Source organism: Vicia villosa, linkage group LG3 (assembly GCF_029867415.1).
Source record: "Vicia villosa cultivar HV-30 ecotype Madison, WI linkage group LG3, Vvil1.0, whole genome shotgun sequence".
In the NCBI taxonomy this organism is placed as follows: domain Eukaryota; kingdom Viridiplantae; phylum Streptophyta; class Magnoliopsida; order Fabales; family Fabaceae; genus Vicia; species Vicia villosa.
The window spans coordinates 51,174,130-51,232,805 of record NC_081182.1 but is presented as its reverse complement, the minus strand read 5'-3'; the positions used below and the strand labels follow the sequence as shown (position 1 = coordinate 51,232,805).

The 58,676-nt window shown below is 33.5% G+C and overlaps 2 protein-coding genes and 1 long non-coding RNA gene across 3 annotated transcripts; 2 read left to right on the top strand and 1 right to left on the bottom strand.

Annotated features, from left to right (window-relative positions):
* Positions 1-21,623: 21,623 nt before the first annotated feature.
* Positions 21,624-22,861, top strand: LOC131655695 (uncharacterized). Its single transcript, XR_009299852.1, has 2 exons — positions 21,624-21,658; positions 21,774-22,861. It is a non-coding gene; the product is annotated as an uncharacterized LOC131655695 (long non-coding RNA).
* A 16,618-nt stretch (positions 22,862-39,479) lies between these two features.
* LOC131658030 (uncharacterized) lies at positions 39,480-41,884 on the bottom strand. The gene is made up of 5 exons (XM_058927366.1): positions 41,870-41,884; positions 41,330-41,702; positions 40,610-41,288; positions 40,362-40,512; positions 39,480-40,256 (listed from the first exon to the last, which is right to left on the bottom strand). The coding sequence occupies exons 1-5, from the start codon at positions 41,882-41,884 to the stop codon at positions 39,480-39,482; spliced, it is 1,995 nt and encodes a 664-aa protein (XP_058783349.1).
* Positions 41,885-43,542: 1,658 nt separating this feature from the next.
* Positions 43,543-45,226, top strand: LOC131661382 (chalcone synthase-like). Its single transcript, XM_058930909.1, has 2 exons — positions 43,543-43,792; positions 43,925-45,226. Exons 1-2 carry the CDS (start codon positions 43,615-43,617, stop codon positions 44,920-44,922), a joined length of 1,176 nt encoding a protein of 391 aa, XP_058786892.1. The 5' UTR covers positions 43,543-43,614; the 3' UTR covers positions 44,923-45,226.
* The last annotated feature ends 13,450 nt before the right edge of the window (positions 45,227-58,676 follow it).

The window sequence follows — 58,676 nt, the reverse complement described above, 5'->3', positions numbered from 1 at the left end:
AATACCAACTGCTGAAAGAGCTCGACCCCTTGAGAAATCCGCTGAGAAGTACAAAATCCTTGAGGAAAGAATTCGAGCCATTGAAGGATTTAATGCCTATGGGATGGATGCTGAGGATATGTGTCTAGTTCCTAATCTGGTTGTCCCTCCTAAGTTCAAGACTCCCGACTTCCAGAAGTACAAGGGCTTGAGCTGTCCGAAGAGCCATATCATCATGTATTGTCGTAAGATGGCTTCTCACATCCACAACGACTCATTGCTCATTCATTGCTTTCAAGATAGCTTGTCTGGGGCATCTCTGAACTGGTATATGAATCTGGAGCGTAATAGAATCCGATCTTGGAAGGATTTGTCTGATGCCTTTCTCAAGCAATATCAATACAACATTGACATGGCACCGACTAGGTTGCAACTACAGAATCAAGTGCAAAGAACCAATGAGACATTCAAAGAATATGCCCAAAGGTGGAGAGAAATGGCTGCTCAAGTGAATCCACCACTTTCTGAATCCGAACTGGTTGACATGTTCATGAACACTCTTCAAGGACATTACTATGAGAGAATGGTTGGTAGTGTTTCTTCTGGTTTCTCCGATCTAGTCAGGATTGGTGAAAGAATTGAGAATGGTTTGAAAATTGGTAAGATCCAGAATCCCGCCAATGCTGCTGCTGCAAACCAATATGGGTACAAGAAACCTCAGGGTAACTTTGTCAAGAAGAAAGAAGGCGAGACCAGTGCCACCTATGCTCAAGATCAAGCTCCTTGCTATCAAGTGGCCGCCACCGCCCCTCAAGCTTATGTGGCACCTGTTGGTCAACAACCTTGGGTCCCTTATCAACAATATGTCCAACAACAACAACAAGGTTTCCAACAACAAGGTTATCAGCAGAGACAAGGTCAACAGAGGCAGAATAGGCCTAAAAGGGTGTATGATCGTGTACCAATGACCTATAGCCAACTTCTAGCCGCCTTGCTTGATCAAAAACTGATTCAATTAGCTGAAGCTAGGCCTCCTCCTGATCCCCTCCCTCCAAATTACAAGATTAATGCCAAGTGTGAATTCCACTCAGGAGGATCTGGTCACACTACTGAAGAGTGCAGAGTTCTAAAAGACAAAGTTCAGGATCTGCTTGACGCAAAAGAGATTGCGTTTGCACCTGTGGCACCTAATGTGATCAACAATCCCATGCCACCTCACAATGGAGCTTCCACCAGTGGACCATGAAGACTTTATGTTTGTCAGAGAACATTTCATTTGCATTAGAATAAGGCCAAACTTGCCATTGTATAGATTTCTTTAGTATTTTCAATTGTACTACTTTTGTTGTTATCAAGTACTATCCATTGTAAGAAACTCATTCTGTTTGAATAAATAAAAATGTAATATACATGTTTTTCTCAAATCATTTCATCTTTGTCATTATGTTCATTGATACTTCACTCATTTGTCTTAAGCAACTAAAAAAGGAGAATGATGAAAATCAAAAACACATGAATCACTAATTGTATGCCTTTGGAACAAGATCCTGCTGACGATGTACAGGCATTGTTTCCATTCCTAAACACCGGAGTTATAAGGAAGTGAAACCCTCGTCAACCCCTTTGAGCCTAAGGAGTAGTAGTTTCTTTCAAAAATACAAAACCCTCAATCTTAACCAGGGGCAGGGTAGTCTTCAGTTAGTGCGACCGAGCGTTAAACTTTCAGGTATTCCATCAGAGGATCAATCATATCTCACATCTCACAACAAAGGAAGAAGAGCACAATCCACAATGGATGTCGCTCATTCACTAAGAAAGAAGGCAGTCACAACCTTTTCATCAAGTCAATCACAAGAGTCATACAACTTGTTCCCGAACGAGACAAAAAAGAAAAAAAGAAGTATGAATAAAAAAAAAGGAAAGAAACAATAGCCCGCTAAGTCAAAAAAGGAAAGGAAAAGCTTTGAAGCAAATGACTTAGGCAAAAATTAGGGCATATCCCGCTGGACAACGAAAATGACAATAAAAAGAAACTGTTGTCCAGGCAAAAGTTAGGGAAAGCAGAAAGCAAAAGAAAAATTCTCCAAGAGACAAGTTGTTGTGACCATCAACGAAAGCGCCAAAGGGTGACTGCCACCTCCATCAAAGCCATAAAGGATCCTCATCCATCACATTCCTTCCTGAAAGGCGAATACTCGTGTTAAACTAGCTGAACATAGGACTGGAGGACATCACGAAGAAGGGGTGGGTTAAGTAGAACTTGAGCCTTTATCCTTTGTTTCTCAAACCGTGAACCCGGCCACGTTACAACCCTCAAAAGTCCTAATTGAAGCAGGGTTCGTTCCGAAAGCATACAAACTGTAAAATCATGTCAAACTGACTCCTAATGTTGCTGTGTCATTTGTGTTCGTATCAGTACAACATTTTGACAAATAAAACTTTTCTTTGAGATTAACATGTGCATTGCATTCTCATTATCCTTTTCAAAACAGAATTGTCTCTAACTTGAAAGTAAGTACTTGATACCAAGGATAGTTCAACATTGAAATTCCATCGAATAATCTTACAAAGGCAAAGGTTGGTCATCCACCGAGCAAATATCTTAAACATCCATTTGGTGGAAGAGTTCCTTTCAATATGGGGCATCCATTCCATGATCGACACTGGGGCAGTCCATCGCAAATCTCCATGATTCAAGCATTATCAAAGTTCTATCTCAAGAGATCATACAAGCTGAGGCAAGCTAGTAACAATTCATCTCTTCATCTTCAATCAAGTGTCAGATATCGAGACAAGTGTCGAGGAGTCAAGCCAAACACCTCACCTTCACAAGGGCTATCCTTCAAGCAACAACCTTCCTGCAAGGATTCCTCCATCCACTCCTTGTATCTTGGAGACAATCATTCCATCCATAATCATACATACATCATACATATCATTGCATTCTCATTTGCATTATCCCTCAAAAATCCAATCGTCAATAAAGCAGGGGCATCCACCCTACCTTGATTCTCAAGAAGAGAGTCAGAATTCCATCCAATCTATTCCCCATACAAAGCAGAAAACCCTGACCATGATCAATCAGTACACTACATATAGAATTCATTGCATCGCATCTCCATAAATGCATAAAATAAATCAAACATCGCATATGAAGCATAAGCCAAGTTATTCATCAGATGAGTTCTCTACAAGCATTCAATTGATATTCCACTGGATCACTCAGAGTTACCATTGTGGTGTCATCTCCCAAAGTCAGTCATGTTCATCTTTCTTCAACCCAGAGTTGACGGTTATCTTTTATTCAACCCAGAGTTGATCCTTGTCTTTCTTTCCCACTCAACCCAGAGTTGACGGTTATCTCTTGTTCCTTTTCCCACTCAACCCAGAGTTGACGGTTATCTTTTCTTTTCCCACTCAACCCAGAGTTGACGGTTATCCTTTGTTCAATCCAGAATTGATTATTTTTCTTTCCCATTCAACCCAGAGTTGACGGTAACATCTTTCTCAACCCAGAGTTGACGGTTATCCTTTCTTTTATTTAACTCAGAGTTGATCCTTCCCTTTTCCCACTCAACCCGGAGTTGACGGTTATCCTTTTTCAATCCAGAGTTGATATTTTACTTCTCAACCCAGAGTTGACGATTATCCTTTGTTCGATCCAGAATTGATTATTTCTCTTTCCCACTCAACCCAGAGTTGACGGTTATCCCTTTTCCAACCCAGAGTTGATGTTTTTGTGTTCAACCCAGAGTTGACGGTTATCTTTTATTCAACCCAGAGTTGATCCTTGTCTATCTTTCCCACTCAACCCAGAGTTGACGGTTATCCTTTATCCTTTTTCCCACTCAACCCAGAGTTGACGGTTATCCTTTATCCTTCTCCCCACTCAACCCAGAGTTGACGGTTATCTTTTATTCTTCCTTCCCACTCAACCCAGAGTTGACGGTTATCTTTTTTCTTTTCCCACTCAACCCAGAGTTGATCCTTTTCTTTTCCCACTCAACCCAGAGTTGACGGTTACCTTTTTCTTTTCCCACTCAACCCAGAGTTGACTTCCCTTTATTCTTCGACCCAGAGTTGACCCGCTATCCTTCTTCAACCCAGAGTTGAATTCCATTTCATTTCTGACCCAGAGTTAATTTGTTCAATCCAGAATTGATACACTTTTCCTCAGTGGAGTTGACACCGTTTCTTCCCTAGTGGATCATATCTCGTGGGACAAATTTTCAGGTTCACTTGATATTTAATCTTCTTCTACCTTGAATGTTCGAAAGGCTAGCGCCAATCTCACCTTCAGGTTTAAGATGATTAAATAGGGGCAGCTGTTGCACCCCAAAATTTGTCCATCTAATTTTATTTCAAACTGGCTTATTGCTTTAACATCATTTGAATTTCTAGGTCATAAATAAAGTCATGCATTCATCAATAATATGGTATGGGATCAAGAGGTCAGGCTAGCTGGGATTTGAGTTTGATTCAGCTGGTTTTTTGATTGAACATGGGTCAAACTTAGGGTTTATTTCTCTAATAATTGTGATGATCAAGTCTTCGGATGAATGAATTCCACTAGGGTTTCAGTAAGGAACAAACATAAGTGGATCCTGTGGAGTACCACAGACGGGAGGGGTGCTAGTACCTTCCCCTTGCGTAACCGACTTCTTACCCGATCTTTGGTCGCAAGACCTTTTCTTATCCTTTCTTTATTCTAGGTTTTCTGATATTCCTTTCCCTTTGGGATAAATATATTAGTGGCGACTCTGTTCATTTTCGCGAGCGTGCGACACTTCATCATCCTTCATCATTCATGTTTCCTTGCTCAAGATCAATTTATTTGATCTGAGCAAGGAGAATTTGTAGAAACACGCAAAAATCCTAAGAGTTTCAAGACAAAATTAAATGACAAACAACAATAATAAATCACAGTTAAGTGAGGGCTTTCACTCAAAAGATAAAGACGAAGAGTATGGTAACTTGTTTGAGTGAAAATGAAATTCGTATCTACCTATTCGAAGTAAGCTTAGAAGGTATGAAAATGGTGAGATTGAGTTGGTAAATAGAGGTCACGGTAAGTTTTTGTAATGCTTCAGTTGGTTTTAGAGAAGACCGATGATGGATTCTGTGTGAAGAAACAAAGTTGAAATGAAGAGAAAATGATATTTAGATCTTCTAGTTTTTATAGGTTTTGAGCTTCAACATAACAGTTTTTTTGGCTCTTCAAGCTTCAATTTCATTGCAGAAGTGAGTTCTATTTATAGGAAAAGGAGTGAGCTCATCATACAGGCCTAATTGTTCTTCAATCGTGTGAATCAAGTTTGGAAAATTCTACATCCATTACGTGTGAAATGAAGCATGGAATGTTTGATTTGCTTAGCTATTCCATTCATTTTGTGTTGTACCAAATGTGTTCATCATGATAAGCTAGTTTGCACATGTGAAAAATGGTCCCCTTTGATTTTCAGGTCATTTCTAATTACATGTCACATGATACAAACAGAGTTCATGCCACCATGTTCATACTTAGGCCGGATCAAATCTACTCATGCGTTTTATAATTTTCCTTTTGCAAAATGTTCTTCTCATGGAGTAGAACGAAATGCAAAAATAACCAAGTCAATTGGATGCTTGAGTAGAAAATGACATGAGTTGAAAGTTGGGGCATGACCTGAATTTTAGACCAGGCATTAGGTCAAACATGTCATGAACTAGGTTTTGAGCATAAGTGGCCTTCAAGCTTTGATGGAATTAGAGCTTGAATTGATATTTGACCTCTAAATGAAAGTTGTAAAAGACATCAAAAGGCACATTTGTAAAAAAAGAAGCGCCCATAAAATTTGAAAATTGAAGAAGTTATGGTGTTTGGACCAAAGGCGTGCTATACTTGACTTTTAGGTTAAACCAACTTACACTAATTTGTTTTTTTTAATGTTTTCTTGCATTCCAAGGCACAAGGATGATCATATGGACTTAAAATGAATAAAACTTGATTGTTCTTTGATAAACCTTGACAAAAGCTTGATAACTTGATGAATAAGGCATGGAAATAAACACATGGACCTTACTTGAAATGACTTGAAAAACAAGCAACCAATCTTGAATCTCTCTTAATCAAACAAGGTTGAATGAGGCTTGAGGATGATGTAGCCTAAGATTATAAGCCAAGCCTTGATGAATAAGCCCTTGAGAATCAATGGTTGACCAATATTTGACTAGGGGATTCAAAATCATAATTTAGAAACTACACTTATCTTTTGATTCAAAGCCATATCTTGCAAAACAAACAAAAGAAAAAAAAAGCATATTTTTGTAGTTTGGTTAAGGTTAGTAAAACAAAAAATCAAATAAACATAAAGATGAAAGAAAACACAAAGGTGCTTGGTGATCTCCCACAAAACAAACCCAAGGATAGAAGGGTTAGGAGGTTACCATGCTTGTGATCTTGCTTAAATGTATGTGAATGATAGGTGGGATTTTAGGGGTAAAATTTGAGGTATGACACCAAGAAGGAGTGCTTTGTGTTGGGGAATCCTTGGAGTGAGTTCCGGAAGTGTCAATGGGTCAAACATTGGGGATCCAAGATACCTTGACGCCACAAATCCACCCAAAACATTAAGGCAATAGCTGTATGAGTCCCCTATCTTGTAAAACCAATATTTTCTCCATTCATAGTCGATGTGGGACATTATCACTTTCACAATTGAAACCCAATATTCTCCCCTACAAGTGTGAGTCATCCACATCACTATCCTTGATCCATACTAGGATCCATTTTTGCTTCTCCACCGAGTAAGTTAGGGCTATGGTACCACTTGTTTAGGGAGTCTGTGGAGCGAGGTCTGAAAGTGTTAATGGGCCTAACGTTAGGGATCCAAGAGACCTTGACGCACCTAAAAAATTAAGGAAATAGGGATATGCTTAACCTCTCTTATAAAGTCAACATTTCCTCTTTTCCTAATTGATGTGGGACTTTAGCACTTTCGTACTTGAAACCTAACAATCTCCCCCACAAGTGTGAGTCACCCATATCACTAGTTTTGATCCACACTAGGATCCACTTCCGCTTCCTCACATTTCCAGCCAGGGCTCTCATACCAGTTGTTGGAGAGTCCAGGGATCCCCAGAAATGTCAATGGGCTAAAAGTTTATGATCGAAGAGACCTTGACACTACACATATACCCAAAACCTTAAGGCATTAGAGGTGTGGGTCCTTTCTCTTATATATCCAACATTTCCTCAATTTCTAGTCTATGTGGGACTTAAGAATTCACACTTGAATCCCAACACTCTCCCCCAAAAGTGCGACTCACCCACATCACTATCCTTGATCTACATTAGGATCCACTTCCGCTCCCCAATAGAGCCAACCAAGGCTCTGAAACCATTTGTGCAGAGTATGGGTGGCGAGGCCTGGGAGTGTCAATGGGCAAAACATTGGAGATCCAAGAGACCTTGATGCTACATATCCATCCAAAACCTTAAAGTAATAGGGATATGGGTCACCTCTCTTATAAGCATAACATTTCATCAGTTCCAAGTCGTTGTGGAACTTTAGTACTTTCCCACTTGAAACCCAATAATCTCCCCCAAAAGTACGAGTCACCCATATCACTAGCCTTGATCCACACTAGGATCTATCTCGCTCCCCCACTATGCCAACCAGGGCTCTGATACCACTTGTTAGGATGTCCGGGGAGCGAGGTCTGGAAGTGTCAATGTTCCAAGCGTGGGAGATCCAAGAGACTTTGACGCCACATATTTACCCAAAATCTTAAGGCAATGGGTGTATATGTCACCTCTCTTGTAAACCCAGCATTTCCTCCATTTCTAGCTGTTGTTAGACTTTTTCAGTTTCACACTTGAAACCCAACACTTTCACTCAGCAAATCAAGATTTATTCCATCTCAAAAGATATTGAAATATATCTAACTATGGAATACTACGACTGGATGAATAACCCAGACGACCATGTTGAAATCTTAGACATTATCCTTACCTTTTGAACGGAAAAAGGGTTGGCTAAGTGTAAGTTATTTTTCCTCACACCGAAGAAGGTAGGAATGACGTGGTTTAAAGGCCTAAAGCATGAATCTAACAACTTATGGGGAAAACTGTGTAAGTGTTTTACAACCCATTTTACCGCAACCAGAAGACAACCGTAATTTATGGAAATTCTAGGAAGGAATTAGATAGAAGAAGGGAGAATCACTAAGAAGCTACATTTGAAGAATAACAAATAGGTCATCCTAGTATCAACATTTATCCCATCCCCAAAGACCTCTATATGCCTCTAGGTACGCGAACATAAGACGGGCCCTGCTGATCATTTGTAAGTTATGCCCATTATATTTACATTCCAAGAGGCAAAAGGTTAACTAAGTGCAAGTTTGCTGTTGATACATTGAAGCAATGGGAAATGACATAGTTTTAGACCCACTTCATTACATCTAAAGAATATCCAAATTTTTGGAACGTCCCGCTTAAGCAAATCTGAATTTGGTAGGAATTAGATAGAAGAAGGTCAAATCAGTAAGAAGCCACATTGAAAGATTTAGCAAAAAAGTCATCCTAGTAAAGGACATGGTTAAAAAAAAGGGTTAATACCTATTTTCACCCCTGCCATATGGGGTTGGTTTGAAAAATCCCCCTGCAAAAAAAAAGTTGCAAGAATTCCCCTAACAATTGAATATTCTCTCGTTTTAAACCTTGTAAAAATTTTATTTTTAAAACCAACCTTGCCACTTGAAGGACTCTATCATTTTGAACCCTGTAAATTTTTTTTTATAGTAAAACCAACCTTGCCCGTCATATTCCAGAGGGTTTAAAATGACATAATCTACAAGATTATAGGGTTTAAAATGACCAAATCTTCAAATGGCAAGGTTGGTTTTAAAAACAAATTTTTTACAAGGTTTAAAACGAGAGAATATTCAAATGTTAGGGGAATTCTTGCAATTTTTTTTTTTTGCAGGAGGATTTTTCAAACCAACCATGGCAGGGGTGAAAATAGGTATTAAACCAAAAAATAAAGAGGCGTTCATTTAGTTTAGGAATTTATAAAGGAACGAGATTTGCTGAAAAACATTAGATTTAAAGACATAAAGTATTTCAATAACGTTTGCATCCGAGCAAAAACATACTTCTAGTATGAAGAAACGTTAGAGGAGAGTAAGGAAATTTACAGTGATATAGAGAGAATCAATATTGGCATGAAAAAGAATCTTGAATAATCTATGAAGGTAAAAGGATGTCCCATATAACTAAAAGGATTATGCATCCTTGAACACCTCCAGAAAACTTATTCTCCAAGAATGTTTAATGTTGACTTCAGGAAATAAGAGGTGGAGTTTTTGAGAATGGTAATGCATGGGCTTGTACATATCAAAGCATTTTTGTTTCCATAGGAATACCAAACACAATAATGAACATTATATTTAGTTGAAAAATGTGATTGAGGATCTGATCCACAAGATAAATTGTCAAGAGTCATGAATCATGATAGGGAAATCCAAAGAAACATTGAAATCGCCTAACTCAGAAAATGAAAAGCTGAAAGTTCCGAGTTAGCCAAGGAAATGAAACCATCATAGAAATATAAAGAAAAGGAGTTCATACGGAATATGTCATTTCTACTAGTTAATGTTCTCTCAGTGGGAGGATTTCCCCTTATCATCAATATATGATGGGAAATTTTCCATTTTTGGGAGAGTCTCCCCAATAATGGACCTCATAGGGATGAATGTTGAGGAGGGTATAGCCAATCAATTATCGTTAAAGTGGTGTTATAGGGTTTCCCCAATTCTTCTAGTAAAAGAAAAGCAAAGGCCCATATAAGAAATGGCATGTATTCTTGTTTTTGGATGTAGAGTTAATGAATAGTACATTGAACCATTATGTTCCTCTGTTGGTGAGGGAGATAAGTTAGGTCTTAGTCAATCAAGGAAGCTCGTTCAAAATCATGAGTTATTTTATACCCTAAAATTAACATGTAAATACTTGATTTCTTACCACAATTGTGAACTTCAAGGTTATAATGGACCTATGACCAAAAAAACCAATTGCGTGTGACTTTTTGGATGAAAGAACGCTAAAAATACAATTAGGGCCCTTCTCCTGGTAATTAAGTGCAAGTCCATCTATATTTGATTCACCGATTACCTCACATTGTCAACTTTAGAGGCAATGTCCTCAATGGTCCACCCAAAAATGAACTACCACATAAGCAAAGACGAGGTCACTGTCATTGATGCTGAACTAGAAGCCTACATATAATGTTTTATCCCTTTATTAAAATTCCATAAATGTAAGGTCATAAAAGATCTTTAAAATCCTAAGGGGCTAGAGGAACCACCTAGGAACCTAAAGATGACATATGTTTAGGTGAAACTAAAGAAGGATTTGAAAAGGTCGACAAGACATGGAAGAGAATCCAAGAAGAAACGATTATTGCATTCAAAGGAAACATCATATGAGGAAAAGACCATCTAAAGTAAATATAAGGCCACATGAGGTTCGACAAGGAAATAAAAGTCTCTTGAAGGAATCCTTTTATGACAAAAAGTCATTGCTAATTCCTGGCACCCCTGTGTAGTTGAAGTTTGTTTGGATGTATTAAATACATTTTGTAATGACTTTATTTTATTTTATCTGATAAAATTTGCTTCATCTATTTCCATAGAAAAGACACGCTTAAGTTGGAAAAATGAGATTACACTTTCATGGAAAATCCTTAAGTCCCGACCTAACGGGTATATAGGTTGACCTCAATCCCATATTTCACTCGAAGAAGGAAGTTAGACATCCCACGAACAAATCAATGAAACAGTCTGTAATACGGTGGGAGAACTGACTTTTTTAAATATGCGGATAGCAAGAGTCGCCATCGACTTTTATTTTATCCAATTGGAAAGGCAAAAAGAACATGAAAGACCTTTGAAAGATTTTGAGTTCGGGGGGTAGGTTATACAAAGGGAAAGTGTAAGCACCCTTTGCATCCATGGTTATCCATGGGCTCTTAATTGCTTAGCTCACTTGTTTGTTTGAATTGTTTAAAAGAGTGTCGTGTGTGAATTGAAAAGATTTGAATAAGGACTTTAGCTTGTAAATAAGCGTAGCCTTTTTGAATTGATTTGAAAAAGGGGTGTGAATAGTAATTTGAGTTTGAATAGTGAGTAAGCAGTTAAAAGCACCTACCCTAAGTTTAATGTCTTTCTTTTTCTTTATGTCTTTCGTTTGAAAGGGATATCCATACCATAAGGAGGGTAGGTAGTCCTTTCATTGGATGTGCGGGTCATCGAGGGTCATCATTTGCCATAAGGCTATCCATACCATAAGAAGGGTAGGAAGTCGTATGCGTTTATGAGAATAGTCATTAACGGCAACATGTAAGGATACCTTAGCATTCGAAGGGACTACCATCATGTAATCAAAGGCAACATCAAGGGACGAGATCATTTTATATCGTAGGCAACATCAAAGGGACTATGATCTTTATGATGATTTTTGAATCGAAGGCAACATGCTAAGGTATCCCTACATCCGAGGAACTTAATTATTTAATCAAAAGGCAGCATGAGAGAGATTACCTTAAAGGTGAGTATGTGAACAAAAAGTGATTGATTAATTTAATCCTGAAAATTAGGGTTATTCTAGTTTGATTTTATCTTGCCATACAATCCTATTATCATCTAACAGTATATAGCAGTTTATAGGTGCAGAAAGTAAAGTGCGGAAAATAAAATCCTACGCTATTACATGGCTTTGGGAGAGATACGTAATTATAAAACCTTTGCAGAAAATAAAATGCGGAAAATAAATCCTAATTACTATTACATGGCTTCAGGAGAGATACATAATTGTAAAATCTTTGCAGAAAATAAATTGCGGAAAATAAAAGTCCTAATTAAACTATTACATCCCATAGGCAGTTACATAATTTGTATAAAAAAATAATGCAAGGAAATTAAAATAGCGGATGAAGCGAAAAGTCGAGAAAATATGGAAAGAGAAGGAAAAGATTTAGGGTTAAAAAAAAGATTTACTTGTTAATGTTAAATTAAATCTAATTTAATTAATGAAAATAAATTTAATTATCTAATTATGTACAAATTAAATCTAATTTAATTAAATCTCTAGTTGATTTTAATTATTAAGTCTAAAAAATCTAATTAAATCTCTAATTGATTTTAATTATTAAGTCTAAAAAATCTAATCAAATCCTAATTACAAAACTAATCAAACTTATGTTAAAAAAATCAATTAAACCTAAATCTAATTATTTTAAAAAATATTCTAATTACTAAATCTAATCTAATTAAATTTTAAATTGTAAATTAATCCTAATTATTAAATCCAATCAAATCCTAAATCTAATCAAATAAAATTAATGTTAGGGAATAAAAATAAAATCAAACTAGAACTAATATTTTTGTGTTTTTTATGATTTTGTAATGATTAAACTAATTAAAATATCCTAATTAAATTAAAATAAATTAGTTGAAGAAAGAAAGAAAAAAATTAATTGGTTAAAAAAACCCTAATCCTAATTAATTAATGGAAATCAAGGGTTAATAAATAATTAAAAATGAAAAGGTTAATTAATAAAATAAGAGAAATAGTGAAAAGGTGATGAAAATTGGGAGAAAAAAAAGATTGAGGGACGTCGACGTTACCGGCATGACGGTTGTTGAACTGCTGCGTTTTGCGGTGTCGTTGGAGGGATCGTCGGTGGTTGAGGTGTGAAGGAGTGATGCGGACCCGGTATTGTTTTCCTCTTCTACGTCTTTGGTAGATTATTTTCCATGTGATTTCATCTTCTTCCCCATATGTATTCTCTCTTCTCCATTCACACAAATAAAACCAAATCAAAAGAAAACAACACTTTCAAAACAATAATCATGACCATCAATTGAACCAATAAAAAGCTAGCAAAAATAAAAAATAAACAACACCACCTGAGGGCCCCGATGGAGGTTTGTGGAGGAAAGATGGGAGTTGAACCGCTCGGTTCTACGGTGAGAGGATGATATAAGCTCTTGAGTTTTTTTCTTCTGAAAGTGTTCTTGATGTTCTTCAACAAGCTATAAAGTTGTTATGATATTCATGAGAGAAAGTGAAGTTTGATCTTAGAGAGAAGGAGGAGAAAATATTTTGTGTTTGTGAGAAGAGAGTGGGAATAAGGGTTTGAATTGTTGGTTTTAGATGTGTGAAAAGAGTGACTATTTATACAAAAAAAAAATAGGTTAAGTAAAAAAGGAAAATTAACATCTATGAATCAAATCAAGGCCAAAAAATTAATCTGTTTTAATTCTAGCAAGAAATTAAATCAAAATAATTTAATGAGATTGAATTGCTCCCTAAGATATAAAAAGGGCTATTAATAGAACAAACAAGATAAAAAACTTTCTTTTTTGGATTTTTCGAATATTTTATGATTTTTGGTGATTTTTTGACTAAAAAATGCATAAAAGTGAAAATTGACTATTTTAAAAAATGCCTATTTAATTAGTGCGAAAATTAAATTAAATTAATAAAATAAAATGCACTTTTTATGGTTTTTGAATAATGGAAATAAAGTTAGAATTAAAATTAGAAAACAAATAAAAAAGGAGAAATGTTAGAAGTGAGATTCGAGTCTGGGACCTCTCGCTCATGTACCTTTTAACCTCAAATTCTTATCAATTGTGATACGCTACTTATTCGAAATAAAATGACGTTTGCAAATGTATGAGGGCAACTTTTGGGGTACAACACAGTCCCTTGAGGATTGAGGATCAAGTAATAAAATAACATATTTTCAATGTAGAGAATTTATAAAGCCATCGTCTTGACCACCAAAAGATTGTATGGGAATATATCTTCTCGATTAGCCTTCGACATGATGGCAGATTCCCTAAAAGCGGTCACCGCTTCTTTTAAAACATAAACCAAAAGAGGGGGAAGCTCCATCATAGAAAATGCAAAAAAATTATATCTTAAGTCACAACCTCGATAAAATAAAGTTGGTGGCTTAAAATAGGTCGCCACAAGTACATAAAGAGACGACATATGAATCTAGGATATTTGTTAATACCATAGATAAAAAGTGAATCTGCATACATACACCATAGTCCTATCAAACCAAATTAAATTGCAAAAAATATGAAAATCAAGTTCATATAACATTTCCCCATCAAATATGAATGAAATAAAAATGGAGACCAAGAACATCTTGTCGCGGTGCGAAAAATACTCGAGCGTATTGCACGCTCGAAATACAACAGAACTGCCACCGAACTTTATTTATTCCAAAAAGAATGGGAAAATATCGATAAAACCCACGAAAACAAAGATATGGTCGTTACAACCAAATTAGGGTTCGGGAGTCGGTTATTCAAGGGGAAGATATTAGCCCTCCTCGCATCTGTTGTACTTAACGTGACCCATTTAGTTAGTTTTGTGATCAAATGTTAGCGTGTTGTTTACTTGTGTTCTTCTACTTATTATGCGAGGAAAAGAGGAAGAAAGGAAAATGTTTTTTAGGTTTTTTTTATTTTTTATTATTGGGCTCTACAAGATTTCAAAACCTTGTGCCTACGTATTCCCGAGTGCAACGGAAAAGTCATACCTTTCGTAGTTCTTGGGTAAAACTATGCTAGATTTGGAAATGTTTGCATACGAGCGAAAGGATCAAGACGGACGAATGCTGGAAGAGAGAGTTACCACAGAAGAACGTTGAAAAAGTTCTCTCATGGGTGATGACAAGATTTTGGATTAGTTTTGATTTTGAAAAGAAACTTGATGTTGATAAATTTATTTGGCTTTTGGAAAATGGTTTGGTTTAATTTGATTTATAGGACTTGGTTCCGACCAAGGTTTTTTTGTTTTTGAATTATTTGAAAAAATAACTTAGAGATTGTTATGGTTTATTTGCGAAATTGGTGAGCGATTGGTAAAGCGTTCATTGAGAAAAACCATTTGATGTTCATCAAATGGTCTTGAATTTATTTTTGAATTCAAGACTATTTTTAGATTTTTTTTTAAATTTTAATGGAGGAATGATTATTAAGTGAATGATTTTGAAAGTACCTCTTGGTTTTGATCAAAGGTTTGAATTGGAAAAGTTAATTTTATTGGGGATGAATTTGTTTAGTCAATTAAGCCATATTTAATTAATTAACCAACTTAATTGAAAATCAACACATCAAAACTAACCAATTAAAAATGAATTTAACCTAATAATTAAGATGATTGAAAAAAATTAAAATGATTAACCAATTAAAATTTGCTTAACTAATTAAAATAAAAAGAACATGGATGTTTAAGAAAAGAGAATTATACATGCCACCCCCTAAATTATACATACTATCCTCATTTTATATTATTTCCAAAATGTCCTTGATACTATTTACTCAAAAAAATTACGTTTTCTGAAAAAAAAATTACTGTGGCAAAAATCATCAAAAAGAAAATTTTCGATACCGCAGAGCAAATTTTCGGTACCTCTTTTTGGCCGATATCGGAAATTCTTTGTTTTTTTCAAAATTCCGGTATCCATTTACCGGAAATTTAAAATTTTTGGGTGCGATTTACAAAATATCACGCCGTCCCGGAAATTTACGAATTTTCGGTAGAAAACCAATACCGGAAATTCCAAACTTCCGGTGTGTACGGGAAACATCTTTATAACCTGGAATTTTCTAGTATGACAGATGAAGTTTTATATCTTTGCGGTCCTGAATCGGTACTGAATTTTTCAAATTTTCGGTATCAATTTTAACTCCTGCTACATACTGAAAATTTGAAATATCCGGTACTGAAAAATTTTAAATTTGTGGTATGTAGCATCAGTCACGGTAAATTTGTAAATCCAATAAAATTTCTGGTACGGTATCCAAAATTTTAAAAAATCTGAAATTTTAAAGGAATAATTTGATAAAACGCCCTACTTAGGGGTGACATGTATAAAATGGGGATGACAAGATAAATTCTCTTAAAAAAAGTGGTGATGTTGATTGGGCCAAGGACTAAGGCCCAATATGAACTTAAAAACAAGGAGGGTGCATTTGGCTTATGAGGGAGTGGTGATTAGTGAAACGTACAGGGGCTTTAGCTGAGGTTTGAGTGATTATGAAGTCTTGGTATAGATTTTTGCAGAGATTTTGGAAGAGGTTTGAGTGAGTATTATTGATTCTAAATGAGAGAGTGAGAGACTCTTTTTGTAGGTGTGAGTTGAGGGAGAGGGTGCACAGAGAAATTCAGTATGGGTGAGGTGAAGTATTTATTGAGCTATTTTCATGTAGGGGTGTTCGCGGTGCGGTTTGAGCAGTTTTAACGCTAAAAGTCATCCGAACCGCAAGAGAAAAAATATGCGGTTCGGTTGACATTTAAAAATAAAAACAAACTAAATCAAAAACTAATGCGGCTTGGATGGATTCGATTTTTTACAAAAAAAATTATTGAGCCATACATACACATATATAGGAAAATATAAGTTTGTGTTTAATCGCTCATACATTACCATAAAAAAGTATATAATTATCAAACTAAGTTTATAATTTGATATATAAAACTGTGTCTTACAATTTTATATTAGGTCTAAAGAATGATACACATGAAACTGCATTCTTAAATAAATACCATATAAAGAATACGATAAAATATATTTTGTTAAAATAGTATTTATAAATGAATAATAATTTGTTTTTTTGATAATGTGTAAATTAAAATAAGGGTTAAATATACAACCCCCCTAGTAATGTTAGCGAGATTAGGTTTTAGCCCCTGTAAAAATTTTTTTTGATCCCCTCTTAACTTATGTAGATTCCTTCACCAGATCCCCTATTTGCCACTTGTACATCCATACTCCTCCAAGATTCTCTCTTATTTTCCAACGTGGAATATTTGTTCCAAATTTGAACACCATGGAATTTTCACGTGGATCCTTGTTGAGACATAACTTCATCACGTTAAAGCCTCCATCGTTTTTGGGTTCTTCTTTCCCTTTTCCTTTCCTTCGCCTGTACCTCATCGTCCCCCTTTGCCACCTACCCTTTTTGTCTCCCCGTTTTCACACACAAACACAAATCATCATCATGGGCAGAAAATATCATCTGTTGGAAACTCGGTTGGACGATTTCTGCCAACTTGTGGTTGTAACGAGGCAATGAAGATGTGGGTATCAAGCACCATTGATAACCCTAAACGAAAATTCTGGAAATGCAGAAACTCATTGGTAAGTGTTTGTATTATATTTATTTCTTCATTTGTTTTATTCGAATTTATGTGATAACAATTTATGCATAATGGTGTGGTATGTTCTTGTGGGATGATGAGCTGGGTGAATTCAAGAGGACTGAGTTGATTCAATGCAGATGCTCTGAAATGACGAAAGATGATCTGAAGGAAATTTTGAAGGAGATTGTTAATGATAATTGGGGAGTACACACAAGTTATGAGAAGAGTATGAGATTGAAGAAAAAACTTGCAATGGAGAAGAATATGAGCTATAACATGATGGTTGCACTTGCTATATCTTGGATGTTTTTTTCACTAATTTATAAGTTTATGTAATTTAGGTTAAGGAAGTGTATCTTGTGTGTACTTGAATCAGTTTTTGTAATTTAGATGTATCTTGTTTGTACTTGAATCAGTTTGTGTAATTTAGGTGTATCTTGTTTGTACTTTAATCTGTTTGTGTAATTTAGGTTAAGAGAAAGTGTATCTTGGTTGATCAGTTGAATGAAAAGTGTTTCTTGTTTTGGTTAAATAGAAAGTCTATTATTTAAATTGGTTCATATGGTTCAATAGAAAGTCTGTTATTTAAATTGCTTCATATTCAACTTAAATTATTGGATTATGCAGCTATATAAGTACAAACAACATCAAATGAAGGAAACAAATATAACATTGCACTAAATATTATAGGTCTGTTACATAAGATACCATTCCAATACATGTTATAGGTCTGTTCCAACATAATCAAGTGAAAGACATAAGATACCATTACACAAAAATGCCATTACATGTTATAGGTCGTCACAAAATAAGAGGTTGCCACAAAATAAGTTACACAAACACAAAATAAGAAGTTTCTGACAGTTACACAAAATAAAACACATGAGCACTACTTAATCAATTTCTGATCTTTTTGTTCTTCCATTTCTTCAAAGACCTAGTGGACACTCCAAGGTTAGAGTCATGAGCACTTGATGTTTCTGTAGGCTCTGTTATTGTAATTGGTTGGTCAAATGAACCTGGACCTGTAATTGGATTCTTGAACCAGTTCAATTTGACTCTTTTACTCCTCCTTATCTTTAATCCATGGTGAGGTTTGCTTGCCTTCTTTTTTGGGGGCTGAGGTTGACTTGTGTCTACAACACGTGACTGAGTTTGACTCTGCACAACTTCTTCAGGAATGTTATCAGCCAACATATTAGTTGGCTCCACAATTTTAAAATTTTCTGGCTCCACATTTTGGACAACTTCATGAATGTTCTAAGTCTGCACATTAGTTGGCAGAGACTATGCATCAGTTGGCTCCTCTGCAGCTTTGGCCTTCTTCTAAGCTTTTACCTTTCTCTACACAACAGTCAGAAGCAAAGTAAATTAGACATTGAAATGTAGTAGAAATCAACCTTATAGGATACTTCATTATCCAACCTTCTCCTAGGTATAGGCATAACTCTATGTTTCCATTTTTCAAGTTTGTGTGTAGAGGTTGCTACCCTATTCATTAGATACTTCCTAATCCACTCACACATAGTAAGAATTGGTTTGTCCCTAGCAACTAAAATTGTAGCATTAAAAGATTCAGAGATATTGTTCATCAATACATTACACTTAGGAAAGAAACTAAAGGCATGCTTACACCAACACTTGGTAGGAACATCCATCGACCAAGTCCATGCATTCAAATCCCTTATTAGGGTTCCACCACTAAACTTATTCTTGAAATTGGCATACAAGTGTCAGAGGCAAAGTCTATGTTCAATCCTCTCAAACATCTCCTCAAACACAAAAACCAGACCCTGTAAATTAAAGTACCATTAAGCAATTAGATAACAAATATAAACAACACAATAATTATGTAACAGATCTAAAAACCATTACCTTTTATTGATTAGAGATAAAAACATATCTTTTGTCTTGACCAATATCCTCCATCAAGAGTTGAATGAACCATCTCCAACTTTCTTTAGTCTCAGTTTTAACCACACCAAAAGCCAAGGGGAAGTATTGATCATTTGGATCCCTTCCAACTGCAACTAGAAGTTGACCAACATACTTGGTTTTCAAGTGAGATCCATCAACCCTTATAAAAGACCTACATCCATTGATGAACCCTTTCTTACAGCCATCAAAACAGAAGTAGAAAGATCTAAACCTAGGTTGGATAGTTGAGCTTGGCCTTTCAACATTTATCTTCGCAGTATTGCCACTATTAACTCTTCTTAATTTAGCTGCATACCTCCATAGAGTAGCATATTGCATATCAGCATCTCCCTCAATTATCTTCTTTGCCAACAACTTAGCCTTCCTTGCTCTTGCAGCAGTAATACCAATAGAAATTTTTTGTCTAATATCTTGCATTATGTCCCTAATTCTAATAGTTTCACTTGTTTGCTTTATCTTAACTACATGCTTAGCCACCCACCTTGAGTTCGCAGATCTATTGTTTAAAATCCTAGCACATGTGTGGTTGTCTACAAGTTTTTTTATAACAAAAGTATGCTTGTTGCCCACTTTGGAACATAACACCAAAAAACCACATTTAGCCTTGCACTCTACCCTTACCCTATAACTTTCATTTTTCACAAATGTAATTTCCCTTCCATTGAGAACTGACCACTCACGTATTGCCTCTTTAAAGTCAACAAGTGTATTAAATTCCATACCCACTTAAATATAAAGTCCTTGTTAAGGTGCTCTTTCCAATATTTATCATACTTGGGCTTATCCTCCTCACAAGACTCGTCTGGATCAGATGATTTCAGCTCATAAATAACATAAGCATCTTCTTCACATTTCTTGTTGGACCTTCTTAAAAGTCCAGCAACTACCCCCTCTTCCCTTATTGGCAAGGTTACATCAATCCCCTCAAATCCATCTAAAAGTGCAGTGGCTCTGTTGTCTTCACTATCATCCAAACCTTCAACCACTTCATCTCCTAATTCATCAACATCAATCACTCTATTCACACAAGCAGGTTCCCTAACACGAAGTTCTATGTTTTCAACACCATGTTCCAGAAATATGTCTCCATCAATACCTGTTGCACAAAAATATGAAGCAAAATCGTATGCATCATCATCTTTTCTAAACAGAATAAAACCATTCTCATAAATTTCCAAAACCTTTGTCTATACCCTATAGCTCCCTTTGTTGAACCCCCACCTATTCACTAACTTCTAAACAGTTTCCATTCTCCAGTTTTCTATGTGTAACCTAGACACAGTTGAATCAACCCTCCTCTATAGATTATCTCATCACTGTTTAACCTAATAAACTCACCCACATGGTGAAAAGTCAAGTTAAAGTGTTGCATATCTTACGTTTAAACATTTAAATAAAAAAACCATAACAGAAGAAAAGCGAAGAAGATGACGAAAATGAAGAAGATGAAGTTATTCACGAAGAAGAAGAACTTGATTAACACTTACCTAAGACATCGTTGCCATCATTGCCTTCGTAGCACCGTCGTCCCTTACACAACACCGTCGTCCACTTGCTACAGCTGTCGTCGTCCACTTCGTTCCTTACTAACAATGGATTCTAAAAAACTAACCCTAATTTTTACAAGGGGTAAAAATGAATGAATTTAACCTATGTTGCCAACGTGTCATCTCATATTTACATTCCATGCCACATATTACGATTCCTAATTCCACAGATACATTTTCATTTAAATAAATAAAATTTGACTGAACAAGTGGCAGCTAGGGGTGTTTTCACATGGAATCTATGCAAGTTAGGGGGGTGATAAAAAAAACTTTATCAGGGGCTAAAATCAAATCTCGCTAACATTACAGGGGGATTTGTATATTTAAACCTTAAAATAAATATTGTACAAAGAATATAATATAATATAATATAGAATATGATAAAATATACATATAATACTTGTTGATTTCTCTAAAGAATTAAAGAAATATATATTGGTTATTTCTCTAAAGAATTAAAGAAATATATATTGGTTAGTAATGGTTTTGTTTGATTCGATTTGCAAAATACAAACTGCCAATCGAGCCGAACCGCGCGGTTCTGTTAGAAAATGGCCCAAACACATCCGAATCAAATAAATTTTTTTGCAGTTTCGATTTGGTTTGATTCGGTTTTACAATTTTCTATTGGGTCGGTTTGGTTTTGAACACCCATATTTTCCGGTTGAGTTGTAAATTTATTAAGGGATAGAGAGTTTGTGTTTTGAAAAACGCGTGAGTTGAATTGCTTGTGGTCCCCAAGTATGTTATGTGATGTGTGGTATGCTATGTACATTGAGAATGATGTTGATTGCTTCTATTTTGTTGATTTTGCAGCTTGTTATAGCATGATGGTGGACCTATTTTTACGTTTTCTGAATGCATAATTTTTTCGTGTTATATGTATGTAGTATGGGATGGTTATGAATTGGAAGATGATGCGTGAAAAATGATACTGATGTAGATGTAAATTATTAGTTCTTTCTGTCTTTTGTACATGCGGGTATAATAATATTAAATATCAGAATTATTTTATTCCTAAAAATCAACCTTATTTGTCTTATTTGTTTTGTGCTAATCCATTTTTTACTCAATTTTCTTGTTTTATTCAAAATTAGAAAATTTTCTGTAGTCAGAAGCCAAGTTTTTTTCCTGAGCCTTGAAATATGATTCTCAACGGATTTCTTCATCGTCATAAGAGCATATCCAAAGCAATCAAGATAAACTAATTCCCGCCAATCAAAGAACGGACTTCATTGTTCAAATCCTTTGCCTCAACTTGATAAGAGTCAAGCCCCCGTTGTGCTTTTTTTTAAGCAATTCAACAATGTGATTTTTTTCTTTCAATTATGGCCGTCTTTAAATTATCAAACACTACTATGAAAAACACCTCTCACAACAGTTGGAAAAGAGATAAAACCACGTCTGACCACCCATTGTGAGGTAATGGGCAGTTGTATGTATGATGTTTTTACAATGGGCGTACGACAATTGTGATAAACTAGGTAGCGCGCTATACATCACAACTATTAAAGTAAACAACTGTTGTGATATAAAGTGAATGGTCATGGTTTTTGTAACACCCCTATTTCTCTAAGCATGAGACCTATGGATAATTAATAGTTGTTAAGAGAAGTGTTAGAAATTCTAAGGAATTAGTTGGAATAAGAAGGAGATGGTTGGAATTGAACCAAATGGCATATTGGTAAATATGACATAGTTGAAGGACAAAGTGGTACTTTGACCTAAGAAGATTAGTTATGTGTTTTAATTCCTCTAACCTTGCATTTTCATCATATTATCATGGAGGAATCAGAATTGGGGGAGTGAAGTGGAGAGGAGGCGTGAGAGAGAGGAAGGAAGGAAAAAGGAGAAAGTTCATTTTGAGCTCAATCTCCATCATCTCATCTTGCATGCTACAAGGACAACTTCAATACCTTGATTCATCATCTTCTACTTTTGTTCTGGACAACTTCTTCCATCATCAAGTCAGAATCTTCTTCACCATCTTCATCAAGTTCAGTTTTGAGGTGAGTTCCATAGATAGGAACTTGGGGTAGGAGAATTGAGAATTTTGGCATGAATTGGGGTTTTGGGGATTGATGAGAAATTTATGAATTTCATGTTGTTAGATTATGCATGTGTAGTTTGTTTCTGCTATATAAATGAAATTGTATGATTTTGGAATGATATTGGAAGTTTGGAATGGTTTGGAATGGAACTGGTTTAGAAGAACACCATTAAAATGCAGAATTTTTGGGTCTGTCAGCGATGTAACCGGTTACATGGTTGATGTAACCGGTTACATGTGTGAAAAAGGCTGAAAAGCGCAGTTTTTGGGTCATGTAACCGGTTACATGATTCATGTAACCCGTTACATCACTGTTTGGGCAGCTTTTCTGAATATTCGAAAATTCATAACTTTTGCATCGTATATCCGATTGACGCAAATTTTATATCGTTGGAAAGATAACGGAAAGGGCTCTGAGATGCCTAAGCTTCCATAACTATATCATACTCCTAAATATTAATAAAATCCAAGTGTATATCTTGTATCTTGTTTAATAAAAGTATAACTTGGTGAAATTTAGTATGCTACATGTATGATTGACTCTTGGGTTTATATAAACTAACCTAAGTATAATACATGATTAATTAAAGATAATTAACACAGTTAATGACGGATTGAGTTATATGGACCAAGAGATGAAAGGTTCTACAATTAACATAAGTGTTAAAAGGATGTTTACTCAATAAACATAATTGTGAGGTAATTCTTAGAATGCATATTGTGAAGGATTAACGAAGGTCAACTAAAAATGTTGTGCCGTGGACAAGGGTTACATATTAGGCATGAGGGTAGTAACCGGTGCGATGCTTGTTACTTATATGTGGTTGTCCTTGTGATGCGATGTCCAAGGATGCTCCCATGCCATATATGAAGGTCCTTCTTGGGTGTGACGCTCGGGATTGATTGGTGCTCTATAGTTCAGGAGTATTCTCCGGGGAGGAACTCCCAGGGATGCGAACCAATACCTTCCCCTTATCGTTCTCATTATTGAGGATTCGAATCGTGTGATGCGATTCGGAGTTGATTCCATGGATTTGATGAGTTGAATTGTGCGATGCAATTCGATGAGAATCCATGTTTCCCTGCGGTCCATATTATTGAGGATTCGAATCGTGTGATTCGATTCGGAGTTGATTTCATGGATTCGATGAGCTAAATTGTGCGATGCAATTCGATGAGAATCCATGTTTCCCTATGGTCCATATTGTTGATGATTTGAATCGTGTGATGCGGTTCGGAGTTGGAATTCCATGGTTTTGAGGAGTTGAATCGTGCGACGCGATTCAATGTCAATTCCAGGATTCCCTATAGTCTATATGACTTAATTACCATGTAGATTTAAAAGGTATGCTTCTAGGTCTTGTTTTGAGAGCAGATGGGCAAGTAAGTCCGGAAGACCTGTCCTGGAAGAAACATATACCTAATATATGAACATGCGATATGTTTTAATAGTATCCAATCGGGTGTTCAGTAGACACTAAATCGTGGAGCTACGAGTTGATAGAATTTCTTGTACTGGATAATGAGGAAACCTTAGGATCTGAGATGAATCTGTAGATGATACATGTACCCTGTAGTGTCGAGAGGACCCATAAGATAGGGGAACTCACTGAGATTTAGTAATCTCACCCCATTCATCTTATTTTTTTTAGGTACCATGCAAGTTTGAGGTTCGCTAGGTGCTTGGATCAAGAGCCTTGATCGGATGTCATGAAGACCGTGCTTAATATTTTTCTTCCGCTGTATACTATTATAGTTGTGTAGACATATTCATTGTATCCATCTTCGAGATGATTTATAAATGTATAAATTTATGTCATTATTCCTGGCTTTTGTTTGCACTCAGTACCAGTTATTAATATTTTATTGATATGATTCTAGACGCATATTGGTAGGGTATTACAGTTTTGAAACCCTGTGATTGAATGGTATATAATAGGGGTGACAAAACTGGCCGTGGCCCGCCGGTCCGGCCCACGCACCTGCCAAAAAATGGCGAGTTGAGTTGATATTTTAGGCCTGCCGTCCGCCATAGCCCTCCCCGCCAAAACTTGCCGCTCCGTCAAAATCCGCTATTTTTGAAGTTAATTCTACTAATTCTAATTCTTGATGGTTTTATTTTATACATTTATTTGTGAATATGTGCAATATTTTTAAGTAAAATTTGTTAAAAAATGCTTTATAAAAAATTGTTCTAAAAACCATGTGAAAAATCTAATTAAAATGTAAAAAAATTTATTAAAAAAATGAATAAATAATAAATAAAAAAATAGGCGGGCTTGCCCACCAACCCCCCACCTTGGCGGGGCGGGCTAGGTTGTTATGCCCATTTCAATTTGTGGGCTTGCCCGCCCTGCTCTTTTTTTTTGGCAGGCATATGACGGGGCGGGGCGGGCTGTTCGCTTTGCCACCCCTACTATATAATATTTTGCACTCTATCTATCACAATGATTATTGTAAATAACCGTGATAAAACACTTTAATTTTTTTAATTTTATTTTATTTTTCCATATATTACAAACTTGTATTTTTTATATCTGTATATTAGACATATATTAGCCAAATATTTTTTACATAAAAGCAAAAAATATTATTTACAAACATATATGCACCATTGTCATATTTACAAAACATCAAATTAAGCAACAAAAATATATTTACAAATTTCAAAGACAAAGTCATACACTAGCTCCTCTTTGCAGCTAGCACATTGAAACTAAACGCCCAATGTCTACGACTATCGTTTAAGTCATCGAGAGAGAAAGGTGTCCTGTTGTTAAACGTGTACATAAAGGTGAAGAAAATTGAATATCACGTTATTTGAATTATAATAGAAAATTACTTTAATAATATGTTATTGTATAGTACATTTCATGACAACTTATATACTTGATCTCTTCAAACTTTGGTTACCTTTTCCCGAAGCAATGGAATTCTTCTGCAACCTTGGAATTCATCTGAAACATTTGTATTCTTAAGCTTTATATGATACCAGAATTCATCTGAGACACCTTGGTTCATCTGATAGGTTGAAACTCATATGAGGCATTTGATTGTTCATCTGATGCTTTGAGTTTGTCAGATGCTTTGGACTTTCATCAATTTATGGTTTGGTTTCATCTGGTGCTTTACCTATGGCTTAATCCAAAGGAAAGAAAATGCTCATTTTGACTTATTGCCAAATGCTCGCTTCTTGTGTAGTTAGATCTCTCTTTTCCTATCCTTTACTTTACGCTTTAGGATAGTCTCTTCATATCACCCCCTTCTTCCATTTAAAAAAAAATCTCCTCCCTTTTTCAAAACCTTATTGTTTTCTTAAACTTGAACCACGTTCAATAAAAACCTTGACTTTTCAAGTGCATTTTCAAAATTTTATTTTCTTAATAAATGCTAAAACATCTCAAGCATATCAAAACAATTTCAAAAGACTTAAAAAAGATCAAACTCATTCAAAAATTGTGTGCCCTTTTTGAACTTTTTTAAAACTTTTTTCTCAAAGATTAGACATAAGTCATCTTCATAGTTGAGATGTAATTATCCTATCTCCATAGTATTGATAGAAAATATGTTGACTTTTTCAACTTGAGAGTTTGAGGCATGCTTGTTGCTTTCTATCCAAGCTTGACCCTTCCTCATGATGATGCAAAGGTCCATTGTCTCATACTTGTGAGTGATTAGTTGAGTTTTCCCCTTAAAGATGATAAAATGTCTCTTCATTTAAAATCAATCAAAACAAACAAACTTTTAATTTGTACCGTTAACTATGAGATTTTGATCCTTTATTGCACTTGGTTGGTACGTAGGCATAAGACTCAAGAAGTCTTGTCAAACAAAAATCATAAAAATCACTTTTTTTTTCTCAGCTCCACAATCTTTTTGTAAACAACCAATTTTAGCCTTAACATAAATTTTCAAGAGGTTCATTTAGAGTACCAAAGACATGAAGGGTGATAACACCTTCCCCGTGCATAATCAACCCCCGTACCCTTATCTATTTGTTTTATTATTTTTGTTTTTAAACTTCTGTGGATTTTATTCGCTCTTTTCCCATTCCTTTGGAAACAATAAAGATCGGTGGTGACTCTTGCTTATTTACGAGTTAAGTTAATCAATACCTTAATCTTAAATTTCCCGCCGCAACATGCGTTATTATGGGAAATTTGAATTTCCAGCCAATCACAACACGCCATGCAGCTAATCGTTAACCATTTTTATTTACTTTTGTTTTTTCATTAATTTTAATTTCCTTTTCTTTTATGATTTAATTTTATATGATCCCTTAATATTTTTTACTCCAATCTTTTTCATAAATCGCAAAAATTATTTTCTATCAAATATATATTTTTCACAAATTTTAAATCAGTTTAAATATTTTTTTGCTATTTTCTCTTTATTTTCCATTTTAATTTTAATTTAACAAAAATTTTCATGCATTTTTGAATATTTTTCTCTTCATCCTTTGAGATCCAATTACTAAGAATTTCCTGACTCGGTTGATTATTCATTAACACTAACTTTGACATATTAATTGTACTAATTACTAATTTTTACTTCTATGCTCCTTACTTTAATGCCATTTAATTTTGTTGTCATATACTTTTCTTGCCATTTTTATTTTGCCTTTTACTTTATGTCTTTCATCCTTTTGCTTGTTTTTCTTTCTTACTTCAAAAAGGAAAAAAACATTATAAAATGAATGAAACCTTAAAAAACTTTTATCTAATCTTGTGGACTTTGTGTTATTATCCCTTACTTGAGGCATATTTTGGAATTTGGACCTTAGGACTTAGTGCTTTCTTTTTCTTAGAGTGTTTGTATTTGAGACTTTGTGATTCATCTAGACTTTTGGACTTCAATTCAAGAATTGACCTTGTTCTGAGAAACTTTTGATCTCTATCTTGAAGACTTGGATTTCTCTTTGTGGCTCTGTGATCCTAACATTCATCTGAACCTTTTACTATTCATCTGTTTCCATTTCTTGCTCTTGAAGATTCATCTGCTTATGTGCTTGATTATTTGTTTTGTTTATTTTGTGGTTTAATCCAAAGGGAAATGAATGCTCATTTTGACAAATGTCAAATTCTTGTTCCAATTGTGGTTAGTACATTTGCACACACTAAGGCTTCCTCTTGGGCTACCTTACAATGAGACCTTTTAGTTCATGTAATTTTTTTTACGCTTTAGGATAATCTCTTCATATCCTACCACTTCTTCAATTTTCAAAACTTCTTCCTGTTTTCAAAACTTCTTTATTCAAACTTCAAACTCTATCTGAATAAACCTTGACATTGTTAAGTGATCCCGAAAATCTTTTTCTTAATAAATTCTAAAACCAACTCTTTTCATAAAACAAACATTGAACCCAACATTTTTTGTGCTCTTGCAATCAATCATAGATAATTTTTCCAAGCGTCCTTAGGTTTCAAGCGCTTCATATGTTTCATTTAGGTTAGATTTGCAATATTTAGCAAGATTTTATAATGGATGTCCCTTAGGTTTCAAGCGAATCATTAATGGTAGCGTCTTAAGGATTTATGTTCATTAAATGGGCGACAAAGATTTGTTGCATACATTGTATATAGTATAGAAAAATGCTTAACTATCACCTCGGTCATGACAAATCACTGAGGTGGATTCACATTTTATTTTTTTGATAACATTATTTTCACAGAATATTAATACATTGTATGTAACAAATCTTCGATGATATCAAGATTTAGATGCGATAGGTCCCATGCAAGATGATAGAGATCTGTTTCCAAGGGAAATGAGAATTTTTATTTTCTGCACTTATAATCTATCCTTGAGATATGTTGCAACGGTGGTAAATATTTCCTCTCCTAGGGGAAACTTCATATTATTAGGGATTAGGGTAAAATATATTTAGCGAGTGTTTTTATAATAAAATAGGATTATTGGACCCCCTCTGTTTAACTATAACACCGAGGTAAATTATCATGTCCTTTAACTATCACCTCGGTTTTGGATTAAAATTGAGGTGCATAATTCTTTTTTTTTTTTTTATAAATATTACATTGTTTACACAAAATATTAAGATAAATTGTTTACAAAAAGTCTTTTCAAAGGTTAAGCTCCCTTCTTTGTGTAAGTTGAAGCTCCTTTTTCTATTTAAGTTCTGACTTCTAAAAGAATGATGCTTGAATGTCAGAACTTTGCATTCAAATTCACCATTTTTTAACAGTCTGTTTGTTTGAAGAGAAGAAATGTACAATAAATCTTTGAAGCAAGATTGATTTTCTGCACTTACAATCTATCAAATGAGGAAAAATACAACATCAACACCATTAGGTTAAAATGTTTTTTTTCTAGATAGAAGAACATTGAAGATTTTTCTGTCTTGCAATCCATCCCAAAGAATGATGCATGCAAGTTTGGGGCGACTTTATATAAGTAAGAATTAGGTTAAAATATGTTTGATGAGTGCTTGTATAGTGAAATATGATTATTTGATCCCTCAGTTATATCGAAGAACCAAAGTGTTAGTTCATTTAGTTTACACTTATAAACAATTAAAAACATAAAATACACAAAATGGGATTCGAAGCGTATCCTGATTTGTTTTTCCCCTCGGCTTTCTTTAAAACCGAGGGAATATGGTGTTTTTATTATTATAAAAAATAAAACATGGTGCGCCTAGGCATAATACCTCATACTTTTTTCTGGATGAGGTGAAAGCTTCGCCATAAAATATATTATTTGTAGTAGTGGCAATTCAGACCCCAAAATCGGAGAAGCTCTCTATGTCGAAACAATCGACGTAATAAAAGTCGACAATATTGATGACAACAACACATAAGTGCCTGGTGTTAGTCCGTTTTAATACACAGAGAAGATGAAAGTGGTCTACCGAAAATCAAAGGAAGAATTAATTGATTTTCTTAAAAGGTGCAACCTAAAAGATTCTGAAGTAATGTTATGCCCACGCTTTAGCATAGTTTTCGACGTTGAAGCTTCCAAAGATTTGGAGAATGTTAGGCCACAAATGTTTGGAAGAAAAGCACATAAAATAAGCCTGGGTGCACTCATGAACCCTAACTCGTAAGCTTTATCTTCAAAGATTCTGGATTTATAACTATAACAACAAAGGAAAAACTTTCACACACATTTAGATTTCTCTGAAGCAGTGGAGAAAGGACCTAGGAATGCATGAATAATACTAGAAATGGAGAAAGGAATGAGTACCTGAGAAGCCAAAATCAACGGTAGAAGCATTAGTTTCAAAAGCAAGTGGAATTGGAAGTCTTGGTGTAAAAGAAGAAGCTATTTTTATCCTTTGAAAATAAATAAGGATGAAAATGGGAATGGTATGAGAGTTTGAGAAGTTGAGGCTTTGAAGAAGACAAAGAATAAAGTAGAAAATGAAAAACGAGGGGATTTTTATAATGGAAAAACGTTTCAGTTTCCCCCCAACAAAGTGGGAAAAGTGGCATTGAAAAAAAACGAACACTTGGCATTTGAATTTCTAGAAGAAATTTTAAATTACATATTTTTCGTTAATAGAGTTTGATTGTTTGGACACGATTGTCCTGGGAAAATAGAGCATTGCTGAGGGTATGCCCGCACATTCGTGAAGTAAAGGTTTGGTAAAAAGTAGTCATGATGACCATGACAAGTGCATGCTATGGTAAACAGTATCGGGCAGTTACTAAAAATGACACCTTTCTTCCATCTGATATTATGGAAATGACATTTTTGGGGGTATCTATTAACCTAAAAATTATAGTTGAAGGATTCGACCAAGGATGATAGCAACCTTTTAGAAAAATAACTAAGTATGAAAACACTTGGTCGTCGACACATTAAACTATGTCGCCTAGAGGTATCGACTAGCATAGTAAGCATATTTTGGAAGAATTTCAATAACATATCCACAAGATTAGTAAAACTCTCTCTTCAAAACATGTTATAAATCTCAAAAAGGGTTTTCGACAAATAGTTAGGTTCAACAAGTTAACTAGATGTCTAAGAGTTAGCATATTTTCAGTCTAAAAGTCATTTAAAAAGAGGATGTCTAAGAATGAGGTTTGGTGAAAAGTGGCGGAAGTGGATGGAAAGGTTAGTGTTTCATAGCAACATGTCCGTCTTGGTTAATGGGTGTCCGACGAAGGAGTTTTGTGTTGAGAAAGGTTTAAGACAAGGTGATCCATTATCTCCTTTTCTTTTTGTTCTTATTGCCGAAGGTCTATCGGGTCTTGTTCGGAAGTCGGTTGATAATGGGAATTTTAAAGGTGTGGATTTTAATGGGAATTGTAGTGTCGATATCCTTCAATTTGCGGATGATACTTTATTGGTAGGTGAGGGAAGTTGGAATCAAGTTTGGGCGATTAAAGTGGTTTTGAAGGCTTTTGAGATGGTTTCCGGTCTTGGAATCAATTACCATAAAAGTAAGTTGATTGGGCTAAATGTGTCGAGCAATTTTCTTGAAGCCGCCGCTTATGTGCTTTCTTGTAAAGTGGAGGAAAGCTCGTTTCTTTTTCTCGGGATTAACATTGGGTGTAATCCTAGGAAATACGCTTCTTGGATACCTCTCTTAACTAAGATAAAGAAGCGTCTTGTGGGATGGAAGAACCGTTTTCTTAGTTTAGGAGGTAGAATAACACTTTTAAGATCTATCTTAGGATCTCTTGCCATTTTCACCATGTCTTTTTACAAGATGCCGTTAAGGGTGGCGAAAGAGATCTCTAGTTTGCAAAGTAATTTTCTTTGGGGAGGGGCGGGGGAGGATAACAAAAAGCGTATTCATTGGGTTAGTTGGAGGAATGTTTGTTTACCGGTAGAATATGGAGGTCTTGCTTTAAAGAATATCTCCGACTTTAATTTGGCTCTCCTTAGCAAATGGAGGTGGAGAATTCTAAAGGGAGAGAACTCGCTTTGGTATAATTTGTTGAAAGCGCGTTACGGGGATGTATCCATGAAGAGCTTTTGTGGAGGTAAGTCTTCTTTACATTCCTCTCTTAATTCTTCTCTTTTTTCTTCTTCTTCATCTTCTTCTTCTTTTTGGTGGAAAGATTTTCTTTCGATTGGTGGTGTCGAGGGGGAGGATCCTTTTTCCGCCCATTGTGTGTTTAGAGTGGGGAATGGGTTTTCAACTCCGTTTTGGGAGGCTAAATGGAGGAATGAAAAGAGTTTGAAAGAGGAGTATCCGGAAATTTTCTCTCTCTCTTCTTTGAAAAATGTTTCCGTGGCGTGTATGGGAGGTTGGAATAATGGCATTTGGGAATGGGGAAATTGTGGCATTTTGGATAATCAATTATCTAGTATTTTTTTGAGATCGAGGTGGGATTTATTCCGGAATGCTATGGTGGGGTACGAACCTTCATTGGTAGGAAAGGATGAGGTTGGTTGGAGTTATTCGGGGGACGGTATATTTTCCGTGGCTTCTTGCTATAGATTCTTAGTAAGTAAGCGTCTCCCTTTTGGTCCGTTTGAGAAGTTTAATGAGGTGCTATCGTTAATTTGGAAGTTGGAAGTGCCGTTCAAAATCAAAGCTTTTGGATGGAGGTTTTTTGTGAATAGACTTCCTTTTAAGGATTTACTTTTGGTTAGAGGTATAGTGTTGGATCCGGATAATTTAAAATGTGTTTTTTGCGGTATCGATCCGGAAAATCGGGAACACTCTTTCTTGAATTGTAAAGTGGTGGAGGTGGTTTGGAGGGATATTTCGGGTTGGATTGGGAAGCCTTGGACGGTAAGGGAAGAAGAGTGCAAAATGTGTTTCATGGATTGGTATGTTTTTTGTAAAAAGAAAAAAGTTAAAGAGGGTAAATTAGGAGTAGTGTGGTTAGCTACATTGTGGATTCTTTGGATTAGTAGGAATGGGTTTTGTTTCCGCAATGAAGGTTGGGATGTGAATAATACGTTGTGGAAGATTAAATCTTTGATTTGGAAGTGGTCGTTTATTGGAGAAATTACCCACCCCATTTGTAGCTTTTACGAGTTTAACAAGGATCCGTTGTTATTCCTATCGTAATTCTAAATGGTTTGTAATTTCTTTTTGGCGGGTCTTTCCCGTTTTTGTGTAATCAGATATTGAGAACATTTAGTTCTCCGTTTTATTGAAATCTTGCTTACACAAAAAAAAAATAAAAATCAGAGATTGTTAAAGGCAGTTGGGAAGTTCAAAGGCACTTACCAATATAACGAATATTTACGGTAGTTTTTAAAATAATGAAGACACGTGGAGACATTTTAGAGGGTGAAAACCCACATAGTAGGACATGCATTGAACATGTGACAAACGACTGTTGTTGATGGTTATTTAGGACTAGTATATAAATCATGCTCAAACATGTAATCAAGGTCGCAAAAATTTCATTCAACCTATATAAAATTAAAGTACCCAAGTTATAGAGCAAAACAGTTTGTGAGAAATCTACGAGTCCGCGTCCTTCATTTTACAAATATTGAAGAAAACTGGTCTACGTTATGTTTATGTCGAGGAAGTGATAAAGACCTACTTTTCATTATAAATTTTTTACTTCTGTTTGACAACAAATTCATATGTGGATTGAGAGTGCAGGAAGCGCTGGGGTGTATTCAATTGACCACTTTATGAAAGTTTTACAACTTGTTGAAGGACAAAATAGAGAAGAACAAATAATGCATAATCTATATGGCAACTTTATGGTGTTTGTGGAAAGCAAGAAATGATAGCATATTCACATATGAAGAGTTTGTGATTAGTGACGTAGTGGTCAATGTCAAATTAATCTTTTCTGAGTGGTATAAATTCTCCTTCAATCACCTAAAATAGACTAAGGAATGTAACCGGTAAGAGTTCCCTTTATACTCAAAATTAATATATCTTACTTATTAAAAAAAATATAATACGATAAAAATATGAAACATGTAAAAAAAAATTGAAATCCAAAATATAATTTCATAAATATATTATTTAGTTCACTTTCCTTAATTGATAAAAAGAGAGCCAAATTTTCCTTCCTCAATTTTTCGTTTCGGTTTAAAAGTACAAAAGTTTAAAGAAAACATATTTATTAAAATTTAGATTTCAATATCATTGTATATAATATAATTCTATATTACAAGTGTAAAAAAGGAAAAATTAACACTCTCTATGATAGAATATAAAATTATGATTAAAATTATAATTAAAATTATAATTTAAATATTAAATAAAATTAAAATTTTATATTAGTTAGAATTATTTAGTTGGACTTATATCTGGACATTTTAGTTGTTATTCATTACTAACATAATTTATAAATTTTTATTGAGAAATTTAGAATCAGTAAAATTTACTGATTGTTTTAATTCAAACATTTTACACTGAAATTAGTTCAATTCACTTTTATGTTAATATGTCATAAGTAATAAATTACTTTACATTTAATTCTTTTAAGCATAATCAATTTTAAATAATTAATTTATTCAAAATTAAATTTTATCACCAGATAATCAAACACATATTTTAATTTGTAAAATTAAAGTATTTCATTTATTTGACACACGGGTTATTAGATGTGTGGTTTAGGACAGTTGATGTTTGAATGTAATTTGTGTGAATATGATATTGTTTTCTGTGTTATTATTTCAAAATACTTTGGTATGGATTTAAATTGAAAGTATTTGGAAATATGGAATATGTTTACAAGATTTGTATTTAGTAATATAGGGTTCACGTCCACCATAGATTTGCTATTTTCATTTTTGGTGTGCTAAGCATTTTGAAATATTAAGAACAAAGAAATAGATTGATATGGACGTGAATACTAATCCTTATTATTATAAAAAAATATGTTAAATATCAAATTTTAAAAACGAATTTTTATCACATATTTAAATAAAAAAAATCTAAAATATAATCTTTTGTGCTCTTGTAATATTTTTAATTATGTTGATAAGATAAATAATTTAAATAATGTAGAATTTTATATTTTAAAGTATATTAAACTTGCAAACTTATAAATTGATTTTTAAATTTTTTATTTAAATATCAATTTGTTTACAATTTTTTGATTGCTTATAAGGGTTAGGTGGAATAGATTACAAAAATAAGTTCACCATATTTATTGTTTAGAGTCAAAAAGTAGGAGTCAAAGAAACATATATTTCAAATAATTATATATTTAATTGTAAGGAAAATAGATTAAGCAAAAAAGAAATAAATAATTAAATTTAAATGAATATCTTAAAAATTATAATTTCTTTTTTTATTTTTTATTTTTTCAAAATTAACAATTAAATAGAAATTTATTTTTAAATATAATATTATGGCGGAATAAAGCCTATGTAATAAATTTTACTTAATAGAATAAATTTTAATTCCTATTATAATATATTTTTTATTATGCGGTGTATAAAAAATTTCAAAATACTAAACTTCATTGACTGATTCAACTGTAGTCAATTTTAATAGAAAATAATCTTAAAGGTTTTGTTTGCAGGAATATTTTATTAGCAATCTTAATACTAATTTTTTTGGGTAATTGCTAATTGGGCCAATATGTGAGTTTGATGGTTATGAGCCTTTTTAATGAAACCAATGTCACTCGATTCAAACTCGATTTTGGATTTTCTCAATGTGATTTATTCCGTACCCTATGTGAGTTTTATCACCACCGCTATTCTCTCTCTCTCTCTCTCTCTCTCTCTCTCCCTCTCCCTCTCTCTCTCCCTCTCTCTCTCTCTCTCTCTCTCTCTCTCTCTCTCTCTCTCTCTCTCTCTCTCTCTCTCTCTCTCTCTCTCTCTCTCTCTCTCTCTCTCTCTCTCTCTCTCTCTCTCTCTCTCTCTCTCTCTCTCTCTCTCTCTCTCTCTCTCTCTCTCTCTCTCTCTCTCTCTCTCTCTCTCTCTCTCTCTCTCTCTCTCTCTTCCCATAATATTTGCATAGTATGTGTAAACCCTAATCTATCTCAAATTCATTATCCGTGCAAGTATAAGAGTTTGATGATGGATTGGACTTTCCCTGCCATGGGGGTTTGGGTGGCCTTTCTGCTGCCAAGTGATTTCCGTTTTGACCGCTTAATTTTCCTTTTGAATAGTGCCCATGTTCCATTCTCCATCAACAACCATGTTTGCATTCGTAGTTTGTCTTTTTTATTTTTATTTTTTAAAATTGAATGCACATATTTTTAGAAAATTGGTTAAAACTTAAGAGCATATGAGAATTGACTGCAGTTAAAAGCATACCCGTTGCTACATATTTTTTAAGAATGATATTTTAACACTAATTTTGACACTTGTATCATATTTTATTGTTTATAAATATAATAAACAATGTTTTTTTAATTTTGACTTTTTCATTATTTTATTTTTTGTCTTTCTTTAATTACTTTGGTTAATGATACATAAAAATTTAGTTAATACAATTGACAATTTGGTTTTTATATATATATATATATATATATATATATATATATATATATATATATATATATATATATATATATATATATATATTCACACACGAATATTAAAAGATAATTTTAAATCATAAAGTAAAGTTGTTTATTGAATGTAAACTACATGTTAATACATATCATAGTTTAGTTCTTAAATACATTGACATAAAAAAAGTCTATGTTGTAAATTAAATCTGGTTAATAGCGTATAAAATGATCATTAATACAACTTATAATCTAGTTCATAAGTTTTCAGACATAAAAAAAAATTGTCAGTACTAAATATAAAGTTGGTTAGTAGATTGTAAAATGTTGGTTATTCAGATTTGTAATTTAATGTTTGAAAGTGGTTAATATTATGCATTTTTTAGTTAATAAAATAATAAAATTGATTAATAAATTATAAGTAAAATAAATGGTTAATAATATATATTTTATAATTAATAAAGTGATAAAATTGGCATAACTAACATCAGTTTTGCTGATGATCTAATATTTTTTAAAAGAGATGAAGGATCAGTTACTCTTATGATGAAGAAATTCCAAAATTTCTGCTTCAACAGGTTTAATAGCTAACCTTGCAAAATGCATGGTATATTTTGGAGGTGTCCATGAAACTCTTTAACAAAAGTTGTGGGAGATTACAAGTTTTAAGGTTGGAAATCTCGCTTTCAAGTATCTTGGAGTTCCTTCGTCTAGCCGAAAAATTAGTGTTCAACAAGTCGACCTTTGATTGATAAAATTGTTGGCAAGGTTAGACATTGGACAACTAAAATTTTGAGTTATGCAGGTAGACAATAACTTATTCGCAGTGTCCTGTTTGCACCGACTGCATATTTGATGCAACTTTTCCCAATACTTAAGTGTGTCCTGGAAAACATTGAATCCATATGCCGTAGTTTTCTTTGGAGTAACACTGAGGAGATTAGCAGGAAATCTCATATTTCCTGAGGCATTATTTGTAATCCTAAGGCAGCAGGTGGATTGAATATCACATTGTTGGTGGAGTGGAACTTGGTTACCTTAAGAAAACTTTTGTGGAACCTTCCAAGCTAAAGCGGATAAATTTTGGGTAAAATGGGTTAACACCAACTACCTTAAAAGACATGAGGTGATGGCCTGGCAACCTAACACGACTATCTCTTGGCTGCTAAAGAGAATTTTGAAGTGCAGGTATAGATTAAGTCAAATGAATCACTAGAATGATGTGGTGCAAACAGGAAAGTACAAAACTACAAAAATGTACAAATGTTTGAAGGGAGATAAACAACATGTAAGCTGGAAGAAAATGATCTACGGAAATAATTCTAGACCAAGATAAGCTACGTATACTTTATATATGGGAGTAATGGGCACACTGAATACCAAAGATAGATAAGAGAAAATTGGCATTAATACTGGCAGGAAATGTATGTTCTGCTAGAAAAATGAAAGCCTAGATCATTTGTTCTTCAACTTCAACATTAATAATGACATTTGGAGAGAGATCTTATAGTGGATAGGCTACCAAAGGACTTAGAACTAATGGAGAGAGAGGAGGGTTGGGTAAAATAACAATTTTTTTTCTATAATGGCGGAAGCATACCCAGGAATGAAGAAAAGAAGCATAAACATTCAAAAATTATAATTTAACTTCTAATTTTACAATGACAAAATTACAAACCCTCTCGTATTATTGTAATTTCTAAGGGCAGTTTTTAAGGAGAAAATTCCAAACCCTTTCTCAATTGCAACTTTTAAACGAAAAATTGTAAATCCTGTCTCAATTGCAATTTTTGGACGGAAAAATTGCAAACCCTCTCTCAACTTCAATTTTTGAACCGAAAAATTGCAAACCCTTTCTATAAACTATTTTTAAACGGAAAAATAGAAAATCCTCTAGACACACAACTAACCAAATTCCTAATACACCAAAAAAAACTACATTTTGTTGTTGAGTAGAAAACTCAAGCTAACTATCTCTATTTATAATAATACTCAAATTCCATTTTCTTCGTACTACCCCAATGTGGGACTTGGATAAATATACTATTTAACCCAACAAATCCTACATTCATCCAAAGTATCACATATCTTCACTTTGTCTTCACTTTGTCTTCAACTTTATCTTCAAAGCGATTATTATAATTATAATGATTAGTCACATTTGTATTACTATTACTTTTCAATATTTTTGTCTTCTTCCTCCGTTGATCAAAATTTTTATTACTATTCTTTTTTGCTTGATCAATTTTTTTTTGACTTTCCATCCTTCCTCGATCAGAACCAGACTCTGATACCTGTTGTTGGGTAAAATAACAAAAAAAAAACAAATTTCTACGTTCGCGGAAGCATACCCATAAAAGAAGAAAAGAAGAAAAAAATTTAAAAATTATAATTCAACTTCTAATTTTACAATGACAAAGTTTAAAACCCTCTCATATAATTGCAATTTTTAAGGAAAAAATTACAAACCCTCCAAAATACAATTTTTAAGGAGAAAATTGTAAACCCTCTTTATTGCAACTTTTAAACGGGAAAATTGCAAACCCTCTCTCAACTGCAATTTTTGGACGGAAAAATTACAAACCCCTTCTCAACTACAATTTTTTAATGGAAAAGTTACAAACCCTCTCAATAAACTATTTTTGCTCAAACTAGTATTGATCCTAAGCTTATGGACAATATTATGGACACCATTGTTATTAGATGCCCACTTAATAGAAGTCTTAGCACACATAGATAGGAATACATTTAGTATTGATTCAGTGGATTTGATGGTTTTGAATTTCTTGGATTCTTAGGGATTGATTGTAATAACTGTTTTTGGTTAAAAAATAATAATTTTATTTCCAAAAAAAAGTGATGATTTTTTTTTAACGAAAGAAAAAATATTATAAATAAAAGAAAGGAGAACAAGAAGGGGGGACCAACCAAAAACCCCTTAGTAACAAATTCTAGATTTTCGAGTACCCTTCTTGTCCAATAAGAAATATTTTCTAATAAAGTCATGAACATGTTGGAACCAAATAGAAGATTTACTATCTACACCAATGCTACCTAGAATATTCTCACAAAAATTGACCTCCCTAAAAATATGCGTAATTTGAATTGTATGTTCATCATATAAGCCCAACAAACTAGCCAACGAGATCGGAGATTCCACGGGACTAAAGCATGATTATATAAAGCATTAACAACAAGCGAACAATCTGATTCCAACCAAAATAATTTGATCTGCAGCTCCATAGCTTTTTCCATGGCAATCGTAGCTTCCAGAAGCTCTGCATTAGCTGGAGGCTCACTATCCAGGAAACAACAAAAATTGAGAATGTGATTAGCATGACAATCCCTAAAAATGCCTCCACAGGCCGAAATTCGAGGAGATCCTCGAGCTACACCATCCACATTACATTAGTCCAATCTTGCAAAGGAGGAGTCCATATAACATCCACATACCTAGCTGTTTTAGAAGGGTTCAAGGTGACATCAAATCTTTTTAGCATGGTAAAATTAGGAATGGTGGAGTTTGATTTTCTGCAAGAAGAGTTTCCAGCCATCTTAACCTGGGCTGCAATAGAAGCAATACAGGAATTCCAAGGAATATTCAGGTGTTCCTGTCTGATCTTATTTCGAGCCTTCCAAACTTGATGAAAGATTCCCACAATGCTCACTTTGATGACAACCAAGGCTTGTGCAGACCAAGAAATATTAATCAACTTCAAGAAATTATTAAAACAAAGAATTTTGAAATTAATGTCACATTTAGATTCCAGCCAGTGCCAAAGCTTGGTGACAAAAGAGCAGCCAAAGAAGAGATGATCCATTGTTTCAGATTGAGAATTGCATAGAGAACACATAGATGGTAAATTGAATCCTCTAATGGAATAGTTGTCATCTGTAGGTATTTTGTGATGGATGTATCTCCAAACTACCATAGAGTGAGAAGGGGGAGAATCCTTATCCCCAAGAAAGATGGACCATAATTTTGAAAGAGAAGGTTTGATAATAGTATTGTAGGCTGTTTGGAAACTTAGGTCACCATGTGTAGAGTATTTCCAAACCAAAGAGTCTTCCACATTAAAGTCAGGTATGCTAACAATAGAAATTTTGCTCAGCAGACTGGGAAAGGCCATTTGCAAGTTATCCTTAATAGACCATCCATAAGGAGTCTACCAATCACTAACCATGGTTTTCAAATTATTATGAAATCTGTCAGGAACATTGAAGGTGACAGCAAGAGGTTCTCCTAGCCAATTTTCTAACCAAAAATTTACCTTGTTGCCATTACCAACAATCAAAATGTAGTTCTCACTAACCAAATCATAGGCTTCCCTTATGCCACTCCATATAGAAGACTTTATAGAGTATTTGATGAATTTTCCATTTCTTCTCACCCTTTCACTAAGAAGCTTAGACCAATGTTGACTATTGTTTAGAAATTTCTAGTAAAGATGAGTATTAGTTGCCGAATTGAATGCTTTGAGAGATAAAATTCCAAGACCTCCTTCATCCAATCTTTTACAGCAATCTTTCCAAGCTACAGTTATGAGCTTTTTGTTGTCTATGCATCCACTCCAGATGAAGTTTCTCATCTAAACCTCCACCTTTTTTGATTATACTGGCTGGCCAGTTGTATATAGACATGTTGTGGATCATCATACTGAAAGTAACAGTTTTAACCAGTTGCATTCTACCAGCTATTGACAAAAGCTTAGCTTTCCAAGAGGCCAGCTTCACCCTGATGTTATCTGCAACATGAAAAAAATGACAAGCCTTAGGTTTACCAACAAACAAAGGAACCCCAAGATACATAAAAGGAGGCTTGGCTTTAGTGAATCCTATAATTTCAGCAAGGCTGCAATGTCTATTGAAAGACATTCCCCCAACATAAATCAATGATTTGCTGTAGTTACAGAATTGCCCTGAGCAGCTAGCATAATCCTTAAGAAGATTAGAGATAACTTTAAGAGACTTGATATCACCCCTACAAAAAATCATTATGTCATCATCAAATAGGGTATGCGAATTAACAAAACACTTCCTATTAGCCTTTATTAAGTTCATTTGGTTAGGGGAAACAAGATTAGAAATTGCCCTGCTAAGCACATCCTCAGCAAGACAAAATAGAAGAGGAGACAAAGGGTCTCCTTGTCTAACTCCATTAGAGCATTTAAAATATCCTATAGCTTTACCATTTATACCTACTAACATAGTAGCAGAAGAGAGAATAGTTTAATCCAACCACAAAATTTATCATTAAAACCAAATGCCTTAATTGTATTAATCAGAAATTCCCAGCTAAGGGTATCAAAGGCTTTAGCTATATCAATCTTTAAAGCAACATTGCCACTAAAGCTTTTGTTAGGAAGAATATTGATAGCCTCAAAAGCAAGGCAGATGGCATCCTTAATGTTTCTTCCTGAAACAAAACCTTTTTGTTCCTTAGAGATAAGAGTAGGAAGGATACTGCTGAGCCTGTCAGCTAAGATTTTGAAGATAATTTTATACTTGAAGTTGGCAAGAGCTATAGGTCTATACTGCCATAATGTGTTAGCATCTTTAGTTTTAGGAACAAGGATCAAAGTGTTGGAATGATAGTTTGGCAATATCCAATCCTGCAAAAAGAATTGAGTAACAACTTTAATAACATTAGATTGTATAAAAAAAGGTGATGAAATTCATTAATAACATAGTATTATATTTGTTGTAATTTTTTTTAAATAAATATATTTTTAATTATTATGAATTAACATATCTTAAATTTTTAAAAAACATTGTTAACCGTATTTATGAACATCGTAAATTAATGTTTAAATGATATTTTCATTTTTTACAAGTAAAAATTAATGAAATTTAAAGTGTGTAGAAAACCCATCAAATACAAATAAAATATATAAAATTTACAATAGCTCAATATTATAGTAGATTAGGGCAAGCCAATTAGCATTCCTTCTCGTTTAAATTCATTGTACAAAAATCCATAAAAAATAAAAAATGACATGGCAGTCATAATTGAGGGTTCCCTTAGTTTGTTTCGAGAAAAAATCGAATGAGCAGACATGAAGGTATTTGTTTTGCATAATTTCTATCCAATTATGTGCAATAAAATAGGATGCAAAGCTACGAATCATATCCCAAATGAGATTAGTATCACAATGTGTGTTTTAAAAATTGGACCAAATCGATTGGATTGAGAATTGGAGGGGTCAACGGTTTAGTCTGATTGTTGAATCGGGTTGAATCGATGAGAACCAGTCAAAACCAGAAAAAACCGGTAAACCGACGGCTTTAGAAAATCATCGGTTCAAATGCATGCTTTTTTTTTCAACACAAAACGTCGCCGTTTTTATACTTTTTTAAAAAAGCTAAAATTAAAATATAATTAGACTTTATTCAATATGTATTTGGAACAACTTTTTCCCTGTTTGCAATTAGACCTAATTCAAAATTTATTTTAATTTCTATTTTATATTATTTTATTGTGAGTGATGATTATATTTTGAATTTGAATGTAAAGAATAAATATGTGAAATTATGATATTTTGAAATTTTAAAATTTTGTAGGTGTCATGATATTTTTTAGAGACCGAGTCATTTGATTCGATTGATTTAATAAATATATAGTTTTGCAATAGAGACTGGTTTATTAAATATATAATTTTTCAATTCGACCATTGGTCTATTGACTAAGTACCCTCACCGATCTAAAGATCGGTCTGATTTTTAAAATTCTGATCACAACCGTACACATATTTCCTATATATATTGCATACAGACAATTATACAAAAGGATTTGAAAAAAAAAAGTCAAAACTTTACTAATTTGGAAAAAGACTCCCTACCTTTACTGTTTTTTACTTTGAAACTTTTATATTTTGAAGATAGATTTAAATGTGAGAGAAATATAATCATGAGAGATCCAAAAAAATATATCAAAAATAATAAAACCAAAGATAATAAAATTCGAATCTTTTGAACACTTTTGAAACAAAACCCAAAGGTAATATAATTCGAAACCAAAGGTTAAAAAAACCAAAAAAAAAAAAAGAGCTCTGTTGTCTATCTGCCTATAATTGCAATCCCAAAACTTAACACTCCATCATTATTAGCATTTGAAAATAATAAATTGTTTCAACTTTTTTCTTTTAGTGCACTATCCTTTTGTATTGTTTTTAAAAGAAAAATTAGTATAGAAAATAGTTATCATTAATATAGGAAATAATTATAAAAATATTTTAAAATGTTACTTTTATACTACTTTTCAATAACAAAATTAAATTGTCAATAGAACTGGAGAAAATTGGTGTCTCAATCGTAAGAATCGGTTCAATTGAGACGGCAATAATGAGTTGGCAGCACGTGATGGGAAAATTCTTAACTGACCACTTATAAGACTTATAGTACGTAACAACGTATTTAGACAATATTATTTCTCTATAAATATGATACTAATCAAACAATAACTTCATCAATTGCATTTTCCAGTACTCTCTCAATAATCTTCACACCCTTTCTTTTCCAATCAAAATGGCACACTTAGATGAAATAAGAGACTCCCAAAGAGCTCGTGGTACTGCAACCATTCTAGCTATTGGAACCGCAACTCCACCAAATTGCATTTACCAATCTGATTTCACAGATTATTATTTCCGAGTTACCAACAGCAACCACATGCCTCAACTCAAGGACAAATTGACGCGTATATGTAAGCTCGTATATACATGAATGCATGCTTTCATGCATATATATGTTTTTGTTTTTGTAATCTTTCATGCTAGACACACATGCATGCATATGCATGTCGTTTCAACTTATGTATTTTTCTTGGTTTGAACAGGTGAGAAGTCAATGATAAAGAAACGTTACATGCACTTGACAGAAGAAATGTTGAAAGAAAATCCAAACATATCAAGTTATGAGAAACCATCTCTGGACGCACGCCAGGACATTTTAGTTGAAGAAGTACCAAAGCTAGGAGAAAAAGCAGCATCAAAAGCCTTAAAAGAATGGGGAAGACCAAAATCAGAGATAACTCATCTCATATTTTGTTCAACTTCAGGTGTTGACATGCCTGGTGCTGATTATCAACTCGTCAAACTCTTAAACCTAAATCCATCCACAAAACGATTTATGTTATATCACCAAGGTTGTTTTGCTGGTGGAACTGTTCTTCGTCTTGCCAAAGATCTTGCTGAGAACAACATTGGTGCACGTGTCCTCGTTGTTTGTTCTGAATTAACCGTTGTTACTTTTCGTGGTCCAAATGAAAATCACTTGGATTCCTTAGTTGGACAAGCACTCTTTGGTGATGGTGCTTCATCTGTGATCGTTGGATCAAACCCTGATGAGAGAATTGAAAAACCGTTGTTTTATCTTGTTTCAGCATCCCAAACGATTCTACCAGATTCTGAAGGAGCGATTGAAGGACACTTGCGCGAAGTGGGATTGACATTTCATTTGAAAGAAAATGTTCCAGAATTGATCGGTGAGAATATAGTGAAAAGTCTAGAAGAAGCATTCCATCCACTTGGAATAAGTGATTGGAATTCATTGTTTTGGGTAGCACACCCTGGTGGTCCTGCAATATTGAAGAGGGTTGAAAAAACTGTTGGGTTGAATTCAGATAAACTAAATGCGACAAAACATGTTCTTAGTGAGTATGGAAACATGTCGAGTGCTTGTGTTTTATTTATATTGGATGAGATGAGAAGAAGTTCTACGAAGGAAGGGAAGTTGACTACCGGTGAAGGACTTAAATGGGGTGTTTTGTTTGGATTTGGTCCTGGCTTGACCATGGAAACCATTGTTTTGCATAGCGCAGCTACCAACATATAGACTCACTCACTCACTCTCTCGTTACTATATATGATATGGTGATATGGAGATAATAATGAATAAAAGAATAAAATAAAATCCTATCTTTCTTATAGGACATTTTAGGATCCCGTTCACATGGTGTGATGCCTGTAGGGTTCATTAGATCTATAGAAGCTAACAATCCTCATAGTTGTTGCATTGTGAGTAATGTTGTCTTCTTTTCCTATTTGTATTAATTTTCTACTCTTTAACCGTAAATTCGATTAATTTGTATGTGTGTATTGATGTGTGTGTTGTAATAAAAATGTTTGCTATTTCAATACCTTTTATCTGTCTTCCTTTTCAAAGAATTAATTCAACTTAAGTACTTCAACATATTATATTATAAACCATATCATATTATAATCCAGTATGTTCTTCAAGATATAAAAACAAGTTAATATAGGTCTAGACTTATGAGATCATCTCGGCACCTCATAAATCCACAAGCATAACACAAACGTTAAGAAAAAAAATAAAAGAACAAATATTTATGATTGACTTAACTGTGTCTAACGCCATGATCATATCAACTTGCTGGAGTGGAAAAGCGGCAAGCAACAAAATTTTTGGAAATATTTATCGAGAAATTATTGTCTCCACAGGGACAAGTGCATTAAACTGCCATTTAACAGTTTCCAAAGTTATGAGTTTGGATTGAATTGTTTAAAGCATAAAAGCACAAAAGTAAACATCAACACAAAAAGAATTGCTTAAACCATATCAGATTATACTCAACCTACAATACTCATCAATATCATCAAGCATCTCTCAAACCCTAAGTCATCTCTAACTCAAAGTAGAGAGAACTACTATATCATCTCGGCGTTGATCTCTCAGCCAACCTCAACAACACAGCAGACATCCATATCATTTGTACCGACGATCTCTCAACCGACACAACTAGCACGAAAGCATTAAGCTTCAACACCCATAAAGATTGTTAGCTCTAAATCTATCTATAGAATCCAGAAACTAATAGTTAATCATCCCATACAAGGATTCGAGCAATATATTTCTATAACAACTCAAACCCTGAGCACATAGCAAAAATCTAAGACAACAATAAACACAGATTTGTAAAGCAGATTAAATATAACCCCATGGGCGACAAATATACATGAGTTCAAAGTAAATACATATACAAAACCCAACTAAGAGAGAATACACAAAGAAGAAGAGGAATGAACTAAAAATCTGACGGTTTGTCAGCTCCGAACGATGATCAATCCACCTCGGATCATTCGTATGCAAGCTCCGAAGTTGTTTTCTAAGCTAATCTAAAAAATAAATGTTTGGCGATGGAGTGGGAGTTGTTTACAAATATTGAAGAAAACTGGTGTTCGATATGTCGAGGAAGTGATAAAGACCAGCTACACTTGCTTTTTCGTTATAAATTTTTTACTTCTGTTTGGCAACAAATTCATATGTGGATTGAGAGTGCAGGAATCACTGGGGTATATTCAATTGACCACTTTATGAAGTTTTACAACTTGTTGAAGGACAAAACAGAGAAGAACAAATAATGCATAATCTGGATGGCAACTTTATGGTTTTTGTGGAGAGCAAGAAATGATAGTATATTCACATATGAAGAGTTTGTGATTAGTGACGTAGTGGTCAATGTCAAATTAATCTTTTGCTTATGGTTGGTGATTAATATATCTTACTTGTTAAAAAAAATATAATACCGTAAAAATATGAGGACATGTTAAAAAACAAATTGAAATTTGAAATATAATTTGATAAATATATTATTTTGTTCACTTTTCTTAATTGATTAAAAGAGAGAGAAATTTTTCTTCCTCAATTTTTTCGTTTCTGTCTAAAAGTTCAAAATTTTTAAGAAAACAGATTTATTAAAATTTAGGTTTCAATATCATTGTATATAATATAATTCTATATTACAAGTGTGAAAAAAGAAAAATTAACACTCTCTATGATAGAATATAAAATTATGATTAAAATTATAATTTAAATATTAAATAAAATTAAAATTTTATATTAGTTATAATTATTTAGCTGGACTTATATCTGAACATTTTAGTTGTTATTCATTACTAACATAATTTATAAGTTTTTATTGAGTAATTTAGAATCAGTAAAATTTACTGATTGTTTTAATTCAAACATTTTACACTGAAATTAGTTCTATTCACTTTTATGTTAATATGTCTTAAGTAATAAATTACTTTATATCTAATTCTTTTAAGCATAAGCAATTTATTCAAAATTAATTTTTATTACCAGATAATCAAACACATATTTTAATTTGTAACATTAGAGTATTTCATTTATGTGCCTGGTAGCTACTAAGCTAATTGCTTTGGTATGGATTCAAATTGAAAGTACTTGGAGATAACGAATAAATATAAATATGGAATATGTTTACAAGGTTTGTAAGATAGGGTTCACGTCCACCATAGATTTGCTATTTTCATTTTTGGTGTGCTAAGCATTTTGAAATATTAAGACCAAAGAAATAGATTGATATGGACGTGAATATTAACCCTTAGTATTATATTAGTATTATAAATAAATATGTTAAATATCAAATATTAAAAACGAATTTTTGTCACATATTTAAATAAAAACATCTAAAATATAATCTTTTGTGCTCTTGTTATATTTTTAATTATGTTGATAAGATAAATAATTTAAATAATGTAGAGTTTTATATTTTAAAGTATATTAAACTTGCAAACTTATAAATTGATTTTTAAATTTTTTTATTTAAATGTCAATTTGTTTACAATTTTTTGATTGCTTATATGGGTTAGGTGGAATAGATTACAAAAATAAGTTCACCATATTTATTGTTTAGAGTCAAAAAGTAGGAGTCAAAGAAACACTCAATATAATTATAAATTTTATTGTACGGAAAATAGATTAAGCAAAAAAGAATTAAATAATTAAATTTAAAAGAAAATCTTAAAAATTATAAATTCTTTTTTTAATTTTTTTAAAAATGAAAAATTAAATAAAAATTTATTTTTAAATATAATATTATGGCGGAATAAAACCTAACTAATAAATTTTACGTAATAGGATAAATTTTAGTTCCTGTTATAATATATTTTTTACTATGTGGTGTATAAAAAATTTCAAAATACTAAACTTCATTGACTGTATCAACGGTAGCCAATTTGAATAGAAAATAGTCTTAAAGGTTTTGTCTGCAGGATTTAGGGGTGGAAATAGGCTGGGCCGAGCTAGGCTTTGCCACACCTAAGCCTGACCTGTCAAAAAAACTGAAGCCTAAGCCTGGCCTGTGGCCTGTCGTAGGTTTAGTTTTTAGGCCTGAGCCTGGCCTTTTTGAAGGCCTGGTTAGCCTGTTAGCCTATATAAAAGCCTATTTGTTTTAGACATATGTATATAAGCAATTAACACGACTATCTCTTGGTTGCTAAAGAGAATTTTGAAGTGTAGGGATAAATTAAGTCAAATGAATCACTAAAATGATGTGGTGCAAACAGGCAAGTACAAAACTACAAAAATGTACAAATGGCTGAGGAGCGATAAACAACGTCTAAGCTGGTAGAAAATGATCTAGGGAACTTACGACCGAAAAACTGTCAATTTAAACAAAGTACATTACGGCAGTTGGTATGACGGTCTATACGAAACCGACATTTTTTCCTTGCGGCATCAAAATATACGGTGTTCGTTGAAGCCGCCGTTGTCGTTAATTACGACGGTAAAAACCGCCACAATTTGATATTTTTAACCCCCACAATTTACTTGTTTTTTTGTACTGTGTCTGAGGGGCGATAAACAACATGTAAGCTGGAAGAAATAGATCATTTTTTCTTCAATTGCAACATTAATAAAGATATTTGGAGCGGGATCATATAAGTGATAGGCTACCAAATGACTCATAACTAATGGAGACAGGAGTGTTGGGTAAAATAACAAAAAACAAATTTCTACAATGGCGAAAGCATACCCATGAAAGAAGAAAAGAAGCATAAACCTTCAAAAATTATAATTCAACATCTAATTTTACAATCACAAAATTACAAACCCTCTCGTTTAATTGCAATTACTAAGGGCAATTTTTAAGGAGAAAATTGCAAACCCTTTCTCAATTGCAACTTTTAAACGAAAAATTGTAAATCCTCTCTCAATTGCAATTTTTGGACGGAAAAATTGCAAACCCTCTCTCAACTACAATTTTCGATTGGAAAAATTGCAAACCCTTTCTATAAACTATTTTTTAACAGAAAAATAGAAATTCCTCTATACACACAACTAACCAATTTCCCAATACACCAAAAAAACTACATTTTATTGTTGAGTAGAACACTCAAGCTAACTATCTCTATTTATAATAATACTCAAATTCTATTTTCTTCGTACTACCCCAATGTGGAACTTGGATAAATATACTATTTAACCCAACAAATCCTACATTCATCCAAAGTCCCACATATCTTCACTTTGTCTTCAACTTCATCTTCAAAGCGATCATTATAATTATAATGATTAGTCACATTTGTATTACTATTACTTTTCAATATTTTTGTCTTCTTCATCCGTTGATCAAAATTTTTATTACTATTATTTTTTCGCTTGATCGAAATTTTTGTGACTTTTCCTTCCTCCCTCGATCTGAACCTGACTCTGATACCTGTTGTTGGGTAAAATAACAAAAAAACCAAATTTCTACGTTCGTGGAAGTATACCCATAAAAGAAGAAAAGAAGCAAAAAAATTTAAAAATTATAATTCAACTTCTAATTTTACAATGACAAATTTAAAAACCCTCTCATATAATTGCAGTTTCTAAGGAAAAAATTACAAACTTCCAAAATGAATTTTTAAGGAGAAAATTGTAAACCCTCTTTATTGCAACTTTTAAATGGGAAAATCGTAAACCCTCTCTCAACTGCAACTTTTGGACAGAAAAATTACAAACCTCTTCTCATGAGAAGGCAAATCCGTGAGATTCAACGAACTCAAAGACGTATCTTGGCACACTATGAAAAAGAGGAAGAAAGTGAGAAGAGGAAGACCAAGATGATGAGAATGGAAGAGGGAATGGAAATGAAGATGATGAAGAGAACATGAATGAAAGTGACTAATGTTGTTTCTGTGTCTATGTTATGTTTTTTATTGTTCTTTATGTTTTTTATGTTTATCTAGACAATGTTTCTTTATGCCTTATGATGTTTAGGATAATTATTTATTTTGTTGTAATCGTTCGAACTCCGTATCGTTTCGTACTTATTGACGTGTTTAATCTATGTTTGTTGTGATAATTTGTATGTGTTATGTTTTTATTGTATTTTCATATCTATTTCTCTTTTCCCCATCCTTTTTGATAATAACAAAAGGGGAGAAGAATATACATGTTTGTTGTTGTTTTGTTTTCAAAGAAAATGCAGGCCATAACTAAAAGCATCAAATGAACTCACTCCATTTACCAAAGAGAAATCATGGATTTAGGGGGAGTCACTAACATAGGGGGAGCCTTGCATTGTTCAACAAATTTCAAGCACAAAACAACTTTTCAAAGACATTTCAAGACTTGATTGTCATCATCAAAAAGAGGGAAAATGTAACCACAAGCTTCTCAATCAAAATATTAAAATACTTGGTTTTGATGAAGAGAACTTGGATACCAACTTTCATAAAGGATGTGCAAAAAGAATGTCAAGTCTTAGGCAAATTCACACCATTTTAAGTTTAGAAGAATTGTGAGGATTTAAAGAATCAAGCTAAAGCATCAAAGGTATAAATAGTTCTCACTTTGATATATGAATGTTCACAATATATTCTACATGCATTCCATAACATACTATAAGTCTCATACCATAGTAAACCTTTGTTGAAACCTTTTTCAATATCAAAATTCTATGGAAAGCATTCAGGAACCTGTTCCTCCCAGCTGGGAACCGGGTTCCAGCATTCAGCAAAACACAGGCTCTGGTTTTTAGTACTAGGAACCGGGTTCTACCCCACTGGGAACCGGTTCCCCTTTGTTAAAATTCAAATTTTTTGTTGTAACGTTAAGCAGGAACCGGGTTCTCCCAGTTAGGAACCGGTTCCTACTGAACCAGTGTGTCTTATTCTTGCATATTCGAACCCAAACGAAATTATATTCTTTATACATAACCAATGTATTGTTTCATGAAAATATAACCTTTCCAAAGGGTGTTTTACACACTATATATTCTGCAACTTTCATAATCAAAAACACCTTCTTCATTAACAATTCTTTACTCATAAATTTCATCATTTTCAAGTGTCCATAAAGCAGAATTTTCTGTGAAACTTTCTACATTCATTTTCATTGAAAATTTATTCTAAGTTTCATACATACATTGTGAACACTTATATACTTATTGAGAATTGTTTTGCTTGAAGAAGAAGATCAATCTAAGATTGATATTGCTCTCCATCTTTCATCATAAACTCTTGTATCATTCAAAAGATATTTCTCCTTACTATCCAGGATTGTTGGAAGTAAGTGTTGTGTTTGAAGAGGATTGTTCTTCATTCACATTAGTGTTGTTTGATCTTAAAGGTGTTAAGAACCTTTGATCACCCTATAGGTTAGATAGTAAGCATAGGCTTGTACAATAATTCTAACAATAATGAAATCTCTTTCGTGTTTGAAAGGGGACTAGAGTACTCTCGGATTGTGAGGGGAACCAGTATATATCCTTGCGTTCTTTACCTTTCCGCATTTTATCGCTTCCATCACTATTACCAAGAAAAAAAACCATTCAAAAACCTTCATACACTTAACCAAAAATTATTAGAAGTATTCTCATAAAACCGATTGAATTTTTGAAAACCTAATTCACCCCCCTCTTAGGCGTATCTGATACTTACATACTTAAGTGTGTTCTGAAAAACATTAAATCCATATACTGTAGTTTTCTTTGGAGTAACACTGAGGAGATTAGCAGGAAATCTCATATTGCTTGAGGCATTATTTGTAATCCTAAGGAAGCAGGTGGATTGAATATCACATTGTTGGTGGAGTGAAACTTGGCTACTATAGGAAAGCTTTTGCGGAACCTCCAAGCTAAAGCGGATAAACTTTGGGTAAAATGGGTTAACACTAACTACCTTTAAAGACATGAGGTGATGGCTTGGCAACCTAACACGACTATCTCTTGGTTGCTAAAGAGAATTTTGAAGTGTAGGGATAAATTAAGTCAAATGAATCACTAAAATGATGTGGTGCAAACAGACAAGTACAAAACTACAAAAATGTACAAATGGCTGAGGAGCGACAAACAACGTCTAAGCTGGTAGAAAATGATCTAGGGAACTTACGACCGAAAAACTGTCAATTTAAACAAAGTACATTACGGCGGTTGGTATGGCGGTCTATACGAAACCGACATTTTTTCATTGTTGCATCAAAATATACGGTGTTCGTTGAAGTCGCCGTTGTCATTAATTACGACGGTTAAAACCGCCACAATTTGATATTTTTAACCGCCACAATTTACTTGTTTTTTTTGTACTGTGTTTGAGGGGCGATAAACAACATGTAAGCTGGAAGAAATAGATCATTTGTTCTTCAATTGCAACATTAATAAAGATATTTGGAGCGGGATCTTATAGTGGATAGGCTACCAAATGACTCATAACTAATGGAGACAGGAGTGTTGGGTAAAATAACAAAAAAACAAATTTCTACAATGGCGAAAGCATACCCATGAAAGAAGAAAAGAAGCATAAACCTTCAAAAAATTATAATTCAAACATCTAATTTTACAATCACAAAATTACAAACCCTCTCGTTTAATTGCAATTTCTAAGGGCAATTTTTAAGGAGTAAATTGCAAACCCTTTCTCAATTGCAACTTTTAAACTAAAAAATTGCAAATTCTCTCTCAATTGCAATTTTTGGACGGAAAAATTGCAAACCCTCTCTCAACTACAATTTTCGATTGGAAAATTGCAAACCCTTTCTATAAACTATTTTTGAACAGAAAAATAGAAATTCCTCTAGACACACAACTAACCAATTTCCCAATACACAAAAAAACTAGATTTTATTGTTGAGTAGAACACTCAAGCTAACTATCTCTATATATAATAATACTCATATTCTATTTTCTACGTACTACTCCAATGTGGGACTTGGATAAATAAACTATTTAACCCAACAAATCTTACATTCATCCAAAGTCCCACATATCTTCACTTTGTCTTCAACTTCATCTTCAAAGCGATCATTATAATTATAATGATTAGTCACATTTGTATTACTATTACTTTTCCATATTTTTGTCTTCTTCCTCCGTTGATCAAAATTTTTATTACTATTCTTTTTTCGCTTGATCGAAATTTTTGTGATTTTTCCTTCCTCCCTCGATCAGAACCAGACTCTGATACCTGTTGTTAGGTAAAATAACAAAAAAAACAAATTTCTACGTTCGTGGAAGCATACCCATAAAAGAAGAAAAAAAGCAAAAAAATTTAAAATTTATAATTCAACTTCTAATTTTACAATGACAAAGTTAAAAACCCTCTCATATAATTGCAATTTCTAAGGAAAAAATTACAAACCTTCCAAAATGCATTTTTAAGGAGAAAATTGCAAACCCTCTTTATTGCAATTTTTAAACGGGAAAATCGTAAACCCTCTCTCTAATGCAACTTTTGGACAGAAAAATTACAAACCTCTTCTCAACTACAATTTTTTAATGGAAAAATTGCAAACCCTTTCAATAAACAATTTTTGAACGGAAAAATATAAAAAACCCTCTCAACAAATTATTTTTGAACGGAAAAATAGAAAATCCCCTCTAGACACACACAACTACCAAAATCTCCACTACAGAAAAAAAAACTATATTTTGTTATTGGGTAGAAAATTCAAACTAACAATTTCTATTTATAATAATACTCAAATTCTATTTTCTTTGTACTATACGATATAGAACTTAGATGAATATACTATTTTACCCAATAAGAAGAACATATGTATCAGTCAACAAACTAAAGACAAAGGATGAAAAAGAAAAATTCTAAAGATTGTTATAGCAGAAATGATACATGAGATCTAAAGGGCAAGAAATTTCATCATTTTTGCTCAAACTAGTATTGATCCTAAGCTTATGGACAATATTAGGGACACCATTGTTATTAGATGCACACTTAATATAACTCTTAGCACACAAAGATAGGAATACATTTAGTATTGATTAAGTGGATTTGATGGTTTTGAATTTCTTGGATTCTTAGGGATTGATTGTAATAACTGCTTTTGGTTAAAGATAATAATTTTATTTTCAAAAAAGTGATGAAATTCATTAATAACATAGTATTATATTTGTTATAATTTTTTTAAATAAATGTATTTTTAATTATTATGAATTAACATATCTTAAATTTTTAAAAAACATTGTTAACCGTATTTATGAACATCGTAAATTAATGTTTAAATGAGATTTTCATTTTTTATAAGTAAAAATTAATGAAATTTAATGTGTAGAATACCCATCAAATACAAATAAAATATATAAAATTTACAATAGCTCAATATCATAGTAGATTAGGGCAAGCCAATTAGCATTCCTTCTTGTTTAAATTTGTTCTACAAAAATCCATAAAAAATAAAAAATGACATGGCAGTCATAATTGAGGGTTCCCTTAGTTCGTTTCGAGAAAAAATCGGATGAGCGTACATGAAGGTATTTGTTTTGCATAGTTTATATCCAATTATGTGCAATAAAATAGGATGTAAAGCTAAGAATCATATCCCAAATGAGATTAGTATCACAATCAGTGTTTTAAAAATCAGACCGAACCGGTTGGACCGAGAACCAGTAGGGTCAACGGTTTGGTCTGATTGTTGAATCGATGAGAACCAGTCAAAATCAGAAAAAATTGGTAAACCGGCGGTTTTAGAAAACCAGCGATTCAAATGCATGTTTTTTTTCCAACACAGAACGACGCAGATTTCATAATTTTTTTTTAAAAACTAAAATTAAAATATAATTAGACTTTATTTAAAATGTATATGACACAACATTTTCCCTGTTAGCAAATAGACTTTTTTGATAATTTATTTAAATTTTTATTTTGTATTATTTTATTGTGAGTGGTGATTATATTTTGAATTTGAATGTAAAGAATAAATATGTGAAATTATGATATTTTGAAAATTTAAAATTTTGTAGGTGTCGTGATATTTTTTAGAGACCGAGTCATTTGATTCGATCATTTTAATAAATATATAATTGGCTTAAATAATGATTTCGTCCCTGTAAGTTAGCGTGTTTTTGGTTTTAGTCCCTAAATCTTTTTTTTTTCGGTCCAAGTCCCCATATGTTCAATTCGCTTTGGCGTTAGTCCCTGCTGTTAGTGAGACGTTAAAAAAGCTTATGTGGGAGACGTTGGTGACTTGGCATACTCCTTAAACATTGTTTTATTATTTTTTGTACCACACGTGGATATAACATTTAATTCCCAAATTATGTAATTGAAAAGTCACTCCACTTTTGGTATTTAGTCCCTGTCAATTGGGGTTTATACTTACTTAGAAAGCTGCTCAATGAAAACTCAGTGAAAGTGGAGGGCGACGATGTATAAAGCACTTCTCTGAGGCATTTCTCCATTAAAGACCTGACAATCTTGTTTGAGCGACCTCGATTTCATCTTCCAGGTATGAGTTTTACAGTGAATATTCATTATGGGGTAAGTTTTGTAAGGATGGTGCGGTATACTACTTAGGTGGGGATAAAGTGTCAGTAGAGATTGACCCTGATAGATGGAGCTTCTTTGAAGCAACTGGTATTGTGAAAGATCTTTGCAATATGCAGTCAACTGATTATTGGCTATGGTGGTATAACATTCTATCGTGTAAGTATTCAAGGATGGTTAGTGATGTTGATGCTACCGAGGTCTATGAGGTTGTTGTTCAAACTAGTTGTAGTGTGGGTTTATATGTTAAGCACAAGGTGGATGATAATGTAGATGATATTGATGATGCTAATGTTAATGCTGAAACTGATAATGTGGATGATAATGTGGATGAGATTGAAGTTGATAATGTTGATACTGAAGCTGATATTGAAGCTGCAAATTATGGTGATGATAGTGAAGATAGTTAGGATAGTGATTATAAGGCTTTTTCATTTGAGGACAGTGAGGATGAAAGGGCCCTTGGCATGGATGATGGATTTGAGGTTGTAGATAAACCAACTAAAAGGGTCAAGATGGTAGCAAGGAAACATAGGGGATGAATTGTTTTATGCACAATTGGTGTTGCCTTTTACAAATTCAAAACAGGATGAACATTATCAACTTTGGTCTATGCATAATTCAAAACAGGATGAACATTATCAAGTTTATTTTATGCACAACTGATGTTACCTTTTACAATTGTTTTAGCTTTGATGAACATTATCAAGTTTGGTTTATGCATAATTCAAAACAGGATGACCAATATAATATGATACATATGATACCCAAAGTCAAAACATCTTTTTCATTCATCATATGGTACAGAGACCATTTCCAAAATACATTTATGTAACAGGGACTGAACTAAAAAAAACAATAAACAAAAGCAAACAACTGGGTTCAACACCATTTGTGACAAGCAACGAAGAACCCCCATGACCCAACAAACAACAACTTCAACAGAGTCACGTTCCTCTTCTCCTTCTCCAACTTAATCTTCATCTTTGCCTTTTTGCCAATCTCAATGTCCGTAACAATGGACCATAAATCCTTCAACATTTCAGAGCAGTTGCACACACATGCACTTCTAACATCGTTAATTGGATTTCGTTCAAGCTCATCATCCCAAAGGAATAATTTGCAACCATACATTAACCTGCATTTTGACACTTCCAAAACCTCCTTTTAGGGTTTTCAATGGAGTTTGACATAAACATTTTCATGCTTCAATTGCAACCACAAACCGTTGCTTCAACGTGATGAGAGTTAGCAGACAAATTGGAAGCCATGGCAGAAGAGAATGAAAAGGTGTAGCTATGAAGATGAGGGATTTGGGAGTTGATGACCTTGAATGAGAAGAAGAACGAATGTTATTTTTTTCCATTTGGTCCCTATTTAATATATTGCAAAGAGAAGATGTCCACATTGTCATACCCCAATTTTTGACCCTAAGATCACACATCATTTGCATACCAATCATCAATCAAGAAATTTAAACCTAGATCTCTGCTTGCAATGTTGTGCTCAATTCATCTGCAAAGGAATCATCGAGCACCCATGTTTTAGTTTGTGTATATTGTTTTACTAACCAAAATACCAAAAATATTGCCTTGTGCTCTTGTATGTTTGTGTTTTGTAGGTACCAAGTCAAAATACCCATCAAAGGAGCATTTTTCAACATTTTCACTGTGCAAATCGATTTGCATAAGGTGTAAATCGATTTACACAACTGTTTCTGCACCAGATTTGCTTCTGCCATCAGTGCAAATCGATTTGCATAAGACAGCAATCGATTTGCATAACTGTTTTTGCCCCAGATTTTGCCTTTTTTCAGCCATGTAAATAGATTTGCATAATGTGCAAATCGATTGCACCAGCACGAATTTGGAAAAATGAAGGCAAATTTCAGCTTTTTGAAGTGTTGACATCATTTGCAAGCATGGGAAGCATGACTTGGTTCTTACATTTGATTTCCTACATCATCTAATCATGTACCCTCATGTGATTGCATCAAGACCATTGGATTTCATTTTTGGCTCCAAATCACTTTTCCAAGCCTAATTCTATTTTCCAATCCTAACTCCAAGCCACAAAATTTCCCAAGCCTAAGTGCTATAAATTGAGGCACTCCCCTCTTCATTTTTCAAGCTTTGATAGCCAAAAAACTTATTGCAAATTCATTTCTCAAAGCTTTGATAGCCAAGAAACTTATTGCAAATTCTCTCCTCACCTCTTCCAAACCCATCACTCAAAGCTCTTTCTCTTCCACACAAATTAGTGAGTCACATCTTGAACCTCACTAATTTAGAGCTAAACCTCAACATAAACACTACTTTTCTTCATCAATTGTGATAGATCAAGGCTTGTGGTTGTGTGTTCTTGAAGAAGATTCAAAGTTTGTGAAAGATTTGGTAAAATTCTAGATCCAATCCATAATTCAAGATGTGATCCATTGTTGTTTATGCTTGATGCACCTTTGGTGCTACATTGATGAGATTTGCTTGCTTAATTGATACATTTTCGTGCACAAATTGATCCAAGATCACAAGGTGTTTGGTTTTATGTTTAAACAAGTTTTCTTCTCTTTATTTGCTGTTTTTTTGAAAACTGTGTTGTGCAAATCGATTTACATCTTGTGCAAATCGATTTACATAACTGAAAATTGCGCAGATTTTGAAAACAGAGTTATGCAAATCGATTTACACTCTGTGCAAATCGATTTACATCTGGGCAGAATGCTTATTTTCGTGGTTTTTGACTTGTTTTTGGTTCTAACTCATCTTCTACTCCATTCTTTTGATATTTTCTTTGAATCACAAGTTAGAGGCCTAATTTCTCTCTAATTTCAATGGACTTAGGGCGTTGATAGGATGAGAATCCAAATCCGCAATATTAAGTGATTGAAATTATGGATGAAAGGAGCTTTTAATGTGGTTCCATCTTTTACTTCTTTTTATTTTGGTCGATGAAAGTCTTAATGCCTTGAGAATTCTTATGGATTCTTGGTAAAGACTAGATCACTCACCTATTTTCTTTTCGTGCGGTATTGCTTTCGGAAAACGATCTACATATCGTTCT

Excerpts from the sequence above, each read along its gene's own strand:
- LOC131661382 (XM_058930909.1), top strand. The coding sequence starts at position 43,615 with ATGGCACACTTAGATGAAATAAGAGACTCCCAAAGAGCTCGTGGTACT. Across the intron at positions 43,793-43,924 it reads GGACAAATTGACGCGTATAT|GTGAGAAGTCAATGATAAAG; the intron begins GTAAGCTCGTAT and ends TGGTTTGAACAG.
- LOC131658030 (XM_058927366.1), bottom strand. Across the intron at positions 41,289-41,329 it reads TTTTAATGATAAATTTTGTG|GTATAAATGGTAAAGCTATA; the intron begins GTTGGATTAAAC and ends CTATGTTAGTAG. Across the intron at positions 40,513-40,609 it reads TGTAGCTTGGAAAGATTGCT|TCAACATTGGTCTAAGCTTC; the intron begins GTAAAAGATTGG and ends TCTAAACAATAG.